The sequence below is a fragment of the Oncorhynchus mykiss genome, chromosome 10 (genome assembly GCF_013265735.2).
Source record: "Oncorhynchus mykiss isolate Arlee chromosome 10, USDA_OmykA_1.1, whole genome shotgun sequence".
Taxonomy (NCBI): Eukaryota; Metazoa; Chordata; class Actinopteri; order Salmoniformes; family Salmonidae; genus Oncorhynchus; species Oncorhynchus mykiss.
Window position 1 is genome coordinate 10,137,549 of NC_048574.1, and position 72,089 is coordinate 10,209,637.

General features: G+C 43.8%; 4 protein-coding genes across 20 annotated transcripts in view; 3 read left to right on the top strand and 1 right to left on the bottom strand.

Moving 5' to 3' along the window:
* Positions 1-2,530: 2,530 nt before the first annotated feature.
* On the top strand, positions 2,531-8,254 carry LOC110533322 (interleukin-12 subunit beta). The gene is made up of 9 exons (XM_021617429.2): positions 2,531-3,239; positions 3,387-3,483; positions 3,683-3,967; positions 4,205-4,310; positions 4,692-4,870; positions 5,093-5,244; positions 5,487-5,611; positions 6,652-6,682; positions 6,786-8,254. The coding sequence occupies exons 2-8, from the start codon at positions 3,387-3,389 to the stop codon at positions 6,677-6,679; spliced, it is 972 nt and encodes a 323-aa protein (XP_021473104.1). The 5' UTR covers positions 2,531-3,239; the 3' UTR covers positions 6,680-6,682; positions 6,786-8,254.
* A 1,108-nt stretch (positions 8,255-9,362) lies between these two features.
* LOC110533324 (ubiquitin-like domain-containing CTD phosphatase 1) lies at positions 9,363-17,694 on the bottom strand. Of its 8 annotated transcripts, XM_036989680.1 has the most exons (12): positions 17,547-17,694; positions 15,823-15,829; positions 15,508-15,684; positions 15,234-15,325; positions 14,945-15,030; positions 14,658-14,773; positions 14,353-14,451; positions 14,242-14,279; positions 13,881-13,979; positions 13,657-13,773; positions 9,652-9,779; positions 9,363-9,518 (listed from the first exon to the last, which is right to left on the bottom strand). In XM_036989680.1, exons 3-12 carry the CDS (start codon positions 15,659-15,661, stop codon positions 9,491-9,493), a joined length of 957 nt encoding a protein of 318 aa, XP_036845575.1. In that variant the 5' UTR covers positions 15,662-15,684; positions 15,823-15,829; positions 17,547-17,694; the 3' UTR covers positions 9,363-9,490. The 8 variants fall into 8 exon arrangements, with proteins under 8 accessions (XP_036845575.1, XP_036845572.1, XP_021473107.1 ...); XM_036989677.1 differs by lacking the exon at positions 15,823-15,829 and having other exon boundaries at positions 17,544-17,694; XM_021617432.2 differs by lacking the exons at positions 15,823-15,829; positions 17,547-17,694 and adding an exon at positions 16,141-16,399 and having other exon boundaries at positions 15,508-15,676.
* Positions 17,695-18,208: 514 nt separating this feature from the next.
* LOC110533325 (RING finger protein 145) lies at positions 18,209-46,942 on the top strand. The gene is made up of 11 exons (XM_036989676.1): positions 18,209-18,401; positions 20,121-20,337; positions 33,516-33,624; positions 33,919-34,010; positions 40,760-40,995; positions 41,133-41,308; positions 41,564-41,704; positions 41,894-42,076; positions 42,295-42,442; positions 43,511-43,867; positions 44,192-46,942. The coding sequence occupies exons 2-11, from the start codon at positions 20,154-20,156 to the stop codon at positions 44,732-44,734; spliced, it is 2,169 nt and encodes a 722-aa protein (XP_036845571.1). The 5' UTR covers positions 18,209-18,401; positions 20,121-20,153; the 3' UTR covers positions 44,735-46,942.
* A 16,678-nt stretch (positions 46,943-63,620) lies between these two features.
* LOC110533327 (transcription factor COE1-A) overlaps positions 63,621-72,089 on the top strand; it is a 306,747-nt gene continuing 298,278 nt past the window's right edge. For 9 of the 10 annotated variants that reach the window (XM_036989686.1, XM_036989687.1, XM_036989688.1 and 6 more), the window contains exons 1-4: positions 64,258-64,391; positions 65,075-65,231; positions 66,137-66,200; positions 67,802-67,857. In XM_036989686.1, the coding sequence (XP_036845581.1) occupies positions 64,258-64,391; positions 65,075-65,231; positions 66,137-66,200; positions 67,802-67,857 (411 nt within the window). Of the gene's footprint in view, positions 64,392-65,074; positions 65,232-66,136; positions 66,201-67,801; positions 67,858-72,089 lie in introns of all 10 variants that reach the window. The other variant, XM_036989681.1, reaches the window with a different exon arrangement.

The following is a 72,089-nucleotide window of genomic DNA, read 5'->3' on the forward strand; positions in this document are numbered from 1 at the left end:
CAATGGGGCGGCAGGTCAAATACATAACAATCATGTCCCTGAATATGGCTATATGAAGCCGAACAATGTAGTCTGTTATTATGAATTTATCAAATGTGACATTAATTGGATTGTATGACATTGAGAGAGGCCCTATGACAGCTACAGGGACACCTCAGAGGAAATCATTGGGAAAGATTATAATGCTCTCAGCTCGCCTCTCCCTTGCAATTAGTCTGATGGTGTAATCCACTCCTCTGTAAACGGATGCCATATCTAATCAACATTCCAACGCTAGGCTAATTAGTAGGCCATCTCATCTGGGGGAGGATTCTACTGCTGCTACTGATCTCTACCCTGCATCCTAATGGTTCTAACATAGAGCCAAAATGGTTCCAACATAGAGCCAAAATGGTTCCAACATAGAGCCAAAATGGTTCCAACATAGAGCCAAAACGGTTCCAACATAGAGACAAAACGGTTCCAACATAGAGCCAAAATGGTTCTAACATAGAGCTATAATGGTTCCAACATAGAGCCAAAATGGTTCCAACATAGAGCCAAAATGGTTCCAACATAGAGCCAAAATGGTTCCAACATAGAGCCAAAATGGTTCCAACATAGAGACATAATGGTTCCAACATACAGCCAAAATGGTTCTAACACAGAGCCATAATGGTTCCAACATACAGCCAAAATGGTTCCAACATACAGCCAAAATGGTTCCAACATAGAGCCAAAACGGTTCCAGCATAGAGCCATAATGGTTCCAACATACAGCCATAATGGTTCCAACATAGAGCCATAATGGTTCCAACATACAGCCATAATGGTTCCAACATACAGCCAAAATGGTTCCAACATAGAGCCAAAACGGTTCCAACAGCCAAAATGGTTCCAACATAGAGCCATAATGGTTCCAACATAGAGCCATAATGGTTCCAACATAGAGCCAAAATGGTTCCAACATAGAGCCATAATGGTTCCAACATAGAGCCATAATGGTTCCAACATAGAGCCATAATGGTTCCAACATAGAGCCATAATGGTTCCAACATAGAGCCAAAATGGTTCCAACATAGAGCCATAATGGTTCCAACATAGAGCCATAATGGTTCCAACATAGAGCCATAATGGTTCCAACATACAGCCATAATGGTTCCAACATACAGCCAAAATGGTTCCAACATAGAGCCATAATGGTTCCAACATAGAGCCATAATGGTTCCAACATAGAGCCATAATGGTTCCAACATAGAGCCATAATGGTTCCAACATACAGCCATAATGGTTCCAACATAGAGCCAAAATGGTTCCAACATAGAGCCATAATGGTTCCAACATAGAGCCATAATGGTTCCAACATAGAGCCATAATGGAAGAGTCAAAGGAAGCACAGAGTGAGATTAATTCCCCAGCTTGTTTTATGAAACAATTACGATTTTATTTGTCAGGGGTCTTTACTGTAAAAACACAAACTCGGATTAAGTTCATTCGACTCCAAATGGGTGAATGTCACTGGATAAGATATTCAAAAATAAATCACACAAAAGCGTGTTTAAGTGAAGAAAACTAAAATGAACATATTTGTGATATTATCAGTGTGGATGTGGAATCTTTGTAACCAGTATCCCTTGCTGATGTAACCCATGTGAGAGCTATGTGACTAAAGAGTTTGATTAGATGAGGGGGAACTGAAGGGGAACTGTGTGGTAATGTAGATTTGATTCATTCTCCATCAAACATGTGTTAAATATATTAAAGGACAATTCATCTTGTGGAAATCCCTGAAAATAGTCTTTCAGAAATTGGACATTTAGACTGAGGTTTTCCACCTGTGGTACAGTAAACCCCTGAATGGCAATCCGCTTTCCCAAATCAACTTTCACACTCTTTACCTACTTCCACTTTTTCCTCACAATCTATGAATTCTCACTCGCATGTATAGTTACAAATGTACTATATACAGCTATTAGCTACACATCTAGGAACCCCCTCCACAAAGACAAAGTTCCCTAATGCAGACTACACGACTCAAGTGTTGGTAGATACTAGGTAGGCACATGATTCTCACTTCAACCCACCCATTTCCAGTTCCCTTTAGTCTCTTTCTATTGTTTGGTCTCAGTGTTCTACTTCCTGGGTTGCTATCCTAACCTCAATTCACACAAATGTTCTCTAAAGTCTGGGTGTAAACCTGTCGTGTTATATGGCACAGCTAGGCAACTACATACCTCATCACCATATTGTTTTCATTTACTTTTTTTGTTGCTCTTTTGCACACCAGTATTTCTACATGCACATCCTCATCTGCACATCTATCACTCCAGTGTTAATTTGCTAAATTGTAATTACTTCGCTACTATTGGCCTTTTTATTGCCTTACCTCCTTACTCCATTTGCACACATCGTATATAGACTTTTTAAAATTGTGTTATTGACTGTGTGTTTGTTTTACTCCATGTGTAACTCTGTGTCGTTGTTTGTGTCAAACTGCTTTGCTTTATCTTGGCCAGGTCGCAATTGTAAATGAGAACTTGTTCTCAACTGGCCTACCTGGTTAATGTAGCCTATGGATGTAGCCCACAGTAAGAACCAAGTCATGCCCCTTCAGAAAGAGAAACTAGTGTGGGATATTGGGATGATGTATTCACGCTTCAGTACTGTATTGCAGAGCAGAGGTCAATAGAGGTTTTGTATGTGCTGACAAAGCACATTTCCCTCAGGAAAGAACTGACTTTCATTCATATTCTCATTATAAGGAAGGACAGCTCATGCAGAAATTAAAAAGAAAAAGCACATGCTTCCTGAATCCTGCTCTAGTGAAATGTATTTAGGGGATTTAAGTGTGCACACATATTTTATACTGAACCACGTGGAACCCTAACCACACATCACAATGCTCTCCTGTCCATCTTAGACCAAAGTGGGAATGAGTTCCCCCATACCACTGCTGATGTCACGGGACTTGTGACCAGGTCATTAGCTGATTTCTGGATTGCGTCACCACTACATTGGTAGTGACATCAGTCACCATTCCACAGAAAACAGGGCCTTCCATTCAGCAGTCTAGTGCTTACCTTAACTGACTATACATTCTCAAACACACCGATCATCAAAAAAAATATGAGACTGATAGGTGATCAGTTCCTCTTCCTTGTCAGGATTCACTTCTGTTCCACTGATCTATAAATACTGCCTGGGTCCACCTGACAATACTACAGCCAGGAGAAACACTCTGTTCACATCTCATTATCAAGGTAAGATATGACATACTTCTACAGTATAACCTGGTTGATTAAAGTCTATTTAACTTTGTCTGGTTAGGGAGAACGGTCATTAACATTTAGATACAATACATAGACATGAACTTTTAAAGTACTGTTGTTGTTTTGTCTGTCTGCCAGATGAACATGTTACTACACCATGTCCTGTGTCTCATCCTTCACGTGGTATCAAGCAGCCAGTATGGGACAGAGACCATCGAGACTCTCATGCCAAATGGTGAATGTTTCAGGCTACATATAATCTTATCTTTACCCATCTTCTCCTCTTGACATATACACTATCTACTTCTGGTTGAATAACTTACGCTGTCATAATATTTCTATGTCGGGAGATTAATGAAATTCAAACATTTGTGTAAAACAAATGTTCGACATGAACGATGTACTAAAAAGAGTGGTGGCCATGTGGTTCCCAGTGAAGGTGGTGAAGGTGGATCTGAGGATCTTCACTGAGACGCAGGTCCCTCTGCTCTGTGGGGACTCCTATCAGGACACAGAGGTGATCTGGATGAAGGACAGTGAGCGTGAAGGACAAGGGAACCAGATCCAGGTGAAAGTTGAGGAGATGATGGGAGCGAACTACAGCTGCCACAATGCTGCTGGAGACTACCTCAACCACACTCTGGTGCTGGTGCAGGACATACCATCGCCCAACAGAACGAGACGCATCCTGGAGAAGTCACATGATGCAGATGAGAATGGTGTGTGTGTGTGTGTGTGTGTGTGCGCGAGAGAGAGAGAGAGTTTCCACCCTCTCTCATTCTGTTTCTCTTTTTACCCAGAGTACATAAGATGTTTGGTGTGTGTGTGTGCGCGTGTGTGTTTGTGTGTGTGTGTGTGTGTGTGTGTGTGCGTGTGCGTGTGCGTGTGTGTGTGTGTGTGCGTGAGAGAGAGAGAGAGTTTCCACCCTCTCTCATTCTGTTTCTCTTTTTACCCAGAGTACATAAGATGTTTGGCAAAAAATTACAATGGAACATTTCATTGCTTTTGGAAGAAGACCACCTATCGGACGTCAGCTGTTGTTGCTCTGGTCCAAGTAGGACAGTAAGTCATCAAACATACAGCAGATTAAATACGTATGACCAATGGGCTGATCTCATGTACTGATGGTTACATTATTTGATCTTGTCGCAGGAGTGATGCTAGTCGAAGTTAATACTACAACAGTGCAAACGCTCTCTCCACTGACTCTCCGTTGACTCTCCGTTGACTCTCCACTGACTCTCTAATGACTCTCCAATGACTATCCATTGACTCTCCACTGACTCTCCGTTGACTCTCCACTGACTCTCCGTTGAGTCTCCACGGACTCTCCCTTGACTCTCTGTGAAGAGCTTTTGATTTGTTGTTATGTTTGAAAATGAGTCTTCTTTCAGAGAGTGAGAAGTCCCAAGGCTAACCAGGAGATTTGTGTCCCTCATCCAGGTTCTCTGGCAGAAACTTCTCCTGCTCCGTTCACAGTGATGGTGCAGGTTTGACCTGTGAGGACCTGGACAGCTGTTCCTTTGCTGAGGAGGTGTCTCGTATCGACCTGACCGTCTACTTCAGGAGCAACTACCTCCTAGAGGACTACACCGTTACACCGTTCTACATACGAGAAATAGGTACAGTAAGGCCAAGGAAAACATGTCCTCCACACTCATTCACTGGAATTAGCATCGTCACATCATTCAGGTTAATATACCCTACATCTCATTCCATCCTTGTTTCATGTAGACATGCTTTCTGTTGTGCAGTACATCATGGGATTCATATGGCCACCGCTTCATCCAATTTGAACCTTCAGTAATATTGGTTCTGTCTGGTCTCCTTCTCTCCCTCGTCAGTGGAGACAGACAAGATCCACATCACCAAGGTGGAGGGGAACACCTTTCAATGGGGGTACCCTGCCACGTGGAGCCTCCCATGCTCTTACTACCCCCTCACATTCCAGGTCAAAGTGGTGCACGCCAGGGAAAGCTGTGACTCTGAAAAACAGGTATAAGCCCATTTTTATACAACAATTTTGTTCTTGAAATCATCAATATCGCGAATTGTGATGAAGTCTTGATTAACCATTTCATCTAGTCTGTGATACTATGTCAATCTTTACAATCATTACTTTTACAACATGGTACTCTGTAATTGTGACTTCATACATGTATTAATGTGTAGAAGAACATTGTCACCAGGGATGAAATTCTAAGATGAGGGTACCCTCTCTCCTCACTTGATATATAGCTCCTTCTAAAGGAAACCAAAGAAACGAAGTTAACCGTCGTTCACAGCTCCAAGAGGTATCGTTTCTGCCTGCGGGCGAAGGATGAACTGGTTGACCGTCCCTGGTGTCAGTGGACCGATTACGAGTGAGTCGTCTTTTTCACCAGCTCTCTAGCTTTTTCACTAGCTCTCTAGCGTTTTCACTAGCTCTAGCTTTTTCACCAGCTCTCTAGCTTATTCACCAGCTCTCTAGCTTTTTCACTAGCTCTCTAGCGTTTTCACTAGCTCTAGCTTTTTCACCAGCTCTCTAGCTTTTTCACCAGCTCTCTAGCTTTTTCACCAGCTCTCTAGCTTTTTCTCTAGCTCTCTAGCTTTTTCACCAGCTCTCTAGCTCTCTAGCTTTTTCACCAGCTCTCTAGCTCACTAGCTTTTTCACCAGCTCTCTAGCTCTCTAGCTTTTTCCACTAGCTCTCTAGCTTTTTCACCAGCTCTCTAGCTTTTTCACCAGCTCTCTAGCTTTTTCTCTAGCTCTCTAGCTTTTTCACCAGCTCTCTAGCTTTTTCACTAGCTCTCTAGCTTTTTCACCAGCTCTCTAGCTTTTTCACCAGCTCTCTAGCTTTTTCACCAGCTCTCTAGCTTTTTCACCAGCTCTCTAGCTTTTTCACTAGCTCTCTAGCTTTTTCACCAGCTCTCTAGCTTTTTCACCAGCTCTCTAGCTTTTTCACCAGCTCTCTAGCTTTTTCACCAGCTCTCTAGATTTTTCACTAGCTCTCTAGCTTTTTCACCAGCTCTCTAGCTTTTTCACCAGCTCTCTAGCTCTCTAGCTTTTTCACCAGCTCTCTAGCTTTTTCACCAGCTCTCTAGCTCTCTAGCTTTTTCCTCTAGCTCTCTAGCTTTTTCACCAGCTCTAGCTTTTTCACCAGCTCTCTAGCTTTTTCATTTGCTTTATTTCTTTCTTCAGTTTGTTTTAGTAAATACTTTCTTACAACGTTTAGTTTTCTTCTTAAAACTGCCTTGTTGGTTAAGGGCTTGTAAGGAAGAAGTTCACTGTAAGGTCTAAACCTGTTGTATTCAGCGCATTGGACAAATAACATTTGATTAGCTCTAATACACAGCTTTGTGAGAAGTTTAGGAGTGTGCTAAACTGTGCATAGACGAAAGGTTTGTGACTGTGTTTGTACAACAGGGTAAAGCATCACCATAAGAAACATTGACAGGTATGATGGCTCAATCTATAACATTTGAATAGCATGTTATTTCATCATAATTTTTCAGTTAATGTGACGTTTCTAGAAAATTCAGATTTCTTTCTCTTTATAGTAAAAAGGAAAACCCACCCAGATGACAGACAACATACCATCACTCAGCTTCAACCATCACATCCAAATACGTCTCGTCACTGAACAGAGATTTTGTTTTACATTATACCGAAGAGTATAAAATGCAATGTAGTATATTATGATTGTTGTAATTCGAATGTAAGGAAAGTTATTTATTAATTTGCAATAGTTCTGAAATGTAACCATGATTTATGTTATTTATCTTGTATGTTTCATTACTGTAGCGTGAATATTTGTCTAAATAATGAAATAGATACAAAAAAAATAAAAGCCCATCACTCAGATACATGCCCCTGCTCATTTGTTAGCCATACATCTGAATCTGCAAATCGTCATTTGTATATTTTTTTTAAATGATCACTTTAAGGCACTAGAATTAGTTTATTTTTTATAATGGTTACACTAATGTAACTGACTGTATAATAATCAGACTGGTAAAAGGAGCTTTTGTAGAAAACATTTTAATTTACAGTTGGGGATATGTTCACAGCAGTGTCCACTTGTTAAAACATGATTTATGTCAGACAACATGAACATCACATTAGTTGTGTCCTGTTGTGTAAAAGATGAGGAAGCCACGTTATTTGTAAAAGATGAGGAAGCCACGTTATTGTGAAGAAAACTGAGGTAACAATATGACAAAACCGACAACTAAACCAATAATAGGTTGAGTCTGTTAGATGACAATGTAATGTAAATGTAGAGCGGCTTCACTGCAGGTGGGTTGTACGTTTTAACATTCAAATATAACATATAGAAACAATAAAAACATGTTTTAAGTGCTGATGCTTAAACAACAGACATGATTTAGTATTGTCAGTCATCCACGTGTGTATTTCAGTGTCTGGGATGCAAGGGTAGATATACACAGCTTGTTAAATGTCATTGTAAATAACAATTTGTTCTTAACTGACATGTCTAGTTAAATAAAGGTTGAATAAATGATAGTACCTTCATTTAACAACTGAAAGCATATTTATACATTCACCTTTGATACCCAACAAGAAGGTAACAAAACATTGTTTACAAGAAAACAAAGTTGTAAGGAAGTCTGTGTAAAATAAATATTTGACAATCCAAAACAGATAGTTTAAAATATTATGTAAACCCCGACATGTATTGGTTTCCTCTGATAGCAGTTGATCTTCAGCTTATTGCATAACTCTGCAAGATGGCGTGAGAGAATGAACGCTCTAGTGTTACTGCCAAATGGATAAAGCAAATGGAAGCAAATATTGAATTGCTGTTCCTTTCAAAAGAGAAAACTAGTAAGGGATAAAAAGCTGTCTGACTCGATGCTCTGAACCATATCCCTTCTTCCAACTGAAAATATACAATTCTATTTACAAATAAACCTCATAACACCGGAGAACTCTGATCTGACTTTAGTGTCTAGCGCTTGGGCTGAGTCTGCCAAACAATGCCTTTAATTGCCCCCCCCCCCCCCCCCCACAAAAAAAAAAAACGAAGTGCCTTTTCCCTATTTATTTTCAGTCACTCCACTACAACAACTATTGTTTGGTTCAGTGGACCTAACAATTGCCTGAGAATATGAAGGAAATGTTCAGTTCAAATCAAAGTTGTGTCAAATTAATAATATAAAAACACAGTGTAACCAGGTGCAGAGATATATTTGGTTTCCAGGCATAGCTGATGTCAACGGACAATGTGGAAAAACTAAAGACAGCCTGATGGACGTCGTCACCGGTCTCCTTCTGAAATGACCTGTGACCAGCAGCAGCATATGGACGTCACACTCCTAACAAAGGCCTAATACACCTCAGTGTCAAACCCTGCACTCGGTAACACTCAGTGACTGTGCCAGCTTCACTCAGTGACTGTGCCAGCTTCACTACATCTACTTGGTATGGTGGTGTCATAGAGGAGAGAGCTGCAAGCCAGGGGGAGAGGAGAGAGCCAGGAGAGAGAGCCAGGAGAAGAGGAGAGAGCCAGGAGAGAGAGCCAGGGGAAGAGGAGAGAGCCAGGAGAGAGAGCCAGGGGAAGAGGAGAGAGCCAGGAGAGAGAGCCAGGGGAAGAGGAGAGAGCCAGGAGAGAGAGCCAGGGGAAGAGGAGAGAGCCAGGAGAGAGAGCCAGGGGAAGAGGAGAGAGCCAGGAGAGAGAGCCAGGGGAAGAGGAGAGAGCCAGGAGAGAGAGCCAGGGGAAGAGGAGAGAGCCAGGAGAGAGAGCCAGGGGGAGAGGAGAGAGCCAGGAGCGAGAGCCAGGGGGAGAGGGGAGCGACAGGGGGAGAGACAGGGGGAGAGGAGAGCGACAGGGGGAGAGGAGAGCGACAGGGGGAGAGGAGAGCGCCGCAGGGGGAAGAGGAGAGAAAGAGAATACAGAACACTATCAGTACAGAACAAACTCATGTTCGTATAACTCTGAGGTTAAGTGTCATAGCAACAGATGACAGTCACTAATCTGAAAGAACGATTGGGTGAAACCTAACATAAAAACCATTGCATGTAAACTGAGTACTGATGGGTGTATAGTATTTACTGTCTCCCAGACTGAAGTCAACAGAGAAAGACATAGGATGAGGGAAGAACAGAAGTTTTTAAAAAAGCCAAACAATAGGAAACAGCTCCCAGTCAGAAACAGGCAGTAGTATTTTTGTGAGGGCTTGAGTGTCCAGCACTGTTCCTGGTTGAGGAATGACCATCCCTTCACACATCCACAACATTGCTCTCACTGGCTTTGTTTCTTTGCACGATACCTACAGACATACACCACAACACACCAATGGTCACAAAGTTATGATCATCCAGTAGAAAAAGGTCAGGACTGAAGCAGAAAAACAACAGAAACGTACGTTAAGATGAAGTTAGTTGCAGAATCAGTCACCTTACCTCTCCCAGTGCTTATGGTTGAGACCTGAGAAGTCCTCCAGTTTGGCAATCTCTTTAAGATACTGAGAGAGTTTGAAGAGCTCTTTGTCTTTCTCACGGTTTAAGTGCGCTTTCATGAATGGACGAATCTAAAGGGGGGGACATTGAAAATGGGTTGTGTCAAAATTAACACCATAATGACAGCTGACAACTCGAAGACTCAAGGAGGCTTTGGTAAGGTTACTTATTGAAAACTGACATTAAAACGCAGAGGGCTCTATTTTCATCTGGCCTTAAGCCATCACTATTGTCAAAACACATGCTAATTTGCAATCGACCTGTTAAAGCCTTCACACGTCTGTTTTCCAACCCTAGCCCAGGATTGGTAATGTACCTCTCTTATAGGAACTCTTGCGCTGAGGTGGGAGGGGTGGTAATATCTGAGGTGGAGGGAGGGGTGGTAATATCTGAGGTGGGAGGGGTGGTAATATCTGAGGTGGTGGGAGGGGTGGTAATATCTGAGGTGGGAGGGGTGGTAATATCTGAGGTGGTGGGAGGGGTGGTAATATCTGAGGTGGGAGGGGTGGTAATATCTGAGGTGGTGGGAGGGGTGGTAATATCTGAGGTGGTGGGAGGGGTGGTAATATCTGAGGTGGGAGGGGTGGTAATATCTGAGGTGGTGGGAGGGGTGGTAATATCTGAGGTGGGAGGGGTGGTAATATCTGAGGTGGGAGGGGTGGTAATATCTGAGGTGGTGGGAGGGGTGGTAATATCTGAGGTGGGAGGGGTGGTAATATCTGAGGTGGTGGGAGGGGTGGTAATATCTGAGGTGGTGGGAGGGGTGGTAATATCTGAGGTGGGAGGGGTGGTAATATCTGAGGTGGGAGGGGTGGTAATATCTGAGGTGGAGGGAGGGGTGGTAATATCTGAGGTGGAGGGAGGGGTGGTAATATCTGAGGTGGTGGGAGGGGTGGTAATATCTGAGGTGGTGGGAGGGGTGGTAATATCTGAGGTGGTGGGAGGGGTGGTAATATCTGAGGTGGTGGGAGGGGTGGTAATATCTGAGGTGGAGGGAGGGGTGGTAATATCTGAGGAGGAGGAAGGGGTGGTAATATCTGAGGTGGAGGGAGGGAGGGGTGGTAATATCTGAGGTGGAGGGAGGGAGGGGTGGTAATATCTGAGGTGGAGGGAGGGGTGGTAATATCTGAGGTGGAGGGAGGGGTGGTAATATCTGAGGTGGAGGGAGGGGTGGTAATATCTGAGGTGGAGGGAGGGGTGGTAATATCTGAGGTGGAGGGAGGGGTGGTAATATCTGAGGAGGTGGGAGGGGTGGTAATATCTGAGGTGGAGGGAGGGGTGGTAATATCTGAGGTGGTGGGAGGGGTGGTAATATCTGAGGTGGTGGGAGGGGTGGTAATATCTGAGGTGGAGGGAGGGGTGGTAATATCTGAGGAGGTGGGAGGGGTGGTAATATCTGAGGAGGTGGGAGGGGTGGTAATATCTGAGGTGGTGGGAGGGGTGGTAATATCTGAGGTGGTGGGAGGGGTGGTAATATCTGAGGTGGTGGGAGGGGTGGTAATATCTGAGGTGGTGGGAGGGGTGGTAATATCTGAGGTGGAGGGAGGGGTGGTAATATCTGAGGTGGAGGGAGGGGTGGTAATATCTGAGGTGGGAGGGGTGGTAATATCTGAGGTGGAGGGAGGGGTGGTAATATCTGAGGTGGTGGGAGGGGTGGTAATATCTGAGGTGGAGGGAGGGGTGGTAATATCTGAGGAGGAGGGAGGGGTGGTAATATCTGAGGTGGAGGGAGGGGTGGTAATATCTGAGGTGGAGGGAGGGGTGGTAATATCTGAGGTGGTGGGAGGGGTGGTAATATCTGAGGTGTGTTCTTAAAATCATACGCCAAATTCAGGCAGCGCTGGTGCTGATATTTAAAACCCAACCAAAATGTGGTCTTAGTGGTAACGATGGCTGGACTTACAGCGCTACGATAGCGTTACGTTAGGTTTGTTAAAATAGCCCAGACTCTCAAACAAACGCTGGTCTCTTAGAATGGCCGGCCATCACATTTGAGCAAATATTACGCCAGTCTCTAATTAGTGTCAGGGTCCATAGAAGTGTAATTACACGTGTGGACATTATACTGGCCTGCTCCAGTGGATTCCACAGCACCTCGGTCAATACACACGTCTGTCCATGTAACCAGTGAGGAGAGCTGACTAGTTCTCTCCTTTAGTGACATTTTTGCAACGCGTTCATAAATGCAATATGTGTTCTAAGTATCAAACTGAACTGATGGACGACAATGTGGTTATCAACCAGTAGAGTAAAAAACCCTCATCATAACGGGGTGAGCTGGTCTCTCGCCCTCCCTTTTTATCCTCCATCCAGAAAGTACCACGACCTCAGAAACGGAGCACATTTTACTCAAGACTATTGAAAGTAGCTGGCGACTGGAACGAGCTGCAACAAACACTCAAAAGGGACAGTTTTATCTCAGTCTCTTCATTCAAAGACTCAATCAAGGACACTCTGACTGACAGCTGTGGCTGCTTCGCGTGATGTATTGTTGTCGCTACCTTCTTGCCCTTTGTGCTGTTGTCTGTGCCCAATAATGTTTGTGCCATGTTTTGTTCTGCTACCATGTTGTGTTGCTACCATGTTGTGCTGCTACCATGTTGTGTTGCTACCATGTTATTACCATGTTGTGTTGCTACCATGTTGTGCTGCTACTATGTTGTGTTGCTACCATGTTATTACCATGTTGTGTTGCTACCATGTTATTGTCATGTTGTGTTGCTACCATGTGACTGTCATGTTGTGTTGCTACCATGTTACTGTCATGTTGTGTTGCTACCATGTTACTGTCATGTTGCTACCATGTTACTGTCATGTTGTGTTGCTACCATGCTGAGTTGTCATCTGTTGCTGCCGTGCTGTTGTTGTCTTAGTTCTCTCTTTATGTAGTGTTGTCTCTCTTGTCGTGATGTAGGTTGTCACACACACACACACACACACACACACACACAATATTTATTTTAAATCCCAGCCCCCGTCCCCACAGGAGGTCTTTTGGTAGGACGTCATTGTAAATAAGATGTTTTTCTTAACTGACTTGCCTAGTTAAATATATTTTTAAATGCACACCTCCAATGGTAATAAATGCCGTGTCAAACAACCGCAAGTGAAGCAAAGAAACACCATGTATGAACACATCTATGTAATGTAAGTTCTAGCAGAACACATCTATGTAATGTAAGTTCTAGCAGAACATATCTATGTAATGTAAGTTCTAGCAGAACATATCTATGTAATGTAAGTTCTAGCAGAACATATCTATGTAATGTAAGTTCTAGCAGAACATATCTATGTAATGTAAGTTCTAGCAGAACATATCTATGTAATGTAAGTTCTAGCAGAACATATCTATGTAATGTAAGTTCTAGCAGAACACATCTATGTAATGTAAGTTCTAGCAGAACACATCTATGTAATGTAAGTTCTAGCAGAACACATCTATGTAATGTAAGTTCTAGCAGAACACATCTATGTAATGTAAGTTCTAGCAGAACATATCTATGTAATGTAAGTTCTAGCAGAACATATCTATGTAATGTAAGTTCTAGCAGAACATATCTATGTAATGTAAGTTCTAGCAGAACATATCTATGTAATGTAAGTTCTAGCAGAACATATCTATGTAATGTAAGTTCTAGCAGAACATATCTATGTAATGTAAGTTCTAGCAGAACATATCTATGTAATGTAAGTTCTAGCAGAACATATCTATGTAATGTAAGTTCTAGCAGAACATACCCGTGTAATGTAAGTTCTAGCAGAACATACCCATGTAATGTAAGTTCTAGCAGAACATATCTATGTAATGCAAGTTCTAGCAGAACATATCTATGTAATGTAAGTTCTAGCAGAACATATCTATGTAATGTAAGTTCTAGCAGAACATATCTATGTAATGTAAGTTCTAGCAGAACATACCTATGTAATGTAAGTTCTAGCAGAACATACCTTCAGGCCGTTCTGTGGGTTCATTAGGAAATTTCTACCAATGTCGTCAAACATGATAGTGTTCCTCTTGCTGTAGAACTCACTGTACTTTCCCCATATCACCCCAAGAGGCTTCACCTGTAACACATCCATCACAACACTGTCTGGAGACAGTTTGTTCAGGCAACTGGGACATGAATCAGTGGGATTGAGGAGGTTGTCTGCTCCAGTGTAGGCCCACTCACCTCCACTACACCCCTCTTAGGCGTGTGCACGGTGATCATGGCTGCACTGTCCAGCATGAAGGTGATCTTGTAGTTAGGGTTGTCTGTCACTCCCAGCTCCTGAGAAACCAGAGGGCACGGTGAGACAGTCACATACACCACAACAGGAAGGCAACATCTGATCTGACATTCTATACTACAGGTCAATACCACATATTAAATCATTGCTGCTCAATATGCATGTGTATAGTGCTCTCAATGGAAGTTTACATGTTGTGAAAAATATTTTTGGGGAAACACTGCCTCTTTCTGGCCATGAAGAGTCAACAAATTGAGACTGATAAAAAAAAGAATAATAAACTTATCAGAAGGGAATACTTACTTTCATTTTAGCATCAATCCACTTCATACTCGTGGCAGCTAGAACAAATTAAACACAAATTAGGGCCAGTTAACTTCAACTGTACATCAAAACAAGCAGTTTGGTACTTACACCAGATGACGATGTCATAGTCCTCATACGCCGAGGTCAGGAACTCATGGAGAAAAGGCCTCATGAGCTCCTGTCCCGTCTCGGCACATGACTTGTGATCTGGAATGAAACAAATCACAGAGAAACATGCTCAAACGTGTGGAAAAAAGCACAGCATAAGGACAAGAGTATAACATCTTTCAATAATATTCTACATTCTTAAAAATCGAAAATATGTTTCATATTTAGAAAATGGTGAAATGATTAAATCACTTAACTAGGCAAACAGCAGTGCCCAGTGTAGTTTTAATAGTCTTCTTACTCACCAAACAACGTGTAGTCCACATCTAGTACCAACAGACTCTTTCCTTCCCTGGGTGGGTTCATCCCCTCCACTTTGTAGTCTTTCACACGGCGGGCTATCTTGGCCAAGTTCTCCTCTCTAAAGAAAACAAAAAAGGGCATTTTAAGTTAAAACAAGACATTGGACTGACTATGTGATCTTAGAAAACATATCGTAGAGTGCCAAGCGAAGTTGGAGCCGAATCAATTCATTACTTGTGTGACTGAAACTACGGTATAAATGATTTGGATCCGCAAAGTCCTACTGCACCTGTTCTGTACTTCAATCACCTCTTCTTCAATGTCAAAGTCATTGACAACGTCATCATTCTCCGGGGGAGGTGCTAAAACGTCTTCCTTCACAAAACAAAACAATTGGGTGTTATGAGGCCTAGGTCTTTGACATGCTAAAGTTAGAAACATCAACACTATACAAGTCCGTGCTTGTTGTGACATTGCTTCTGGTAAACAGCTGGAAGCAGGCTTCACCAATCACAGTCCTAGATGTGGAATGGTTCACCATACTGTTTAGTACAAGAGCAGAAGAAAGAGGAACCCACCAGACTCTCCTCCCTGCTGCCCATCATCATGATCTTGGTATTGGGTTTCAGCTTTAGTGAACCAAGCTTCACTTGGTCCTCTGCTGGTTTGCCTGGGAGAGAGACAGAACCATTAAGACTGATGAATCAGATATCCAGACAACCCAGAAAGGGTCAGAAATCCACAACGGTGTGAAGCTGAGAGGGAAATACTTCCATACAATATGTGCTGCACGTGCCAATTAACTCTCAAATGCAGTAAAACAGTTATTGGCTTTTACAGATGGGTTTTTACCTTTGACCTTTAATCCTAGGAGTTTCTGCCTCTCTGGGAGAACCCCTGTCAGGGACTTGATGGACTGCTTGAGGTCCAGCACAGTGTCCTCTTCGGAGAGTGTCCTGATAGAGTACTCCTGCCCTCCCCATTTAATGATCACAGACACAGACATGCTGGCGCGAACCTCCTGCAACACTTGTACGAGATCAGAATAATAACTCCCAGCTAGCTACACATCCGGAAAACATAACAGCAAAGCAATCTTATTGGAGATTCATTGCTTCCAGTACTTTGCAATGAAAACAAGTTATAAATTAAGTTGAATATGGCTACCATATAGTTTGTTAGTTAGCTACCTAGGTTAGGGTTGGCCTAGTATTATCTTCGTAGATAGATTCAGCTCACGCCATTCAGTAAATTAGCTAGCTAGCAAACGTTAGCAAGCTAGTTATTATCCGCAATTTATCAAATCACTCAGATGCAATCTGATCAAATGATGATTGAAAAAAATGTACATCATATCTGGCATTACTAAGAAAAAAAATGACTTGATTCATCCAGATCGAGCTAGCTAGCAAGCTAAATCGATGGCCTGCCAGCCATGGACTGTTATTTATACAAGAGTCAAGACAATCAGATGCGCATTCATACCTAAAAAATTGCGGTGTGCCACAATTCCCTTCGTTTCTGTGGTGCGCAGGAACACGTGCTACGAAGTATAATAACTGTGTAAAGTAAGTGCTTTCTTAAAACTCAGTTTCATTCAGTGTTGTTTAATAATCAGCAGTCGTTTCTGTCGCCCGGTTTGTTACCAAGCGCGCTTCGTTTATAACTTCCTGTGGGTGGTGTACTACTAAAATACCGACAGATGGAGACAAATAGCAAGGTTCAATAGCCAGCGCTTGCAAATGCATTGATTTATCCCATTTTTAACTACACAGTCACCGAATAATAGACTTGAAGTTATATAGATTCACCGAAATGTAGGCTTTGTGCTGTAGTATGTAATTTTATTTTGTCTAAAAAGTGACATTTATTTTCAACTCTATCGAAGTATTTTAGAGCCCTTCAATCATGTTTCTCAGTTCCATTACATTACACATAAGAGTCATTGGACAGAAGGCGTCTTCTCACGGCCGGCCGCTCATTAGACAGGATTATGAGGGCGGCATTTTCTGAGCTAAACAGACCAAGACGCACCTCCAACAACACATACAACCTCACATAATACTGTCCAAAAACTATTACAATTTCTCTTAACCAGTGGCATATGGGCTTTTTAGGTGAGAGCTGATGCCTCCCTGTGATAAGCAGGGCCCACTTTGTCAAAAGCAGGAATGGGTAATATTTTGCATGTCCATTCCCAGTGCTCCCCTCTAGGGTGAATTTGGAGACTCATCGCTGCAACTCCACCAACGTTTTGTCAAAAAAATGTACCTAACATAAATCCTGTAGCACATATAGGATATGGCAGAAATAGTATGTGACCTTTTCTGTAGCCTACAGGTTAGAGATAAAAATGGATGACAATGTAATGAGACGGACACTGTTTACATCATGCAGGTTTCTTCGATCAAATAGCCTAACCTAAACGGCGCTCAATCAAACAAACATGCGAAGTCATGTTAACAAACATATCCTAAAAACTGGACAGGTGGAAGTAAAATGGACAATATGAAATGGACCAATCACAACTGTGATCAGTGGTTTCAAATGGACCAATCACAACTGTGATCAGTGGTTTCAAGTTTGTATCCATCCATTTTTGACAAGCTGATCATAGTGAAAAAAAATATACCTCTGCATTTCCCGTTGTGTAAACACACTGCACAAATAATCATAATAACTCCTGATAAAGTTGGGTAGCTGATATTCAGAGATTAAATTGCCAAATTGATTCATTATAAGAATCAGGACTAATAAACCAATGCAACAGTGGGCCTACCACGTGGATGGGCATTCATAAAAATCAATTTCTGGCAGATATGGTAGGCTACACTCCAGTAAGCGCGAGCTGATGTCTTTTTTCTGGTGTTTGACAAAAGGTATATACCCATATAGATGGGTGATCATACAATTCAATTTCAGGCAACACTCTAGGCATCTCAGTAAGCATGGACCGACGCTGACGTCTTTTGGACATCTTTGTTTTGGTGGAGTCCAGAACGGCCTTGATTTCCACATCCACGGACATTGATTTTTGGTCCGGACCGGAAATAAGCTTTTTGTGCATCTGGAAAATGTATGGGATCTTTTATTTCAGTTTATGAAACATGGGACCAGCACTTTACATGCTGCGTTTATATTTTTGTTTAGTGTAGCATGCTCATAATGGAAGAAGGCCGCCAGAAACGTGTTGTCACTGAAAAATAATGTTGGCTGCAACTGTGATAAAGCCATTAAAACAGAATACAGTCTTTTACTTTCGGCTTCAAACTGCTGAATATACAACATTTTTGGTAAATGTAGGCGAATTATTAGAACGACATTCAATTAAATGGCAGAGCGATTCAATTCCATCTGTAATTACCTGATTCCAGAGGTCTAGGCGTATCCCAGATGAGACGCCTAGACCTCTGGAATCAGCTTGCTCTCAAATCGTATTTTCTGTTGAGCATTGCAAACGTAACGAACAAATTTAGAAGCTGTTGACAATAAAATAAAATAAATACAGCATCTCTCTCAGCCCAGCCAGGGGTTGTTCTCTAATTAAGAGCTGCGGCGCATGCGCAATAGCCACGTCTTCATTATGAAGCCGTTACCTGGCTAAGTGAGACGAGAGCTGACGGTTCGACCCACGGATAAAATGACACCGTTTAAACCGTTCATTTGGGAGACGCCTAGTTAAAGAACATGTTTGATATTCGACCGGAGAAACATCATCAAATTGAGTTTAACGTCGTTCTCGCAATGTAGGTTCTTTGCTTTTTCCGTGGGGACAACGTTGATAACGCGACAGCAAGCTAACTTAGCTAGCTACACGTCACATGCGGTGATAAGGCGTGACTAGCAATGCTTCTAGCCAACTGTTGCTAACTTAGATTAATTTTTATCGTGAGCAGCTGTTGATGTTACGTTTTTAGTTTGCTAACTATGCATGTTGGTACTTTCCATTACAAACATATGGTATTGCTAACGTTAACTAGCTAGTTTAGGATGTTTTTAGCAGCTAGCTAATGTTAGCTATTGACGTGTCGTTAGCTAGATGGCATCCAGTGCAGTTTTCTGAGTCCTACCTCTGCCCATCCGCTATGCTAACATATTTGATGCAGTCACTTTTAGCATATTGTCTCATTTTACGACCCGACAAAAATGAACATGATTGTTACATAACATAATTGACAATGAGATTATGATAAAGATGTGATTATTCATCACCCTTCTTGGGCTAACGTTAGGCGATGTAACTAAAGTTAATGTCATGACGCTCAGAGCCAAGCCACAACAAGCCATTCATGTAGCGTAGTTAGACGCCGAGTTAAGTTTGAATCGCTTTAATAACGTCACCTTCAACAAAACGTGATCCTGTAACTGGTGGTAACTGGTGGTAATATAACCGAAATGACGTGAAATACAGTCATGTAATCATAATTAGAAGTGGTCACGTTAGCTAATAAGACGTTTCCGGACAGTCAGTCATGACTGATAAATGTGAACTCCAAAGTGATGTAGCTAACGTTAGCTAGCCAGTTTACTCACAAATACTGTGTTTAAACTATTATTATTTTATTTTATTACCGTGGACTATCTGAAAATGAGGGCCAGGGGGGATGGGATCTCGAAGATCTATTGAATCAGTTCTATATGTAATTCTATGGGATATACCCAACATCAGTGTCTTGTCTTTATTATCATGTTTTTTACGTGATGGGTCAACAACCAATCTGTAATACAGATCGTGTGAAAGGGTGAAGGCAAGCAGCATCATGATCATAGGCCTTACTAACTTTCGGCTATGGAAGGAATGTTTACAGTAGTTCAGGTGGATGCAGGGACCAGTTGGGATGCTTGGCTGTGTGGCAAATGGATAACATTTCATTTTCATTCACATTGATCCTGCTCAACCAAGCATGTAGGATTCTTGGGAAAATAGCTCACAATGTAGACTCATAGTGAGAGGTGACAATAAATGAAATGCAGAAATTCACATTTATTTTTTGTCAGCAAATTACTTTTACTACATCTATATTCCCATAAGTCTTTTTCCTTTCAAAAATGTTTTTATTGTGAAAGTGACATCTGGCCCCATGTTACCTAATATGGTCTCATTGCCTGTACTTCAGGCTTGACTTGTGGAATTACAACACTTTCTGTACAGGCATTTTTAGTGTATATAGTTCCTTCCTGCCTCGTTAGACTCGATTTGTCTGAACATGCAGACAGAGACTTGAAGTGTTAACAGTTCTTCTTGGTCAAATACAACTGTGTTTATCTATCCTTTACAGCAACTTGTGCATGCCTACCTGGGAATGGGTTTATGAAACACCACATCGGTGAATCTATGGAATTGGAGCTCTGAGAAAATAATTTTGCTGTTTAATAAAAACAAGTATTTAGCCTACATGTTATAGCACTTGAGACTTCTCACCTTTTGCTTTCTTCTCCCTACTCCTTATCCCCCCCTTGTCCAGTCTTAGTAGGTTGTAGCGTGCTGTGTCAGGGCCATGGCATTGAAGGACAAGCTGGAAGCGGTGCTGAACGTGGGGCTGCGTGTCCCCAGCATCATGCTGCTGGAGATACTCTACCGCTGGGATGTCAGCTCCTTCTTCCAGAAGATCCAGAGGAGCAGTCTCAACAACAACCCCCTCTTCCAGTACAAGTACCTGGCTCTCTACCTGCACTATGTAGGTCAGTATCTCGCGCGCGCACACACACCCCTCACCTTTTTCAGTGCTACTGCAATTGGTCCTGCCTTTTCTGCAGCCTTTTAAGTTCTCATTTTATAGCAACTGTACATTTTTAAGCAGCACATTTTGACAAATGCACCCATACACTTACAATACATTTCTATTGGTCCGTCTTATGATAAACATATTTTAAACTGGTTTCCCCCCCCCCAAGGTAAATGTAATGCTTACTAATGAATTTAATGGTGTTGTAAATGTCAGATTAGTTGTGAATTTTCTTGGCTACTACAGAAGTTTGCACTTTTTTTGAGTGGCCATGAACTTTTCATGAACTGTTAAAGGGGCAGTGCCGTTAATATGATTTTCCTAGATAAATAGATGGCTCTTACACAAAATGGGAATGATCTATTTGAATAAGAGAAATGCCTGGAATTTCAGCCAGTTCAGGAGGGATGGAGTTTTTGGCCCAGATCATAGTGTCACAATCCGATCTTATTATAATAGACCAATGACCATTCAGGGGTGTGCTCTAAACCATCCTATCAGCCAATCAGGGATGGAAATTCCTAATTTGTTCTTCTAACAGCCACACAATCAGACAGAGCATTTCAAGGGTCGAAGAAGGCTCAGGGAAATGAATTATACAAAATATCTTTAAGTTATTTTCATTAAATTAACAGTGATTTTATTAGACATACAGTGATTTTTAAAAAGACTGCTTTGGGGGCTTTTCACCTCAGAGTAGATGAACTCTCCTGTGACACTGTGAAGAATAAAAACTATCACATTCATAACAAACACTGTACACTACGATGATCATATCCAAACTATCAAACAGGCTTGCAGTGTTAGCCAATAGTTCAGCACTACACCCAAAATAATCTATCGCTAGTGTGCCCTGACCAGGAAAAACACTGCAGTCGTAGCCTGTAACTAGGTCCCTGTTTTTCATGCTTGGTTCTCATCCATAGAATGTCATTTATGGAATACATTAATATAGTTTGTGTTCAGCAGTTTTGAACCTACTGAGTCTTGAATTGTCTTGCTTTGTGTTTTATAAATGTTTTCGGGTTCAAAGCTGAGACGTGATAAAATGAATGATACAAAGGATGACTGACATTGTTTGTACTCGGAATTTGCATCATGGCTGTAATGTCTATGATTCATGCATGTCAGCATCACCTCTGCAATTTATACAGGTGAATTTTGTATTCATAATGGCATATTAACACAGACACACAATACTGCTAATTTTGGGCTCCCGAGTGGCACGGCGGTCTAAGGCACTGCATTTCAGTGCTAGAGGCGTCACTACAGACCCTGGTTTGATTTGAGGCTGTATCACAACCGGCTGTGTTTGGGAGGCCCATAGGACGGCAGCTGTGAGTGTTTCTGGGTTAAGAGCTTTGCACACCTGGATTGTACAATATTTGCACAGTCTTTTTACAATTCTTTAAGCTCTGTCAAGTTGGTGGTTGATCATTGCTAGAGACAGCCATTTTCAAGTCTTTCCATAGATTTTCAAGTACGTTTAAGTTGAATATGTAACTAGGCCACTCGGACATTCAATTTCATCTTGGTATGCACCTCCAGTGTAGATTTGGTCATGTGTTTTTAGGTTATTGTCCTGCTGAAGGGTGAATTTGTGTCTGTTGGAAAGCAGACTGAACCAGGTTTTCCTCTAGGATTTTGCCCATGCGTAGCTCTATTCTGTTTCTTTTTTATCCTAAACTCCCTAGTCCTTGCCGATGACAAGCATACCCATAACATGATGCAGTCACCACCTTGCTTGAAAATATGAAGTGGTGCTGTGTTGGATTTGTCCCAAACAACAATTTTTATTCAGGACATGATGTTAATTTCTTTGCCACCTTTTATTTTTTTCTATACATGCTTCCTTCTTTTCACTCTTGTCATTTAGGTTCGTATTGTGGAGTAATTACAATGTTGATCTATCTTCAGTTTTCTCACAGCCATTAAACTCTAACTACTTTAAAGTCACCATTGGCCCCATAGTGAAATCCCTGAGTGGTTTTCTTTCTCTCGGGCAACTGAGTTAGGAAGGACGCCTGTATCTTTGTAGTGACTTGGTGTATTGATACACCATCCAAAGTGTAATTCAAATTTTATTGGTCACATATGTGTTAAGCACATGTTATTGCGAGTGTAGCGAAATGCTTGTGTTTCTAGTTCCGACAGTGCAGCAACCTCTAACAAGTAATATCGAACAATTTCACAACAAATACCTAATACAAACACATCTAAGTAAAGAACTGGAATTAAGAATATACATATCTGGATGAGCAATGTCAGTGGCATAGACTAAGATACAGTAAACACGAAATGAGTAATCCAATATATGTAAACATTAAAGTGACTAGTGTTCCATTTATTAAAGTGGCCAATGATATCAAGTCTGTGTATATAGGCAGCAGCCTCTAATGGCTAATTAACAGTCTGATGGCCTTGAGATAGAAGCTGTTTTTCAGTCTCTCGGTCCCCGCTTTGATGCACCTGTACTGACCTCGCTAGTGGTTAGAGCGTTGGGGCCAGTAACCGAAAGGTTGCTTGATCAAATCCCCCGCCTGACAAGGTACAAATCTGTCGTTTTGCCTGTGAGGAAGACACTTAACCAATTGTTCCAGGGGGTGCCCGACTACGTGGATGTCAATTATGGCAGCCCCCCCGGTACCTCTGATTCAGAGAGCTTGGGTTAAATACAGAATACAGTTTTCAGTTGTAGGCATTCAGTTAAACAACTGACTAGCTATTCCCCTTTTGGATGATAGCGGTGTGAACAGGAAGTGGCTCTGGTGGTTGTTGTCCTTCCTTCCTGTGACGTCGGGTGCTGTACGTGTAATTAACTTCCCCCATGCTTAAAGGGATATTACATTTTTACACATCTACCAATTGGTGCCCTTTGCGAGGCATTGGAAAAACTCCCTGGCCTTCGTGTTTTGAAATTCACTGCTCTACTAAGGGACCTTACAGATAATTGTATATGTGGGGTACAGAGATGAGGTAGTCGTTCAATAATAGTGTTAAACATGATTTTTGAACACAGTGAGTCCATGCAACTTATTCTGTGACTTGTTAAGCACAGTGAACTGATTTAGGCTTTCCATAACAGGTGTTGAATAGTTGTTTTGTACTAGACATTTCATCTTGAAATGTATTACTTTGTGAATAGTTCTAAGAACATAATTCTACTTTTACATTATGGAGTAGTGTGTGTGTGTGTGTGTGTGTGTGTAGGCCAGTGAGTCAGTTTAATCCATTTTAAATTAGGCTGTAACACAATGAAATGTGGGAATAGTAGCAGGGGGTGTGTGTGTGTGTGTGTGTGTGAATACTTTCTGAAGACACTGTATGTGCAGGTGGGCCTGAGGAGATTGAGAGATGGACTTTGCTGCAGCAGTTAGACTAGTCTGTTTAATAGATTAACTACGTAGCCAATTCAAAACATATAGTGTACCCTGACTAGTTTTCACAGCATCTATTAATGTCATCGTCCTGTCCGATGTTCTACACTTTTCTACCGGCACTCGCAAATTGATAAACAGGAGCATTAATAAACCAATACCAAATAAGTGCTTCATATTGGCAGTTGATGAAAAAATCTGACACTGTTGGAAAAACTGTGATTCCCTTCAATTCATCATTGGCCATGTCATTCTGACAACATTAGCCAATCAGAATATTTCTATCATGATGTCAATAGAGCTCCCCAGAAACTTGACTGAAGTTTGTAGATTAACTTGTCTTAGTTGCCTTTTTGTGGGTGTGAAATGGTTTTGTTAATCTAATGCGGTGTAAATGCTTGAGTTGAAAATTACCAGTCACTTGTCATTTTCCAAAGCTCTCCAGTAACCTCTTCATACGCCACACAAAGGAGTGGTTTGTTATTCGTCCTTATCTCTGGGCACGAAGCCAGACAGCTTTAATTCTTCTCCTGTCTGTCCTCCTGTCTGTCTGTCTAAAGCTAGATGAATAGGCTGTGCGGAACAGGCTAGAACATGTTTTTGTTAGCTCTACCCCCCCCTGTAGCATAAAACTAATTACCCCTTATTTCTCATGTAGGCTTACTTCCCTCTGAGGGGTAAGTAGCTCTTTGTGTAGATTGTGTGTGTGTGTGTATATATAGAGATTAACTTGTAAATAATCAAGATCCGCTATGTCCCGAGGGCTCCCTGTCCCGCTATGTCCCGAGGGCTCCCTGTCCCGCTATGTCCCGAGGGCTCCCTGTCCCGCTATGTCCCGAGGGCTCCCTGTCCCGCTATGTCCCGAGGGCTCCCTGTCCCGCTATGTCCCGAGGGCTCCCTGTCCCGCTATGTCCCGAGGGCTCCCTGTCCCGCTATGTCCCGAGGGCTCCCTGTCCCGCTATGTCCCGAGGGCTCCCTGTCCCGAGGGCTCCCTGTCCCGAGGGCTCCCTGTCCCGAGGGCTCCCTGTGCCGCTATGTCCCGAGGGCTCCCTGTGCCGCTATGTCCCGAGGGCTCCCTGTGCCGCTATGTCCCGAGGGCTCCCTGTGCCGCTATGTCCCGAGGGCTCCCTGTCCCGCTATGTCCCGAGGGCTCTCTGTCCCGAGCATGGTCTTCCTTGAATCCTTCAATTGCTCGAATAAACCTCTTATTGCTGATAAATTCATTCTGCCTGATTCCTCAAACCAGTTTTCCTCGACACTTTGAAGTAGATTACTTCAGCCATTTTGATCCCTGATTTATTCAATGATGAACTTTATTCTATTGGCCTACAGACAAGTATTTGGTTGTAATTTTATAGGCCAACCATTCTCCATGAGACTTAAATGGGCAGTGTTGTATTTTGAGACAGGCTTGAATATGCCTGAAAGCCAATAGGCAGAGGGTAGCTTGTGTTTTTTTTAAAATCTGTTCTTAATATACGATAATTAATTGAAGTGGTTCCTTGCATCATACAACCCATTTTCCAGTCACCCTTTTGGTCCATGCATGATGTTAGACTTTGTGGTTGAGACAAGTTACTTGAGCTTTCAGACAAACAAAATCAGTCATACTTGGCTGATGCTTGTGTTTCAGACCAGAACAGAAAGGCCTGAGGTCATTAAGATGATAATGAATTAAACAGTGAAATGATGCCATAATTAAAGCATGGCCTGACCTTAAACATCTGCAATTGTCTACAGCCACTTTTTTTTTGTGTGTGTGTGTGTGTGTGTACTTTGTCATCATGGTGAAACGCCTCGGTCACATGTTCCTCTCCTTCCTTCTGCCTTAGAGCCTTTTTTCCACCATCCAAGACAAGTATTTTAAAGGGACTTTCCGTGATGCTCGGAGAGAAATAAGTCAATCTGGTCACAGCACCTCTGCTATTCCAGTTGGTATATTTTTACCTTAATGTGCGAAGAGGACTTAACCAATGATACTGTTTTGTGGTTTGGCATAGTGATCTGTACTGTACAAGGCATGGAGGATCCCATTATCAGCACGTCAGGCTGCTGGGTAATTGTGTAGTAGGTGGACAGTGTGAGCTATGGGGAGAAGCTGGCAGCAGGGTTGGGTGTGTGACTGACTTGTTTAGGCAGGCTAAAGGCTGTTGACTCACTTTGCTGGCCTAGCACCATGTTCTCTGTGTGTGTGTGTGGGCCTAGCGCCATGTTCTCTGTGTGTGTGTGGGCCTAGCGCCATGTTCTCTGTGTGTGTGTGGGCCTAGTGCCATGTTCTCTGTGTGTGTGTGGGCCTAGCACCATGCAGGGAGTAGGACTGAGAAGCTGTTTTCTTCCCAGGGGAGGAGCGTGGAGGAGGTACAGGCCATGATAACCAGCTTACAGACCATTAACACCATGTACTGCAGTCACTAGATAGATACGCTAATCATCAATGAGAATGACTTTTTCCTTACCTTTGTACTTTGTAAGCACACACTTTCTATGACCTCGCCAGGGGTGTGTTTGGGGTCTTGGTGGTCTTGGCTGAAGATGGTGGATGAGACGATGAGCTTGGTATTTGCTGATGAACACACTTGGCAGCAGAGCACCAGTTGACTGAACTGAACCTCTGTGTGTGTGTGTGTGTGTGTGTGTGTGTGTGTGTTTGTCTTGGGGAGAGAGGAAGGGAGAAAATATATTCTTCTGTGTTTTTAGGTTTCACCTAATATTTTGAATCTGAGGACTTTTGGCACTGTAGCAGCCTGTCTACAACCCTTTAGCTTGTGGGCAGGGAGCGCGTATCAGGGACTGCGTATTTGTACTGCCCCCACAGATGGTTCTATCACATCGGTCAACTCTTTGTCCTGTCTGCATGACTTTGCATAGCAAATTGCTGTGGATTAACGTCTCGTTAAACGCAAGGATTTTTCTGCCATTGATATGCTTAGCGGCCCGCACAAGAATAAGTCCAAACTGTGTAAAAAAAAAACTTAAAAAAAACAAAGATAATACAAAAAATGCAATCGGGATGGAAAAACGCTTTGTGTAAACTGAAACCAGGTATAAAGTTTGCTGAGAAGATAATGGACCTAATATATTTGAACTAACAATCATCAAAATAAAAGCTGGACGGTGGGGGAATAGAACATCTCCAAACCATTAAGCAGTATAGATTGTATGTTTAAGTTTTAAAAAACACGTTAGCCAAAATATGAAATAGCTGCAGGAAATTTGCTTTAAAACCTCAACCTTTTTAAAATAGATTTTTTAAATGGATAAATGTTTTTTTATTGCAGGAAGTTGGCGTAAATGCAAAAGATTCTCTACACCGCGAAGATAAGGGACCTCTAAAAATTGTCTCTAGAACTTTGCTGCACCTACAAGCCAACCGTGCCCCCTGCCACACCCCTGGTCACGCCCACCACCTAAACCCCTTTTTGACATAGAAACGAAAACAAACTCTAGCCCGTGTTGGCTTGCCTAATGTAATGCAGACATAGGAATAGGATGTGCTCTCTAACATACATGGCTGCTCCTGACTAATGGCCGGAAGGCTTCTTCTCTGTGCACAATTCAGATACTCGAGCCCGTCCCCACCCGTCACGGGCCGAGCTACATCACGAGGACCGTTCTACTAGTTTTATATGAAATAATGTGACATATCCCCAGGCACAGGATAGGAAATTACCTTTTACAGTCAGTTTATCATTTGTCTGTGCAACTCTTATATATTTACATTTTAGCAGAAGAGGGTGTAACGTTATATTATACTGATCAAAAATATAAACGCAACGATTTCAAAGATTTTACTGAGTTACAGTTCATTAGGCCCTAATCTATGGATTTCACATGACTGGAAATGCAGATATGCATCTGTAGGTCACCGATACCTTTTAACATAAAAAGGGAGTGTGGACAAAGTCCGGCTCTGGTGTGACACTCCTTCGCATAGAGTTACTCAGGCGGTTGGATGTGGCCCGTGGAATGTTGTCCCACTCCTCTTCAGTGGCTGTGTGAAGTTGCTGGATATTGGCGGGAACTGGAACACGCTGTCGTACACGTCGATCCAGCAAAGGGTCTGAATACTTACGTACATTTTTTTTTACATTTGCAAACATGTCTAAACCTGTTGCTTTGTCAGTATTTGGTATTTATTGTGTGTAGATTAGGGGGGACAATTTTAACACATTTTAGAATAATGCTGTAACGTAACAAAATGTGGAGAAAGCCGACGGGTCTGAATGCGCTGTGTATGTGTATACATATTTTTCAATATCGCAATATTATTTTTACGCTAGTTGGCTGTACCTGCACCAACTCTCCAGTATTTTTCCTTCTGTAGCTTGTTCTCCGTCTTTAAATAGGGAGCCAATGTGTTTTAAGGACCATGACTGATCTAAACCTGTTTTCTCATGTGTCTCTCTGGTCCCTCTGCAGCAGACGTATAGTGAGCAATATGTTTGGAACATCGAAACACAATAAAATGACAGTATCAAATCACACTACATATAGAATCACACTACATATAGAATCACACTACATATAGAATCACACTACATATAGAATCACACTACATATAGAATCACACTACATATAGAATCACACTATACATATAGAATCACACTACATATAGAATCACACTACATATGGAATCACACTACATATAGAATCACACTACATATGGAATCACACTATACATATGGAATCACACTACATATGGAATCACACTACATATAGAATCACACTATACATATGGAATCACACTACATATGGAATCACACTATACATATGGAATCACACTACATATAGAATCACACTACATATAGAATCACACTACATATAGAATCACACTACATATGGAATCACACTATACATATGGAATCACACTACATATGGAATCACACTACATATGGAATCACACTATACATATGGAATCACACTACATATGGAATCACACTATACATATGGAATCACACTATACATATGGAATCACACTACATATGGAATCACACTACATATGGAATCACACTATACATATGGAATCACACTATACATATGGAATCACACTACATATGGAATCACACTACATATGGAATCACACTACATATGGAATCACACTACATATGGAATCACACTACATATGGAATCACACTACATATGGAATCACACTACATATGGAATCACACTACATATAGAATCACACTACATATAGAATCACACTACATATGGAATCACACTATACATATGGAATCACACTATACATATGGAATCACACTATACATATGGAATCACACTACATATGGAATCACACTACATATGGAATCACACTATACATATGGAATCACACTATACATATGGAATCACTATACATATGGAATCACACTACATATAGAATCACACTACATATGGAATCACACTACATATAGAATCACACTACATATGGAATCACACTACATATAGAATCACACTACATATGGAATCACACTACATATAGAATCACACTACATATGGAATCACACTACATATGGAATCACACTATACATATGGAATCACACTACATATGGAATCACACTACATATGGAATCACACTACATATGGAATCACACTACATATGGAATCACACTACATATAGAATCACACTACATATGGAATCGCACTATACATTTAGAATCACACTACATATAGAATCACACTACATATAGAATCACACTACATATGGAATCACACTACATATGGAATCACACTACATATGGAATCACACTACATATGGAATCGCACTATACATATAGAATCACACTACATATAGAATCACACTACATATAGAATCACACTACATATGGAATCACACTATACATATGGAATCACACTACATATGGAATCACACTACATATGGAATCACACTATACATATGGAATCACTATACATATGGAATCACTATACATATGGAATCGCACTATACATATGGAATCGCACTATGCATATGGAATCGCACTATGCATATGGACTCGCACTATGCATATGGACTCGCACTATGCATATGGACTCGCACTATGCATATGGACTCGCACTATGCATATGGACTCGCACTATGCATATGGACTCGCACTATGCATATGGACTCGCACTATGCATATGGAATCGCACTATGCATATGGAATCGCACTATGCATATGGAATCGCACTATGCATATGGACTCGCACTATGCATATGGACTCGCACTATGCATATGGAATCGCACTATGCATATGGAATCGCACTATGCATATGGAATCGCACTATGCATATGGAATCGCACTATGCATATGGAATCGCACTATGCATATGGAATCGCACTATGCATATGGAATCGCACTATGCATATGGAATCGCACTATGCATATGGAATCGCACTATGCATATGGAATCGCACTATGCATATGGAATCGCACTACATATGGAATCGCACTATGCATATGGAATCGCACTGCATATGGAATCGCACTATGCATATGGAATCGCACTATGCATATGGAATCACTATACATATGGAATCGCACTATGCATATGGAATCGCACTATGCATATGGAATCGCACTATGCATACGCGCACTATGCATACGGAATCGCGCACTATGCATACGGAATCGCACACTATATAAATATAGAATCACACTACATATAGAATCACACACTATACACACAGAATCACACTATACATACAGAATCACATATCGTATCGGCACCATAGTATTGTGATCATATCGTGAGGTCCCTGGCAATTCCCAGCAATTCCCAGCCCTACTACTGCAACTCTGAGTCCAGAGCAGGAGCCTCTCCAACCAAAGCCCCCACACAATGTTAAACACTGACTCATATTCAGCGCTGAAGGAAGGCACCACTAACTGAACATGGGCTCTGTAAAGCCAGAGCTTGTTCTGTTACCACATCGACTTCCAAAGAAGGTTTTATTTTGGTTATGGATTCGTTCACGGCATTACGTCAGCAGTCTCTGTTTCCTGCTCTGTGACGGTTTTGACTGAGCAGCCAGATGAGCCTATTGACAGCAGTGACTTGTCTGGTTGGGCTGGCTGGCAGAATATAGCTCTAACTTTCAGGATTATATAAGCGGGATCCGCTCACAGTCTGAGGGGGGAGAAGGGAGGGAGGGTTAAGCTGCCCCTCTCTAATCTCCCGTCCCCATCACCCTGGCTTTCACAGTGAGGCTGGCTCATTCTGACCGGGCCACTCGCACGTGCACACTAGTGGCTGGGTTCACCAACAAACATTGACTCCAGTCAGCGCCTGTGGCGATCCGAGAGAGGATCACAAACATTTTGGTTCTCATGGGAGGTAGAATCATGAACGGTGAGCTCAAAGTATTGGAACAGTGACAGCATTGTTGTTTTGTCTCTGTACTCCAGCACTTGATACAATGACTGAGGTTAAAGTGCAGACTGTCAGCTTACGTTTAAGGGTATTTTCATCCATATTGGGAAACATTTCACTTTTTGTACACAGTCTCTCCATTTTAGGGAACAAAAAATATTAGGACCAATTCACTTGTATTAATGTAGTGAAAAGTTCAGCGTTTTGTCCCGTTCATACTGGGCAGTGGTTACATCAAGCTTGTGTCTCTACAAACATGTTGGATGCAGTTTTTTTTTTCAGATTTTGTGCCCAATAACTGATTGGTAAATCATGTGTCATTTTGGAGTCACTTTTATTGTGAATAGAATGTTTCTGAACACTTCTACATTAATGTGGATGCTAACATGATTACAGATCATCCTGAATGAATAACGATCTGTGAGTTTTTAAAGCACAAATATCATAGCCCCCAAGACATGCTAACCTCTCACCATAACAATAATGGGAGGGTTGCAGTTTTTGTGGGTGGGTATGTTTGTCTTTGTCTAGTTTTTGTTTCTCCAGAATGACTCCCTCCACTGACCATTCTTCAAGCCTTGATGGCTAACTGTTTTTGTCATGCTTCCTGATCTCTAATGAAAGTTTGATCAGGTGTAGCTGCCCGTTTGACTTCCACTCACGCATGCGCACTCCCTCACAGCGGATGATACAGAGAGCTGTGGTGTGTTAGCTGTTTGCTAATAGAATCCCCGGGTGAATTGCCAGATCTATTGCTGGATCCAAGTCGGCCAGTGAGTCCCGGGTGTATTAGTGCCTGGTGATTTTTGTCTCGGACTGTTCCTGCTGCCTCCTACACCGGGCGCTCAACCAAGATGGAGGGAAGGCAGGATTATTGCTTTCACTGTCCTCACTACTACTCTGTATTACTGAGAGGATTGGAATGACAGTTGCAGGATTCTACATGTGGTGAAGGCCAGTCAGACAGTAGTGGACGCCTGTGTTAAATCTGTCCCTTATATGTTACACAGCAATTGACATGATCTTTGTGTCTATAAAAAATAAATCTGCTTTAAAAAAAAGAAAGTATTTTGCCTTTATTTAACCAGGTAGGCCAGTTGAGAACAACTTCTCATTTACAACTGTGACCTGACCAAGATAAAGCAAGCAGTTCGACTAAAACAACAGTTACACATGGGATAAACAGAGTCAATAAAACGTGTGTGTGAGGTAAAATTAACTCAATAACCGTCGGACCAAACTTTTTATGATCAAGGAAACACCATAAAGTATCAGAGGGGGGAGTTTGACCCACACTGGTCGGAACACACCAGACTGGTCACAGGGAAACTGCTGGCTGGGCTTGGTGCTCTGAAATGGGGGAAGGGACTTTATCTTCAGACATCTTCCACACCATTTACCAAACCATGATAACTCTCCTGTACTACTGTTCCACAGTACGGCTCCCCACCCAACATCAGAGCATTCAGACCGGTCTTAACCAGCTCCAGCTTCCCACCCAACATCAGAGCATTCAGACCGGTCTTAACCAGCTCCAGCTTCCCACCCAACATCAGAGCATTCAGACCGGTCTTAACCAGCTCCAGGTTCCCACCCAACATCAGAGCATTCAGACCGGTGTTAACCAGCTCCAGCTTCCCACCCAACATCAGAGCATTCAGACCAGTGTTAACCAGCTCCAGCTTCCCACCCAACATCAGAGCATTCAGACCGGTCTTAACCAGCTCCAGGTTCCCACCCAACATCAGAGCATTCAGACCGGTGTTAACCAGCTCCAGCTTCCCACCCAACATCAGAGCATTCAGACCGGTCTTAACCAGCTCCAGCTTCCCACCCAACATCAGAGCATTCAGACCGGTCTTAACCAGCTCCAGCGACTCATCAACAGGGCTGCTCCTATCAGGACCGGTCATACACGAAGGGAACACACAGACAGTTAAAACACTGGACATGATTCACTACACTACCCTGGTGACTGCTTTCAAGGCAACACAAACTGCCTACTTTATGTGTCAGACCTGGTCAACAGTTTCCACCCATCCTCTGGGGACTAGATTAGCAGCTAAACACTATGAACAATGGGATCCCCACCTATTGGCTCACCCACCCACTAAAACAGTGTAGTTTGCTGGACCACTACTGTGTGACAAGCTGGACTTACCCACAGGACAGCTAGCTAGCGTTTCTGCTTTAGTGTTACTGAGTGGGCTATCATGTCTAATTTGAAATGAATATGTATTCTACTTCATGGTACTGTACAGTCCCCTCTGTGATTCACTGTGTCTCCCTCCCTTGTGACAGGTCACATCCTCAGCCTGGTTCTCCTGACTGTCTCTGTTCTGCTGTGTGACAGGTTACATCCTCAGCCTGGTTCTCCTGACTGAATGTCTCTGTTCTGCTGTGTGACAGGTTACATCCTCAGCCTGGTGCTCCTGACTCTGCCTCGTCAACACCTGGTGAAGCTCTACCTGTACGTGCTAACTGCCCTGCTGCTCTTCGCTGGACACCAGGTGTCCAGGTGAGAGAGCGAGACGTGCATACACACAGACTTTATATTGTTAGCAAGGAGTGAAATGTGTTTGGAAGGTCATTTTAAAAAGCTATTGCGTGCTGTGATTGTTAACTATTATCATATTGCTCTATAAAACAGGTTGGTAATAGTATTGAGTGACTCAAGCTTCTACAGGCCCTGGGTGTGTGTAACTTGTTGAATTATCTGAAGGATATTTCTGTATCTAGCCAGTGAGGACAGAGGACCACAGGTGTGACTGCAGGAGGTGAACTGATCTCTTGTTTGTCTTATTGTTTTTAGGGATTATGTCCGCAGTGAGCTGGACTCTGGGTACGAGGAACCGCTCTACCTGGAGCCACTGTCCATGAACCGCTTCTCCACCGCCCTCATAGGTAACTGACTAAACACAGTCCCACCTTTCACTACCAGCCTCCTAGGTAACTAACTAAACACAGTCCCACCTTTCACCACCAGCCTCCTAGGTAACTAACTAAACACAGTCCCACCTTTCACTACCAGCCTCCTAGGTAACTAACTAAACACAGTCCCACCTTTCACTACCAGCCTCCTAGGTAACTGATTAAACACAGTCCCACCTTTCACTACCAGCCTCCTAGGTAACTAACTAAACACAGTCCCACCTTTCACTACCAGCCTCCTAGGTAACTAACTAACTAAACACAGTCCCACCTTTCACTACCAGCCTCATAGGTAACTAACTAAACACAGTCCCACCTTTCACCACCAGCCTCATAGGTAACTAACTAACTAAACACAGTCCCACCTTTCACCACCAGCCTCATAGGTAACTGATTAAACACAGTCCCACCTTTCACCACCAGCCTCCTAGGTAACTAACTAAACACAGTCCCACCTTTCACTACCAGCCTCATAGGTAACTAACTAACTAAACACAGTCCCACCTTTCACTACCAGCCTCCTAGGTAACTAACTAAACACAGTCCCACCTTTCACTACCAGCCTCATAGGTAACTAACTAACTAAACACAGTCCCACCTTTCACTACCAGCCTCATAGGTAACTAACTAACTAAACACAGTCCCACCTTTCACTACCAGCCTCCTAGGTAACTAACTAAACACAGTCCCACCTTTCACCACCAGCCTCATAGGTAACTAACTAACTAAACACAGTCCCACCTTTCACTACCAGCCTCCTAGGTAACTAACTAAACACAGTCCCACCTTTCACTACCAGCCTCATAGGTAACTAGATAACTAAACACAGTCCCACCTTTCACTACCAGCCTCCTAGGTAACTAACTAACTAAACACAGTCCCACCTTTCACTACCAGCCTCCTAGGTAACTAACTAAACACAGTCCCACCTTTCACTACCAGCCTCCTAGGTAACTGATTAAACACAGTCCCACCTTTCACCACCAGCCTCCTAGGTAACTGATTTAACACAGTCCCACCTTTCACCACCATCCTCCTAGGTAACTAACTAAACACAGTCCCACCTTTCACTACCAGCCTCCTAGGTAACTAACTAACTAAACACAGTCCCACCTTTCACCACCAGCCTCCTAGGTAACTAACTAAACACAGTCCCACCTTTCACTACCAGCCTCCTAGGTAACTAACTAAACACAGTCCCACCTTTCACTACCAGCCTCCTAGGTAACTAACTAAACACAGTCCCACCTTTCACTACCAGCCTCCTAGGTAACTAACTAACTAAACACAGTCCCACCTTTCACTACCAGCCTCATAGGTAACTAACTAACTAAACACAGCCCCACCTTTCACCACCAGCCTCATAGGTAACTAACTAAACACAGTCCCACCTTTCACTACCAGCCTCATAGGTAACTAACTAAACACAGTCCCACCTTTCACTACCAGCCTCTTAGGTAACTAACTAACTAAACACAGTCCCACCTTTCACTACCAGCCTCCTAGGTAACTAACTAACTAAACACAGTCCCACCTTTCACTACCAGCCTCCTAGGTAACTAACTAAACACAGTCCCACCTTTCACTACCAGCCTCCTAGGTAACTAACTAAACACAGTCCCACCTTTCACTACCAGCCTCCTAGGTAACTAACTAAACACAGTCCCACCTTTCACCACCAGCCTCATAGGTAACTAACTAAACACAGTCCCACCTTTCACTACCAGCCTCCTAGGTAACTAACTAAACACAGTCCCACCTTTCACTACCAGCCTCATAGGTAACTAACTAAACAGTCCCACCTTTCACTACCAGCCTCCTAGGTAACTAACTAACTAAACACAGTCCCACCTTTCACCACCAGCCTCCTAGGTAACTAACTAAACACAGTCCCACCTTTCACTACCAGCCTCCTAGGTAACTAACTAACTAAACACAGTCCCACCTTTCACTACCAGCCTCCTAGGTAACTAACTAACTAAACACAGTCCCACCTTTCACCACCAGCCTCCTAGGTAACTAACTAAACACAGTCCCACCTTTCACCACCAGCCTCCTAGGTAACTAACTAAACACAGTCCCACCTTTCACTACCAGCCTCATAGGTAACTAACTAAACACAGTCCCACCTTTCACTACCAGCCTCCTAGGTAACTAACTGACTAAACACAGTCCCACCTTTCACTACCAGCCTCCTAGGTAACTAACTAAACACAGTCCCACCTTTCACTACCAGCCTCCTAGGTAACTAACTAACTAAACACAGTCCCACCTTTCACTACCAGCCTCCTAGGTAACTAACTAACTAAACACAGTCCCACCTTTCACTACCAGCCTCATAGGTAACTAACTAACTAAACACAGTCCCACCTTTCACTACCAGCCTCCTAGGTAACTAACTAAACACAGTCCCACCTTTCACCACCAGCCTCCTAGGTAACTAACTAACTAAACACAGTCCCACCTTTCACTACCAGCCTCATAGGTAACTAACTAACTAAACACAGTCCCACCTTTCACTACCAGCCTCCTAGGTAACTAACTAAACACAGTCCCACCTTTCACTACCAGCCTCCTAGGTAACTAACTAAACACAGTCCCACCTTTCACCACCAGCCTCCTAGGTAACTAACTAACTAAACACAGTCCCACCTTTCACCACCAGCCTCCTAGGTAACTAACTAAACACAGTCCCACCTTTCACTACCAGCCTCCTAGGTAACTAACTAAACACAGTCCCACCTTTCACCACCAGCCTCCTAGGTAACTAACTAAACACAGTCCCACCTTTCACCACCAGCCTCATAGGTAACTAACTAAACACAGTCCCACCTTTCACCACCAGCCTCCTAGGTAACTAACTAACTAAACACAGTCCCACCTTTCACTACCAGCCTCCTAGGTAACTAACTAACTAAACACAGTCCCACCTTTCACTACCAGCCTCATAGGTAACTAACTAACTAAACACAGTCCCACCTTTCACTACCAGCTTCATAGGTAACTAACTAAACACAGTCCCACCTTTCACTACCAGCCTCATAGGTAACTAACTAAACACAGTCCCACCTTTCACTACCAGCCTCCTAGGTAACTAACTGACTAAACACAGTCCCACCTTTCACTACCAGCCTCCTAGGTAACTAACTAAACACAGTCCCACCTTTCACTACCAGCCTCCTAGGTAACTAACTAACTAAACACAGTCCCACCTTTCACTACCAGCCTCCTAGGTAACTAACTAACTAAACACAGTCCCACCTTTCACTACCAGCCTCCTAGGTAACTAACTAACTAAACACAGTCCCACCTTTCACTACCAGCCTCCTAGGTAACTAACTAAACACAGTCCCACCTTTCACCACCAGCCTCCTAGGTAACTAACTAACTAAACACAGTCCCACCTTTCACTACCAGCCTCATAGGTAACTAACTAACTAAACACAGTCCCACCTTTCACTACCAGCCTCCTAGGTAACTAACTAAACACAGTCCCACCTTTCACCACCAGCCTCCTAGGTAACTAACTAAACACAGTCCCACCTTTCACCACCAGCCTCATAGGTAACTAACTAAACACAGTCCCACCTTTCACCACCAGCCTCCTAGGTAACTAACTAACTAAACACAGTCCCACCTTTCACTACCAGCCTCATAGGTAACTAACTAACTAAACACAGTCCCACCTTTCACTACCAGCCTCCTAGGTAACTAACTAACTAAACACAGTCCCACCTTTCACTACCAGCTTCATAGGTAACTAACTAAACACAGTCCCACCTTTCACTACCAGCCTCATAGGTAACTAACTAACTAAACACAGTCCCACCTTTCACTACCAGCCTCCTAGGTAACTAACTAAACACAGTCCCACCTTTCACTACCAGCCTCCTAGGTAACTAACTAAACACAGCCCCACCTTTCACCACCAGCCTCATAGGTAACTAACTAACTAAACACAGTCCCACCTTTCACCACCAGCCTCATAGGTAACTAACTAACTAAACACAGTCCCACCTTTCACTACCAGCCTCATAGGTAACTAACTAAACACAGTCCCACCTTTCACTACCAGCCTCCTAGGTAACTAACTAAACACAGTCCCACCTTTCACTACCAGCCTCATAGGTAACTAACTAACTAAACACAGTCCCACCTTTCACTACCAGCTTCATAGGTAACTAACTAACTAAACACAGTCCCACCTTTCACTACCAGCCTCATAGGTAACTAACTAACTAAACACAGTCCCACCTTTCACTACCAGCCTCATAGGTAACTAACTAACTAAACACAGTCCCACCTTTCACTACCAGCCTCCTAGGTAACTAACTAACTAAACACAGTCCCACCTTTCACTACCAGCCTCCTAGGTAACTAACTAACTAAACACAGTCCCACCTTTCACTACCAGCCTCATAGGTAACTAACTAAACACAGTCCCACCTTTCACCACCAGCCTCATAGGTAACTAACTAAACACAGTCCCACCTTTCACCACCAGCCTCCTAGGTAACTAACTAACTAAACACAGTCCCACCTTTCACCACCAGCCTCCTAGGTAACTAACTAAACACAGTCCCACCTTTCACCACCAGCCTCCTAGGTAACTAACTAACTAAACACAGTCCCACCTTTCACCACCAGCCTCCTAGGTAACTAACTAAACACAGTCCCACCTTTCACCACCAGCCTCCTAGGTAACTAACTAAACACAGTCCCACCTTTCATCACCAGCCTCCTAGGTAACTAACTAACTAAACACAGTCCCACCTTTCACCACCAGCCTCCTAGGTAACTAACTAAACACAGTCCCACCTTTCACTACCAGCCTCATAGGTAACTAACTAACTAAACACAGTCCCACCTTTCACTACCAGCCTCCTAGGTAACTAACTAAACACAGTCCCACCTTTCACTACCAGCCTCATAGGTAACTAACTAAACACAGTCCCACCTTTCACCACCAGCCTCCTAGGTAACTAACTAAACCAGGTTCGCCCTACAACCTTTAGGCACATGGAAGGTGTTCCCTTGCTTCATCATTGGCAGTAGGTAGGGTGTTCAGGGGGTTGGCGGTGGGAGCGATTGAATCTGCTCTGAGCTGCCGTTTGCTGCAGAGCTCCTCAGCTCTCTAATGGGCTCGAACACAGCGAGATGGAGCTTCTGAATGCAGCCACAGCATTCCAGTAACAACGGGGACACACACAACTTTGACAGGCCTCTCAATATCTCTTGTTTAATCTCTTCCTTTTCTCCCACGCTCGCTCTCTCTTGCTAACTCATTGATGTATTTCTTTGTCGCGCTGCTTCTTTCATAAGAGGGAAGCTTGTTGTGGTTCTGCAGTATCTGCAGGCTTTTAGCTTACTGGGGTGTGGGCTCCGCCTCTTCTAAAAATACGACTGGCCATAATATTGTTGTATTCAGAGCTCAGTAAAAGGCTGAAAGCAAGCAACCAGTGTCTTATGTCTTCATGAATAGGAGGCCTGCCTGTGAAATGCCTTTATGTAATGACCTGATGATGAGCGGATTGTCCTTCTGTTTGGTAACCCACTGCTACTTTGACTTTTAACGATGGGAACCCTTTCCCTGACAAGGGGAGGGACTGATTGATTCCTTGGCTTTGAGTTTTGCGGTCTTGAATTGGGGACAGTCGTTGAACTTTGACCTTTTTAGAGTCAATCACTGAAGTACTCCCATTTCTCTAAAATACTGGTGGAATAGTTCCTTTTTGGAGAAATTGTAGGTTTCAACAATGAAAAAGCTTTGTTTAAATGAAATGATGCTTGACATTGTCACATGCACCGAATACAACAGATATAGGTAGACCTTACCGTGAAATGTTTACTTACAAGCCCTTAACCAACAATGCCATTAAGAAAAATTATAGTTTAGGAAATATTTATTTAGTAACATAATAATAATATCGAAGCTATATATACAGGGGGTTAGGGCACCGAGTCAATGTGCGGAGGTACAGGTTAGTCGAGGTCATTTGTACATGTAGGTAGGGGTGAATTGATCATAAACAGTGAGTAGCAGCAGCAAAAAATAACTAGGGTGGGGGGGGGGGGGGTCAATGCAAATAATCCGGGTGGCCATTTGATTAACTGTTCAGCAGTCTAATGACTTTGGGGTAGAAGCTGTTAAGTCTTCTGGACCTAGACTTGGCGCTCCGGTACCGCTTACCGTGAGGTAGCAGAGAGAACAGTCTATGAGCGCAGCTGTAGGCAGGGACCTCTTGGCCCAGTCACTAGTGTGTTGTAGAACATGCCGTCACCGTGCTGTCGTCACCAGCCTTGGTGAAGTCACATCAGCTCCTAGAGAGCGAGAGAGACTGGATCTGACACGGTCTTCACTGTGTCTCAATCCATCTCTCTAGTCTCCTGTGATGAGCAGATTCTGTTCTTTCTAGTGCAGTAGCATGTTAGCACTGTCATCCCAGTCAACTTGGGGCACATAGCAGTAAAGATGCCAGTCCTGCCTGCCTCGGTGTACTCTCTTTCAGGTGCATTTTGCCCTCGAGGGCATTGTAAATATGACTTGCAAAATCATCAATGCTTTAATTGTTTTCTCAGATCTTTACTTTCTCTAAAATATTCAGCTGTTCTGTGTCCCTACACCGCGGCTGCCCCTACAGAGTGAATGGTGGACGTTCACCTATACACCCTGTGTGTATTAACCCCGTCCCTCCTGTGTCCCTGCCTCTCTCTCTCTCCAGCTCAGCTGGTGGTGTGCACCCTGTGCTCCTGCGTCATGCAGACCAAGAGGATCTGGCTGTTCTCTGCTCACCTGCTCCCCCTGGTGGCCCGTCTCTGTCTGGTCCCCCTGGAGACCATCGTGTTCATCAACCGCTTCGTCATGATCTTCACGGGCCTCGAGGTCATCTACTTCCTGGCCTCCAACCTGCTGGTGCCCTACAACCTGGCCAAGACTGCCTACAGGGAGCTGGTGCAGGTAAAACTGGAGGAGATTGTCAGTCCATCCTTACCTGATCCTCAGTGGTTTTTCTCCTCTCAGGAGACTGTAAATCTACCAGCCGTCTGGATGTGTTTTTTTTATTTCTAGTAGCTAACCATCCTCTTTGTGCCCAGGTGGTGGAGGTGTACGGGCTGCTGGCTCTGGGGATGTCCCTGTGGAACCAGCTGGTTCTGCCCGTCCTCTTCATGTGCTTCTGGTTGGTTCTGTTCGCCCTGCAGATCTACAGCTACTTCAGTAGCCGGGACCAGCCCACCTCCAGGGAGAGGCTGCTCTTCCTGTTCCTCACCAGGTAGGACCAGCACTACTAACACTTTCGTGTTATTGCAGTTTCGGTCATGGAAGGCTTTATCCTGTGTGGTATGCGAGAGGTTTGAAACCCAAGTCGTCCTGTTACGCTGGAACTTTTTCCTCCAACGTTATTGAGTCTCAAGTTCTACAGTTTCACTCACGTGTCTTGTTTTAAATCCTAGAAAATGGGATGTGGTCCATCTATTACAAATACATGTATGACCTTTGAGTTATTCATTCTCCTTGTCCCCCCCAGTATTGCAGAGTGCTGCAGCACCCCCTACTCCCTGCTGGGCCTGGTCTTCACTGTTTCCTTCGTGGCGTTGGGCGTCCTCACCCTCTGCAAGTTCTACCTGCAGGGTTACCGAGCCTTCATGAATGACAACACCATGCACCGGTCAGTCCGCTACCCGCCCAACTGCCTTCTCATTCAGCCCATGTGATGCTGTGTGTTCATGTCTGTTAAGTGTGTTCTGTGGACCACAGGTTTGAACACTGGGGGAACCTTTTTCCTTTCTGACATCATTTTAAAAAGACAGAATATTTATGAATCTCTCTTCCCCTACTTCCCTACCTCCTATCTCAGGGGGATGACAGAGGGCATCACGTTACTGATCCTGGCTGTCCAGACAGGTCTGATCGAACTGCAGGTCATCCACCGAGCCTTCCTCCTGAGTATCATCCTCTTCATCGTGGTGGCCTCCATCCTACAGTCCATGCTGGAGATAGCTGACCCCATTGTACTGGCTCTAGGGGCCTCCCGGGACAAGTAAGATGTTCAAGGCTGATTTTGAAATGTGACTTTATTTTTGCTCTGCTTTTGACTAGGGCCCATAGGGTCATCCACACACAGAGAGAGATGTATTTAACCTTTATACAGAGTCACTTAAAATGTAAACCCAACTATATGATTGAATTCGACAACTTTATCGACCCCCTCCGAGGCGGTTCCCTACTAATAGGTGTGTTGGTGGTTGCTCTGTTCAGGAGCCTGTGGAAGCACTTCCGGGCCGTGAGTCTCTGCTTGTTCCTGCTGATCTTCCCAGCCTATATGGCCTACATGATCTGCCAGTTCTTCCTCATGGACTTCTGGCTTCTCATCATCATCTCCTCTAGCATCCTCACCTCACTGCAGGTACACACACACACACACACCAAGCTCTGTTGCTGTGGAGAGAGAGACACGCATGGTGACAGGACGGGCGTGGTAAGGACCATTAAGCTGTAAGCTCCCCCATGCTATTCCCTGGCCACCTGTAAGTGTACGTTACATCTGAAGTACGGAAAACCCTGCGCGCTCCGAGAGGTGGAGTCAACACGTGATTGGCCCTTTGATGTTTTGGATCTCCCTGAAATAAGAGCCATAGAAAGGTCCGTAAAGGATGGCATACCTTCTTCAAGTCTGTATCCAAAATGATTACTTCAGTAGCAGAGATCCCACTCTGGGAATGTTATGTCCATGTAGAGAATGTTTTCAAACCAATATGAACTAAACCAAAAAGGGTACTTGGAGAATAAAATAAATATTTTAATCTAAACATGTTTCAGGTGACACCAAGACTGGCTTTGATGCATCTACACACTAATGGTTGTAATGTCTTAATGTTATCTGGATGCCTGGGTATAATATCTCTTCATGAGAGGGCCATGAACATTACCTAGTCATGTCTTATTCTTTTAGAAAGCTCCGAAACAGATTGATGGACGGTCTGATCAGGGGATTCGTGTTACGGCTGGACCCCTGAGCCTCCAATGGCTGTGGATATTTCATCTGATGCCCCAGAGGCCTCGTTCGAGGCCAACTGGATTGAAGCAAGGGGTCTGTCAGACGGAACTATCGCAATGCGATTTGGCCTAACAGAAGTTGATTTAAGCGAATGACTTTGATAAGCCAATTTAAATGATAAGTGAAGTCCCCTGGGGGGTCTTAATGTTTATGGATAGGCCTGGGTAAGACCAAGATGTCACAGCTTTCTCAACTTCAATTACTTATTTCTCTATCATTATTCTGGATGCAGAAGGTATGTCAAACATCCTTCCCCCCAAATGACCTTTCTATGGATTTCAGATCCAAAACATCATTGTCTTTTTTTTTTTAGAACATTCTGGTACGTTGACCTGAAGTGTTCTTTAACAGAACGGAGTAGATCTTACTGATTTAGTTTGTATATGACCTGTGATCCTAACCCTCCCTGTCCCCTAGGTGCTGGGTACCCTGCTCATCTACATCTTGTTCATGGTGGAGGAGGTACGTAAGGAGCCCGTACAGAACATGGACGACGTCATCTACTACGTGAACGGAACCTACCGGCTGCTGGAGTTCCTGGTGGCGCTCGTGGTGGTGGCCTACGGCGTGTCAGAGACTGTGTTCGGGGAGTGGACAGTGATGGGCTCCACCATCATCTTCATTCACTCCTACTACAACGTCTGGCTGCGCGCCCAGCTGGGCTGGCAGAGCTTCCTGCTGCGCAGAGAAGCCGTCAACAAGATCAAGAGCCTTCCCACCGCCTCTGACCTGCAGCTGAAGAAGTACAACGACATCTGTGCCATCTGCTATCAGGTGTGTGTGTGTGTGTGTGTGGAAGAAGTGTGCATGCTTGAAGAGAAAAGTGAGTGTTTGAGACCAATGTTATTGGTCTGATAAGTGTTTTAAAAGCCTTCTGATTTGAAGAGGACGACAATACAGCTAGAGGGGATATGAAGTAGGTTCTGCCTCAACATAAAATAAATATATATTATACTATTCATAGAAGGAAAGTTTTTAGTTTGAATAAGGATATGTAACTGATACTTCAACTCATCAGAAAAGGGTCCATGTTGAATCTGGCATTGTAGTAGGCTTTTCCAGTTCAGTAGATAACCAGTGTCTTGTCCCTTCCTGTAGGACATGAAGTCTGCTGTCATCACCCCTTGCAGCCACTTCTTCCACGCTGGCTGTCTCAAGAAGTGGCTTTATGTACAGGAGACCTGCCCCCTCTGTCACAAACAGCTGAAGAGCCAATCACAGCCTGCCAGTGCCACCGCAGCACCCGCCCAGGACATTCTACCAGCCAATCCCAACCCAGCAGAGGCTGGGCAAGGAGAGCCAGTGGCTGTTGCGGCTGAGGGGGACAAAACCGTTACTCAGAACGATGTTCCTGTTGAAGGGAGCCAAGCCAGCCCCTCTACCACCTCTGCTAACCCTAACCTAGAGCTTGAGGGCAAGGCAGAGGAGAATGCCCTGGGCCCCCAGCAGGCTGACACAGTGGACAGTGTGTATTTGGAGGGCCAGGTGGCTGGTCTGTCACAGGGCTCGGGGGAGTCATGTCTCCGGCATCGCCAGCCCCAGCAGTCTGCCTCTTCACCTGCAGCAGCAACATCCACAGCATGTGGAGCTGAACCTCACTCCTGCATACTACCACCTCACACACAGCTAAAGACTAAGTAACCAAGATGGAGGTTGCTGGTTAACTGTTGGACTGACTTCCTATTGTCACTATCCAACACCTCCCCATTAATGAACTCATCTATTTGTTTGCTTGTTTCTTAGATTTTGATTTTAAACTCATTAACATTTCATGGTTATTAATCCTATAGGATTGTATGAAATATGATGCAGACTTTAGTAATGTTTGATTCTGAGATGCCATGCTGAACATCATTACATTTCACTGTTGAGAAATATGCATCGACTTCTCCCACTTGATGACAAAATATGTAAGTAGCCTTGTGTGAGCCAGAACCACCACAGACCATATCACCTCCACTCATGGCAGCAGATCTCTGTCTCTGTAGCATGAGGCAGGTTGATGTACGCGTGCACGCCCTGGACGGGACTTTAGTCCAGGGGTCGGCAACCCTGGCCCTGGACGGGACTAGTCCAGGGGTCGGCAACCCTGGCCCTGGACGGGACTCTAGTCCAGGGGTCGGCAACCCTGGCCCTGGACGGGACTCTAGTCCTGGGGTCGGCAACCCTGGACGGGACTCTAGTCCTGGGGTCGGCAACCCTGGACGGGACTCTAGTCCTGGGGTCGGCAACCCTGGACGGGACTCTAGTCCTGGGGTCGGCAACCCTGGACGGGACTCTAGTCCTGGGGTCGGCAACCCTGGACGGGACTCTAGTCCTGGGGTCGGCAACCCTGGACGGGACTCTAGTCCTGGGGTCGGCAACCCTGGACGGGACTCTAGTCCTGGGGTCGGCAACCCTGGACGGGACTCTAGTCCTGGGGTCGGCAACCCTGGACGGGACTCTAGTCCAGGGGTCGGCAACCCTGGTCCTGGAGGGCCGCAGGCACGTCATGTTGTTGGTTTAACCGACCTGGAAGACCAGGTGTGTTAAATTTAGTCAATTACTGAAGTGATCCGTTAGCTCAGTTGGTCAGGTGTGGTGCCTAGTTGGAACAACACACTACGGTACATGCACATTTCAGAAACAGGGTTGCCTCCCCCCTCCACTAGTCTATCTGGGGGCCTTACCTCCAATCTCTCTCTTTAACACGGAGTCCCAAGTAGATGCAAATTGAGTCCCATTTCTTCAGTCTCTGGTAGGACTGGGCCGGGATTGAACTCACAACCTAACGATTTCGGGGTGGAAACTCTATAAACACAAGGCCACTGAGTTTAACAACAAAATGCAGCTTTGAAGTTGAGTTGCATTCTACTGTACATCCATTAAACAGCAGACAACTCAGCCACAGCATTTTGTAGTTTCATTAACGCTCATTCAATATCCAATATTTTCCAATTGAGCTGTATTTCACTGGTCTTGAATCAAGTGTTAATTATATCAAGGAATATGATCCTCTGTAGGTTACTAACGTTAGCACCCCCCCCCCCTGGCCTGCCCTGGTTGGGCCTGACAATCTGTTACACAACCTGAATGTTACCAGGGACAGGGCAGGCTGGTGTGTAGGTGGAAGACACCAATGCTCCCTGTGTGTGTGTGTGTGTTTCGATTAAATGAATTCATACTGAAGAAAACAGACCCATATGGCGCTTTATGCACACTTAGGCTTGAACGCAGTCACCGTCCGACAGCCGTGGGAACTTTATTTACATGATATGTAATGGAGCCATCTGCACTGTCATTTATAGCGACGCTCCAAAGTTGTCTTTGTCAGGTACCAAATAGTTTTGGTATGTATGAGAAAAAGCCCTATATAAATGTGTGTGTGTGTATAAACATTTATATTGTATCCATTCAGTGTTAAAGCTGCCCCCCCCCCCCCCCCCCCCCCCAGTATGACGTGATCAGAGGCTTGTGTGAACACTTTAGTAACCCTCTCAGTTGAGGTGTGAAGAGAGCTGATCACCGATTGAGGGAGTTACCAGCGCTGAATTCACCTAAAACAGTATTATTTGTCACAATTTTGAGAATGAATACATAGTATTATGTATGATCAAACTTGTCAAATGTTCCATCAATTAATTGGTGGCTTTTGGACATTTTGTTGAATCTATATTGGGAGAAGTGGCTAAGAGTGTACAGTATTTTACTTACATCATGACATGGACATTTTGAAGAGGACTTTCCTATTTGGAATGTAATGTTTATTTTGAGAAGCCCTACAAATTCATATTTTTTATTTTATTTTTTGAATACAAAGAATGACATGCTCTATGAATGCTGATTACCAGTCAGTGTTTTGCTAAGAAATTTGCCTGGTGTTGCCTTTTTTTATTTTACAAAACTGCTGAATGTCAAGTTCTACAATCTAATTTGAACCTGCATTTCTGCAGTGTTTTTGTGTTAGTGATTTGAATGTTATAGATGGTGATGGATCGGCCACAACTTCCAACATCACCATACAAGCTCTATCCTGGAACCCACAGGTCTTCATTGTGAATAAGAATTTGCTCTTAATTGACTTGCCTCTGTAAATATAAATAAAACCCACAAGGGCTCCTGAGTGGAGCAGTGGTCTAAGGCACTGCAGCTCAGTGCCTGAGGCGTCACTACAGACACTCTGGTTTGATCCTGGGCTGCGTCACAACCGGCCGTGATTGGGAGTCCCATAGGGAGTTGGCGCACAATTGGTCCAGGTTTGGCCGGTGTAGGTCGTCATTGTAAGTAAGAACTTGTTCTTAACTGACTTGCCTAGTTAAAGGTTACATAAAATGAATGAAAAGGCCACAGGGGTGGAAGGTGGAGGCAAATGTCAAGAGAACTGGCATGGGGTGGAATTAGCTGGAGAAGACGACCCAGATCAGTGTGATCTGGGTAGGAGGTGAGGTAAGATTTGAGTGAGGGGAGGATCTTCTCTGACCACCTTCAATGGGTTATGAGAAGGAGGTGAGGAGAGATTTGAGTGAGGGGAGGATCTTCTCTGACCACCTCCAATGGGTTTTGAGAATGAGGTGAGGAGAGATTTGAGTGAGGGGAGGATCTTCTCTGACCACCTTCAATGGGTTATGAGAAGGAGGTGAGGAGAGATTTGAGTGAGGGGAGGATCTTCTCTGACCACCTCCAATGGGTTTTGAGAAGGAGGTGAGGAGAGAGGATGCAAGGAGTATGCAATTGAGGTTCTTCCCTAGTCTTGAGTTTAGCACAGACAAACACCCAGGTCTTTGGAGCCTGTTCTGGCACTGTATTAAAGTTTGTCAAGTCTGTGTCAGTCCCACTTTACAATACACAGACTTTATACCATATGTGTCAGTCCCACTTTACAATACACAGACATTATACCATATGTGTCAGTCCCACTTTACAATACACAGACATTATACCATATGTGTCAGTCCCACTTTACAATACACAGACTATACCATATGTGTCAGTCCCACTTTACAATACACAGACCTTATACCATATGTGTCAGTCCCACTTTACAATACACAGACCTTATATGTGTCAGTCCCACTTTACAATACACAGACATTATACCATGTGTCAGTCCCACTTTACAATACACAGACATTATACCATATGTGTCAGTCCCACTTTACAATACACAGACTATACCATATGTGTCAGTCCCACTTTACAATACACAGACATTATACCATATGTGTCAGTCCCACTTCACAATACACAGACATTATACCATATGTGTCAGTCCCACTTTACAATACACAGACATTATACCATATGTGTCAGTCCCACTTTACAATACACAGACCTTATACCATATGTGTCAGTCCCACTTTACAATACACAGACCTTATACCATATAAACTGGATGGTTTGAGCCCTGAATTCTGATTGGCTGAAAGCCATGGTAAATCAGACCTTATACAATAGGTATGACATACATTCATTTAACTGCTCTAATTACATTGGTAACCAGTTTATAATAGCCATAAGGCTCCTTAGGGGTTTGTTATAAATGGCCACTATACCGCAGTTAAGATCTGAGTCCAGGTACTACCCTTACCTGTGGTATATTGGCCGTATACCACACCCCCTAGAGTTTTGTGTAAATAACTGGTAATACACATGTTATTACATTGAGTGTGTATTTTCTAAAACGTCTTGGTTGGCGAACAACCATTGAGTTGTACGTACAATACTATAGCCACAAGGACTTCACTGTAACGTGTCTTTTCATAATTGCCATGAACCACTTTGGAAAAACCTGGTCACAATGATTCTGTCACAAACTGAAATTAGGGGGAACTGTTTGAATTTTAGCAACCAGGAAATGGCGGTGCGATTTCTGCATAGTGCATCTTTAAGTTTAGCAAATGTATTTAGTTTGATGTCATTACTGTTTATAAATGTTCCAATAAAAACATGTGGTCAGTTTTTATAAAATCTTTGTCACTCAAATAAATGAGCATTGTTCAAACACATGGTATAAACGTCAAGGTTTTCATGGACAAATCTAACCTAACAATCTAACCTAACAATTTTTAACCTAACAATCTATCCTAACAATTTAACCTAACAATCTAACCTAACAATTTAACCTAACAATGTAACCTAACAATTTCACAACAACTACCTTATACACACGTGTAAAGGGATGAAGAATATGTATATAAAAAATATATGAATGGGTGATGGTACAGAACGGCATAGGCAAGATGCAGTAGATGGTATAGAGTACAGTATATACATATGAGATGAGTAATGTAGGGTATGTAAACATTATATTAAGTGGAATTGTTTAAAGTGGCTAGTGATGCATTTTTCCATCAATTTTTCCATTATTAAAGTGGCTGGAGTTGAGTCGGTATGTTGGCAGCAGCCACTCAATGCTAGTGGTGGCTGTTTAACAGTGATGGCCTTGAGATAGAAGCTGTTTTTCAGTCTCGGTCCCTGCAATGATGCACCTGTACCGACCTCGCCTTCTGGATGATAGCGGGGTGAACAGGCAGTGGCTCGGGTGGTTGTTGTCCTTGATGATCTTTTTGGCCTTCCTGTGACATCGGGTGGTGTAGGTGTCCTGGAGGGCAGGTTGTTTGCTCCCGGTGATGCGTTGTGCAGACCTCACTACCCTCTGGAGAGCCTTACGGTTGTGGGCGGAGCAGTTGCCGTACCAGGTGGTGATACAGCCCGACAGGATGCTCTCGATTGTGCATCTGTAAAAGTTGCTTTTGGTGACAAGCCAAATTTCTTCAGCCTCCTGAGGTTGAAGAGGCGCTGCTGCGCCTTCTTCACGATGCTGTCTGTGTGGGTGGACCAATTCAGTTTGACCGTGATGTGTACGCCGAGGAACTTAAACTTACTACCCTCTCCACTACTGTCCCGTCGATGTGGATAGGGGGGTGCTCCCTCTGCTGTTACCTGAAGTCCACGATCATCTCCTTTGTTTTGTTGACGTTGAGTGTGAGGTTATTTTCCTGACATCACACTCCAAGGGCCCTCACCTCCTCCCTGTAGGCCGTCTCGTCGTTTTTGGTAATCAAGCCTACCACTGTAGTGTCGTCTGCAAACTTGATGATTGAGTTGGAGGCGTGCATGGCCACGCAGTCGTGGGTGAACAGGGAGTAGATGAGAGGGCTCAGAACGCACCCGTGTGGGGCCCCAGTGAGGAGATGTTGTTAGCTACCCTCACCACCTGGGGGGCGGACCGTCAGGAAGTCCAGTACCCAGTTGCACAGGGTGGGGTCGAGACCCAGAGCTTGATGATGAGTTTGGAGGGTACTATGGTGTTAAATGCTGAGCTGTAATCGATGAACAGCATTCTCACATAGGCATTCCTCTTGTCCAGATGGGTTAGGGCAGTGTGCAGTGTGGTTGCGATTGCGTCTGTGGACCTATTGGGGCGGTAAGCAAATTGGAGTGGGTCTAGGGTGTCAGGTAGGGTGGAGGTGATATGGTCCTTGACTAGTCTCTCAAAGCACTTGATGACTGAAGTGAGTTCTACGGGGCGGTAGTCGTTTAGCTCAGTTACCTTAGCTTTCTTGGGAACAGGAACAATGGTGACCCTCTTGAAGCATGTGGGAACAACAGACTGGGATAGGGAGAGATTGGATATGTCTGTAAACTCACCAGCGAGACATATCTAGGATCAACTCCCGGTGCCGACAGAGATGGCCGCCTCGCTTCGCGTTCCTAGGAAACTATGCAGTATTTTGTTTTTTTTACGTGTTATTTCTTACATTGGTACCCCGGGTCATCTTAGGTTTCATTACATACAATGTATTACCGGGGGTAGACAACCCACCCTCCAGGACCCCTACAGCACCCGATGTCACAGGAAGGCCAAAATTATCATCATGGACATCAACCACCTGAGCCACTGCCTGTTCACCCACTATCATCCAGGCGAGGTCAGAACAGGTGCATCAAAGCTGGGACCGAGAGACTGAAAAACAGCTTCTATCTCAAGGCCATTAGACTGTTAAACAGCCATCACTAGCACAGAGAGGCTGCTGCCTATAGGAATAGACTAGAAATCACTGGCCACTTTAAGGAATGGAACATTAGTCACTGAGACTGGGACGGAGATTTGTCTTCCAACAAGACAATGATCCAAAATATAAAGCAAAATCTACAATGGAATGGTTCAATAATAAACATATCCAGGTGTTAGAATGGCCAAGTCAAAGTCCAGACCTGAATCCAATCGAGAATCTGTGGAAAGAACTGAAAACTGCTGTTCACAAATGCTCTCCATCCAACCTCACTGAGCTCGAGCTGTTTTGCAAGGAGGAATGGGAAAAAATGTCAGTCTCTCGATGTGCAAAACTGATAGAGACATACCCCCAAGCGACTTACAGCTGTAATCGCAGCAAAAGGTGGCGCTACAAAGTATTAACTTAAGGGGGCTGAATAATTTTGCACGCCCAATTTTTCAGTTTTTGATTTGTTCAAAAAGTTTGAAATATCCAATAAATGTCGTTCCACTTCATGATTGTGTCCCACTTGTTGTTGATTCTTCACAAAAAAATACAGTTTTATATCTTTATGTTTGAAGCCTGAAATGTGGCAAAAGGTCGCAAAGTTCAAGGGGGCCGAATACTTTCGCAAGGCACTGTATCTATCATTACTCATCTCATATGTATATACTGTATTCTATACTATTCTATGGTATCTTAGTCACTTAATGTTTACATATCTATCATTACTCATCTCATATGTATATACTGTATTCTATACTATTCTATGGTATCTTAGTCACTTAATGTTTACATATCTATCATTACTCATCTCATATGTATATACTGTATTCTATACTATTCTACTGTATCTTAGTCACTTAATGTTTACATATCTATCATTACTCATCTCATATGTATACACTGTATTCTATACTATTCTACAGTATCTCATTCACTTAATAATGCTTACATATCTATCATTACTCATCTCATATGTATATACTGTATTCTATACTATTCTACAGTATCTCATTCACTTAATAATGCTTACATATCTATCATTACTCATCTCATATGTATATACTGTATTCTATACTATTCTACAGTATCTCATTCACTTAATAATGCTTACATATCTATCATTACTCATCTCATATGTATATACTGTATTCTATACTATTCTACAGTATCTCATTCCCTTAATAATGCTTACATATCTATCATTACTCATCTCATATGTATATACTGTATTCTATACTATTCTACAGTATCTCATTCACTTAATAATGCTTACATATCTATCATTACTCATCTCATATGTATATACTGTATTCTATACTATTCTACAGTATCTCATTCACTTAATAATGCTTACATATCTATCATTACTCATCTCATATGTATATACTGTATTCTATACTATTCTACAGTATCTCATTCACTTAATAATGCTTACATATCTATCATTACTCATCTCATATGTATATACTGTATTATATACTATTCTACTGTATCTCATTCACTTAATAATGCTTACATATCTATCATTACTCATCTCATATGTATATACTGTATTCTATACTATTCTACGCTATCTCATTCACTTAATGCTTACTTATCTTGCATTACTCATCTCGAATGTATAGAACAGTATCTTAGACTGTTCTGCTCTGACATCGCTCGTACATGTGTACAGTTGAAGTCGGATGTTTACATACACTTAGGATGGAGTCATTAAAACAAATTTTTTCAACCACTCCAACAATATTCTTGTTAACAAACTATAGTTTTGGCAAGTCAGTTAGGACATCTACTTTGTGCATGACACAAGTAATTTTCCAACAATTGTTTACAGATTATTTCACTTATAATTCACTATCACTATTCCAGTGGGTCAGAAGTTTACCCACACTAAATTGACTGTACCTTTAAACAGCTTGGAAAATTCCAGAAAATGTCATGGCTCTAGAGGCTTCTGACAGATTAATTGACATCATTTGAGTCAATTGGAGGTGTACCTGTGGATAGATTTCATGTCCTTCCTTCAAACTCAGTGCCTCTTTGCTTGACCTCATAGGAAAATCAAAAGAAATCAGCCAAGACCCCAGAAAAAAATTGTAGACCTCCACAAGTCTGGTTCATCCTTGGGAGCAATTTCCAAATGCCTGAAGGTACCACGTTCATCTGTACAAACAATAGTATGCAAGTATAAACACCATGGGACCACGCAGCCGTGTATATAAAATGTCCTTTACATACAAGCTTACCCAATACCAAAATGATGGATATTTCTTGTCTTATTTACAAATGCTTGCACACAGCATGCCAGATATGAAGACCTGATGTTCAGAACCTTAAATATAGTATAAAGCCTCTACTTCTGCAACAACAGCAGCTCAAAAGCTAGATTGAAACAGCGGATAAGCATTTTTGAATGAACAGATCATTGAGAAATTGCTGATCGTAAGTTGTGTAAAATAGACCAACCACAGCTGATTCCAGTCTCAATCGGAGACATAGCCAGGTGTTGAAGTTCTTTCAATTACATGGACATACGCAGTACAAAGAGGACTCTTTGGATTGATTTAGTTCAGTGTGGATACAGAACAACACAGAGCAGAGAGAGAATAAATTATGTCTGGATAAGGGAGAGGCGTAGCTGGACCAGGGAGAGGCGTAGCTGGACCAGGGAGAGGCGTAGCTGGACCAGGCAGAGGCGTAGCTGGACCAGGGAGAGGCGTAGCTGGACCAGGCAGAGGCGTAGCTGGACCAGGGAGAGGCGTAGCTGGACCAGGGAGAGGAGTAGCTGGACCAGGGAGAGGAGTAGCTGGACCAGGGAGAGGAGTAGCTGGACCAGGGAGAGGAGTAGCTGGACAAGGGAGAGGAGTAGCTGGACAAGGGAGAGGCGTAGCTGGACCAGGGAGAGGAGTAGCTGGACAAGGGAGAGGCGTAGCTGGACCAGGGAGAGGCGTAGCTGGACCAGGGAGAGGCGTATCTGGACAAGGGAGAGGCGTAGCTGGACAAGGGAGAGGCGTAGCTGGACCAGGGAGAGGAGTAGCTGGACAAGGGAGAGGCGTAGCTGGACCAGGGAGAGGCGTAGCTGGACAAAGGAGAGGAGTAGCTGGACAAGGGAGAGGCGTAGCTGGACCAGGGAGAGGCGTAGCTGGACCAGGCAGAGGCGTAGCTGGACCAGGCAGAGGCGTAGCTGGACCAGGCAGAGGCGTAGCTGGACCAGGCAGAGGAGTAGCTGGACCAGGCAGAGGCGTAGCTGGACCAGGGAGAGGCGTAGCTGGACCAGGCAGAGGCGTAGCTGGACCAGGCAGAGGCGTAGCTGGACCAGGCAGAGGAGTAGCTGGACCAGGCAGAGGAGTAGCTGGACCAGGCAGAGGAGTAGCTGGACCAGGCAGAGGAGTGGCTGGACCAGGCAGAGGAGTGGCTGGACCAGGCAGAGGAGTAGCTGGACCAGGCAGAGGCGTAGCTGGATCAGGCAGAGGCGTAGCTGGACCAGGCAGAGGCGTAGCTGGACCGGGCAGAGGCGTAGCTGGACCGGGCAGAGGCGTAGCTGGATCAGGCAGAGGCGTAGCTGGCCCAGGCAAAGGCGTAGCTGGACCAGGCAGAGGTGTAGCTGGACCAGAGAGAGGAGTAGCTGGACCAGGCAGAGGCGTAGCTGGACCAGGCAGAGGCGTAGCTGGACCGGGCAGAGGCGTAGCTGGACCGGGTAGAGGCGTAGCTGTGCCGGGCAGAGGGAGAAGGAGGGGTAGGGGGAGAGGAGTAAGAATGCGTGGTGGGCCTCCCGGGTGGCGCAGTGGTTAAGGGCGCTGTACTGCAGCGCCAGCTGTGCCATCAGAGTCCCTGGGTTCGCGCCCAGGCTCTGTCGTAACCGACCGGGAGGTCCGTAGGGCGACGCACAATTGGCCTAGCGTCGTCCGGGTTAGGGAGGGCTTGGTCGGTAGGGATGTCCTTGTCTCATCGCGCACCAGCGACTCCTGTGGCGGGCCGGGCACAGTGCGCGCTAACCAAGGTTGCCAGGTGCACGGTGTTTCCTCCGACACATTTCAACAAACCAACAGGTAAGTAATGCATTTCACAAGGGATTCTTCTATCATTACTGTTGCTATGTCCCACTGTAACGGTAGGTCACCAGTCCCAGTGCAAATACATGTGTTGTATTTTTGTTCCTGTAAAGGACGCAACATCTTCCTCCCTCTGGGGGAGGAGGAAAGCTCTTCAGTGAAGACCAAGAGCCATTGTAGGATTGGTCATTGCTGACAATGCAATAAAACTGAGAGAATATGTCTTGTTCTATAGTGAGTTTTACACTATGCTACTCTACATGTAAACATGAGTACGTACATGAGGACATTTCTTTCAGGGAGTCATGGAGATGGAGGCTAATCAGACCCCACATTAAATCATTTATGTAGACGAGGCAGGGTTTAACCTGCCCAAAACACGGAGGCAGGAAAAGGGCCACCGTTGATGTGCCGGGTCAGAGAGGAACAAATATTCACAATGAGTGCTGGTTTGGTCCTGCACAAATGACAGATTGGTCCCTACAACACTGAGCACCTTCTTCTGTGTTTAGATGACCTCCACCAACAACTGGTGCCAGAAGCAGAAAGCGAACCGCTGGGAGGAAACATGAGGACATGTGTGATTGCATGGGTCAATGTAACATTCCACCAATCACATGTAATCACAAACTGGTTTGCAGCCCATCCAAGAATGGTTTGCCTTTTCCTCCCCCCTACTCACCTTTCCTCCCCCCTACTCACCTTTCCTCCCCCCTACTCACCTTTCCTCCCCCTACTCACCTTCCTCCCCCCCACCACTCACCTTTCCTCCCCACCACTCACCTTTCCTCCCCCCCACTCACCCCCCCCCCACTCACCTTTCCTCCCCCCCTACTCACCTTCCTCCCCCCCACCACTCACCTTTCCTCCCCACCACTCACCTTTCCTCCCCCCCACTCACCTTTCCTCCCCCCCTACTCACCTTCCTCCCCCCCACCACTCACCTTTCCTCCCCACCACTCACCTTTCCTCCCCCCCACTCCCCCCCCCCACTCACCTTCCTCCCCCCACCACTCACCTTTCCTCCCCACCACTCACCTTTCCTCCCCCCCACTCACCTTTCCTCCCCCCCACTCACCTCCCCCACCCACTCACCTTTCCTCCCCCCCACTCACCTTTCCTCCCCCCTACTCACCTTTCCACACCCCTACTCACCTTTCCTCCCCCCCTACTCACCTTTCCTCCCCCCCACTCACCCCCCCCCCCCCCACTCACCTTTCCTCCCCCCCTACTCACCTTTCCTCCCCCCTACTCACCTTTCCACACCCCTACTCACCTTTCCTCCCCCCCACTCACCTTTCCTCCCCCCCTACTCACCTTTCCTCCCCCCTACTCACCAGGAGTGGATGAGGCAGGCCAAGCATTTTTATCCAAGGTGCAGAGACATCTCAGCTGAAGACTGACAGGAGTGGATGAGGCAGGCCAAGCATTTCTATCCAAGGTGCAGAGACATCTCAGCTGAAGACTCCCAGGAGTGGATGAGGCAGGCCAAGCGTTTCTATCCAAGGTGCATGTTTGGGATCATTGTCATGCTGAAAGACCCAGCCACGTTTCATCTTCAATGCCCTTGCTGATGGAAGGAGGTTTTTACTCAAAATCTCACGATACATGGCCCCATTCATTCTTTCCTTTACACGGACCAGTCGTCCTGGTCCTTTTGCAGAAAAACAGCCCCAAAGCATGATGTTTCCACCCCCATGCTTCACAGTAGGTAATGGTGTTCTTTGGATGCAACTCAGCATTCTTTGTCCTCCAAACACAACGAGTTGAGTTTTTAACAAAAAGTTATATTTTGGTTTCATCTGACCATATGACATTCTCCCAATCTTCTTCTGGATCATCCAAATTGCTCTCTAGCAAACTTCAGACGGGCCTGGACTTGTCCTGGCTTAAGCAGGGGGACACGTCTGGCACTGCAGGATTTGAGTCCCTGGCGGCGTAGTGTGTTACTGATGGTAGGCTTTGTTACTTTGGTCCCAGCTCTCTGCAGGTCATTCACTAGGTCCCCCCGTGTGGTTCTGGGATTTTTGCTCACCTTTCTTGTGATCATTTTGACCCCACGGGGTGAGATCTTGCGTGGAGCCCCAGATCGAGGGAGATTATCAGTGGTCTTGTATGTCTTCCATTTCCTAATAATTGCTCCCACAGTTGATTTCTTCAAAACAAGCTGCTTACCTATTGCAGATTCAGTCTTCCCAGCCTGGTGCAGGTCTATAATTTTGTTTCTGGTGTCCTTTGACAGCTCTTTGGTCTTGGCCATAGTGGAGTTTGGAATGTGACTGTTTGAGGTTGTGGACAGGTGTCTTTTATACTGATAACAAGTTCAAACAGGTGCCATTAATACAGGTAATGAGTGGAGGACAGAGGAGCCTCTTAAAGAAGAAGTTACAGGTCTGTGAGAGCCAGAAATATTGCTTGTTTGTAAGTGATACTTATTTTCCATCAGAATTTGCAAATAAATTCATTAAAAATCCTACAATGTGATTTTCTGGAGAAAAAAAATCTCATTTTGTCTGTCATAGTTGAAGTGTACCTATGATGAAAATTACAGGCCTCTCTCATCTTTTTAAGTGGGAGAACTTTCACAATTGTTGGCTGACTAAATATTTTTTTCCCTACTGTATATCCTTGTAAGGCTATGTCTGAGTTGACAGAGGCACTTTAGGACATTATTGTGGGGGAATGGTCCAAGGTCTACACCACAGGTCAGTAAAATACTGTACCAGTAGTGGTCTCTCTAACTTTAGACTGATTAAAAATATATTGCTTTGACAAAGACCGATTTGATGTCGAAATGCGTCAGCAGAGGTGGGACCAAGTCATTATTATTCAGTCTCAAGTCAAATCCCAAGTAGAACGGGTTGAGTCAAGTCCAAGTAGAACGGGTTGAGTCAAGTCCAAGTCATGCATAATAAGAGCAAGTTGAGTAGAGTCACAAGTTTTGTGAAGTGTCTATACATGCAATGACTTGTTCTTTGTCCATTTATTGAGGCTACCAGACTTTATTGAGGCTACCAGACTTTATTGAGGCTACCAGACTTTATTAAGGCTACCAGACTTTATTGAGGCTACCAGACTTTATTGAGGCTACCAGACTTTATTAAGGCTACCAGACTTTATTGAGGCTACCAGACTTTATTGAGGCTACCAGACTTTATTAAGGCTACCAGACTTTATTGAGGCTACCAGACTTTGAGGCTACCAGACTTTATTGAGGCTACCAGACTTTATTGAGGCTACCAGACTTTATTGAGGCTACCAGACTTTTCATTATTTTTTTCACATTATGATTATACATTAATTAATTTGAACAACAAATTCGAAAATACAAGCTTCATAACTATATTATCAATTTCAAGAAATCTGTACATACCAAAAGACCAGTAGGCATATGCTGGTAATTGTTGGTTGATGCCCCATTGCTGGTGAGCTTGCAAAGTAAACCGTTAATATTATTTTGGAGATGCATATTTATTTATGGTAATCCTCTCTCTCTACAATTTGATGTTTGCGCCGCACCCATCCTAAAACTGTACAGCAAATCAACAATCTTTTCGCTAGATAAGTGGTTCTCAAACTTTTTGACCCGCGACCCCAAAAAATAGTGGTTCAAAGCTTGCAAACCCCCGCACACGCACACACGCGAACACAATCGCTGCGCAAATGTAGCCTGTCATTATAGCTATAAATGGTGAACAGGCAGTTAACCCACTGTTCCTAGGCTGTCATTGAAAATAAGAATTTGTTCTTAACTGACTTGCCTAGTTAAATAAAGGTAAAATAAATCTCTCTCTGTCTGAGGATGGCAGAAAGGCTACGACTACATCAGAAAAGCAGCCATATCTTGAGCATCTAGAGCGATGGAATTATAGCGGGCAGGTACTGTGTAGAGGGGCTCTGTCTGGACGTTGTTGTTGGGAGGGCGTCCTTTTGTCAGTTTCGTATAAAGACATAAGCAGATCAAGTGCAGACTCTGGATTTGTAGTCAATGATCAATCGTGGGGTTTAGATTACCGCTACTCAGGGTTAATAGCACAATAATGTAAAGATTTAGGCCCTCAGTCCTCCAGAGTTGGGGTGTACCTGGACTACAAGGCAGGAATTCTGTCCTTACAGCGTCTCTGACACAATGACCATCCTCCACTGAGTCCAGACCACATTCAATGAGCCTCTTTATCCTGGGCTTTGGTTTTACTACGACAACCATTGCTAAACTGTGTGATTTGGAGTAGAAGTCCAAGCACCCATAAGGAGAATATGTTGTTATTCTCTATTACTCTGTAGAGATCTATTACTCTGTAGAGATCTATTACTCTGTAGAGATCTATTTCTCTGTAGAGATCTATTACTCTGTAGAGATCTATTACCCTTGTAGAGATCTATTACTCTGTAGAGATCTATTACCCTTGTAGAGATCTATTACCCTTGTAGAGATATTAAACTGTTTTTTAAACTAATAAACAAAATGCTGAAAACATGAATTATCTTTGGTCTTGCTTTCTCATTTTCATTGACAATAAACCTTTGGCTAGTCTACAGGCCTGTTGAGATGTGATGACAAGACCATAGAATAGATAAGTGTATATAACCAAGTTACATTTGTTATCATTTTTCTATTCTTTCTATTTGTTTTTGAAACTCTACATTGTTGGGCAGGCACCATATGTAAGCACTTCACTGTTGTTTACATAGCATGTTTATTTTATTTTTATTTCACCTTTCTTTAACCAGGTAGGCCAGTTGAGAACAAGTTCTCATTTACAATTGCGACCTGGTCAAGATAAAGCAAAGCAGTTCGACACATACAACGACACAGAGTTACACATGGAGTAAAACAAACATACAGTCAATAGTACAGTATAAACAAGTCTATATACGATGTGAGCAAATGAGGTGAGATAAGGGAGGTAAAGGCAAAAAAAAGGCCATGGAGGCAAAGTAAATACAATATAGCAAGTAAAACACTGGAATGGTAGATTTGCAATGGAAGAATGTGCAAAGTGCAAAGTATAAATAAAAATAATGTGACAAATACAATTTGATTTGAGGTGCACTTGGCCACACAAACCTGTTATGGCATGGGTAGCAGCATAAAGGGCTTTCTCCACTTTAAAGTTGTCAACAGATGGACTTCTTATGGGATCACAGCTCAGCAGGAGTGATCAGCCAATTATACTCCAGCACTGCAGGTGACAGTAGGCCTAAATCACCAACTTTGGCTTTGTGCCTGTAGTAGACAGTTCCCTCCAGTGTGCACCTTTTCAGTTTGTTGCTGCCAATAAACTCGGAAGAAATGTCAGTCTACTACTTTGAAATGGAGATGGCGCTAAAAGGCACTGTCCAAACAGAAGCTAAGATAGGGGGTGTGCTCTCCCCCCAAAATAAATAAATAAATACATACATGACCCCCCCAAAAATAATACTAACGCTACCTGGTATATTGTGTGACCTCTATACGCTTAGTTTGCATCTTGAGTTCAAATTAAACTTGTACCTAGAACACACATCGACTATTGATGCATTGATTGTGCCTCCTGAGGAGACATCCAGGCCACACGGTGGCGACGTTTCATCACTTTTGAAGGTGTAAAATCCTCGCACTTCAAGACCATCTGCAGACAGTAAAATAGTAAGCCGGCCTGTGGTTAAACCTTTAAGTATTCGTCTAAATTCAGTATATTATCCTGTTTTAATGTTTAGCCAGTGTCCTATGCCAACTACACACGTTCAGCCAGAATGTTACAATGAAACACAACAACTCAATGCAGCCTACTACGACGTAGGACTGACTATACAAGAGAATGGCAATTGATAAGTGGCAGTTGGTTAGGAGTAGCACGAAAGAGTGGATCTAGAAACTATTAGCAGCAGGACAGTGTGCCAGGTACCTAAAACGTGCCTCAGTTGCGTTTACACAGACAGCCCAATTCTGATTTTAAAAAATCTCACTAATTGGTATTCTGACCAATCAGATCAGCTCTGAAAAATATCTGATGTGTTAAGATCTGATGTGATCGGTCAAAAGACCAATTAGTGAGAAAATATATCAGAATTGGGCTGCCTGTGTAAACGCAGCCTTATTTTCCTTCGTGCCAATTATCCATCCGAGACATGATGCCTATTGACCACCGGAGGGAGCCGCAGTTGCATTTCAACTTTACTCCGTCACCAACCTTAGATGATTGAATCAACAATTTACAGAGGAAAGACCGTGGTGGGTGAGTATAGCCTACCTACGCTCAAGCGTTATCAACCCGTGTAGCCGATCATCAGCACCCACAAAACCAACTTGTATTAAATGGCAGCAGATAGCCTAATGGTTCAGAGCGTAGGGCCAGTAACTGAAAGGTAGCTTGTTCGAATCCCCAAGCCTACTATTTGAAAAAAATGTTGACCTACCCTTGAGCAAGGCACTTAACTCCAATCACTCTGGTTAAGAGCGTCTGCTAAATGACCGAAATGCAAATGTAGCTTAATTGAATTGGACTTTGCTCCATTCTAGTAGCCTAGAGTGAAGTGGCTAGTTTATTGTGAAATGTATCTGATTTAAAAAACAATATATATATTGCAATATTGGTGAACATTGAGTTGACAATGCATTCTGATTCATGAGATGCAATTTTTTGTTCAATGGTTTAGGCCTTTACTCAAACGAGAGACTCAAATCATATGTATTCATCTTACTAATATACCTAATATGTTATGATACTGTTAGGCTAAGAAATATTTGCTTATTTTTTTATCGGTCTTGTGCTCTGGGCCATTTAGATTTGTGGTTTGGAAGTCTGTGAAGGAATTAGATTAAGCCTATTTAAACATATATCTTCATCTCTTATGTGAAAACTTTGGAGGATAGTGGTGGGTAAACAATATCCATGTCTCAGGTGTGTCAGTCAGTCACAGAGAAGAGGAAGACAAACGGCTTTACATTTTTTCTTGTAGTCTGTATATAGGCTATAAAATAACTCAGCCCAATAAGGTCAAACAGTGTCATGTATAGTGACAGGCAAAATGTGCTAAATTTAACCGGGAAAATGTTGGCCTCTTTTAATCGTCCACGTTCTTCGTTTTCTTAAATGTGTATTATTTACCTAAACCATGATTCATGAAATTACTGATCAGAGTTTTTCTCTCTCGCTCTGCAAAATAGTCATAGCCTATTTCAGACTATTTTTTTTATCGCCGATAAAAAGCAGACTCAGAGAGAAAGGCAAAGACGAGGAATCTGGTAACAATTATGCCACATTGTTATTTCGAGCTAATTATTGCTGTCACTGTTTATCTCAGCGCTTCTTGTGGCGTTAGCATAAACCGTTACATTTAAATTGGAACCGTGAATGTGTTTTGTTTCATACCATATGGGTTTCATAAATGAGGTGAAACAATTGTATACAAACTAAGTGGGAAGAGGCAGGATAGTCTCTGCTTTGTGAAACAACTCTGTATGTCTGCCGCATTTCTCCACCACATGAAAGCAGAGTTTGTTCCTGAGACCAAAACTGCAATCTAATTTTCTCACCCCCCAAAAAAAATACAGTGTCTTCAACACCATGTCTTGATATTAGCCCTGCTTATCGCATTTTCTGAACTCATCTCACGACTGTAACCTTGATATATGGGCCTATCACATAGCCTTGCATTGATACAGCCTGAAATTCAGTAACACATTTGAAAGGCACGAGCTTTCGCCTGCATGATAAGGGATCTTCTGACAGTCAGCATTAGTTTGTTTAAATAAAACATGTATTGCATGATTTGGACGCATGCACATAGGTCTACTCATATGGATATATATATATATATAATTTCTAAATGAAACAAACAGTTAGGCTAAATGTTGTTCTGTATTCCTATATTGCAGTTGGATGTATTAAAGTGTGTAAAACGATGTAAACTTCCACTAGTGTATCTGAAGTACGGACATCTGTGCAAAGTCTTACAGTTGTGTTAGAATGTTTTTACATACGTGAACCGTGGGTTGACATCTATAGTTTAATACTTTTCACTAGCCTAGCTAAGCCTACATGAATCGTTTAAGACAGAGATTCCGGTGTGCTCAAACGCGTCTCTTCTACCCTCTCCACTGCGGCCAAACAATGAGAGACTAAAACTAGATATATTGCAAAAAAAAAAATGTTTTAATATATATTTTCCCCATAATAAGACACACATCAAGACCAGCGCTTTATCCAAAACTGATTCAGACATCTCTCACTGGGGGTTACACAGTCAGACACGTTTTCAAGACATATCGGAACTAATCAGAATTTCATCTCTTGTACGCTTCACTTCATGCAACCAATGTTTCGATATGGAGTTATCTTTGGCAACATTCTCCGAAAGCTCCTTTAAAGTGATCTCTGGCTTTGGCTGCGAGAGTGCGACTGTTGTGCGGTGGAGGTAAGGGAAGGGGCGGCCTTAAATACATCGCCTAATGAGGCGAGCCGTGGTTGGGCGTATCTGACACTGGGCTCGTCTTTGTTTGGGGGCAGCCCGCCTCTTACAGTCACTCTGCTGGGGCTAGTGTGCTTGTGTTTAGTTCTCAGAGATAGTCAAATAGGATTCCTTTGGGAAGGGACACAAATCACTCCCATTTTAACAAGAGGAACAACACGGGATCTGCCTACACAAGGGTCCTCCTCTTCTTGATTACTTATTCATTTCCATTTGACAGAGATCATTGGAAAAAAAAGGAAACAAAGAGAGAGTAAAGGAAGAAAAAACTTGTCAGGGGATGAAGACATTTGATCTAGAACAATCTGAAAGCTCTAGTTGATCCCACTGACACCAGCGCTCGCTCATAGAGCAAGTATCCCCAATACAGGAGCGACATCGTCAAAAACCTCGAGCGAGATTTTGTTCATTTGCGCCGTCTTGCGTTTCGCTCGTTTCTCGTTTGATCTCCGTTTGAAGTGATTCTGTCTATGAGGCACCTGAATTTCGATACCTCGTCTTTGGATTCTTTTCGTATTTTTCTATTGGTTTGAAGTAAACAGACAGACACACTGTCACTGGCATCAACGCGGACCCAGCACCATCCCACGCCCACGCCCGCCTTTTACCTGTGATTAGAGAAAACTGATTTTGGGACACTCGGTAAACAGAGAGAGAGAGGGAGCGCGATTTTGTAATGTTTGGGATTCAGGAGAGCATCCAAAGGAGTGGGAGTAGTTTGAAAGAGGAACCCATCGGGTCTGGGATGAACGCAGTTCGGACATGGATGCAGGGAGCCGGGGTGTTGGATGCGAACACGGCCGCTCAAAGGTAAGAAGCCGGAGACAGGCTCTTCCTCCCGGCGCGAAGGCTCCACCAGCGCACGGATGGTCCATGGTCCACACTGTTTTGGGAAACTATATTTTCAATGGACCAAATATTTTTTTGTCGCTACACTTGCAGTTTAGCGTACATGCTTTTTGCTCGAAGAATTGTTTTAAGTTTTCTTTGCCGCGGCAATGATGCTCCCCTCACCAGTGGGTGTTTAGCATGTAGCCTTATGGATGACTACTATACTCTACTGTTATTTGGACATAGACAGAACAGTTCAAATAGGAGTCATAATAGTTATAATATAATAACTATAATATCATGATAATAAAAACATCTTAATTAAATTGGCCATGGAAATGTGTTTTTTTTATATAGGCTTGCGTAGGCCTATCAATGCCACGAGCCTGGAGTATTGACAGGCATTTCAACTCAACATCATCATTAAAAGAGCCCACTTCTAAACATTAATTTTCCAAATTAGGCTATTTGTCGCACTGTTTAAAATTAGGCAAGTATCAAAAGATTCGCTTCGCAAAAATGAACAGGATTTACACGGTTCGCTTCACAAACATGAACAGGACTTACACAAGTTTTACTCTTTAAGAGGCTAAGAACTTATTTCAAACGTTTAAGTCTGGTGATGCTCTAACAACGACTACCCCTTGCATGTCTATCCACAGTGGAGTGGGTCTGGCCCGGGCTCATTTTGAGAAGCAACCGCCATCAAATCTTCGGAAATCCAACTTCTTTCACTTCGTTTTGGCTCTATATGACAGACAAGGACAGCCAGTGGAAATCGAAAGGACGTCTTTCCTCGGTTTTGTCGAGAAGGAAAAGGTGAGTGATTTAAAATATATATATATATATATTTTTAGCAGCTTCTGTACACACACTAAATTGTCCCACATTTTGACACATAATAAGTCCAAAGCCTAGCTGTATCAGACTAATCTAGTTTGAAATGAAAAACCATTCAACCTGTGTATAGACCTGTGTATTTGTTTTGGGAAGCTTTACAAATATTTCCACATGTTCATGGCAATTAGGCTACATGCTCGCAATAGCCTAATAGTAATAAACGCGTATCTAAATGATAATGGACCTAATTATACTAATAATATAAAAAATAATACTACTAATAAAATATTCGTAGAATAATATTTGTAGAATAATATTTTGTCTTTTGAAGTTGATATTGTCGTTGTATCTCTAAATATGTATACTATAATATCAAATATTTGACATAATACAATTAAAATCGATGTGTTTATCTCATTACAAAATATCAAGATTTAGCCTACTGTTATGGAAATATTTTGGGCAATGATTTTGTGCGTTTCAGAACATAAAACATAGGCGAAATAACATGATACAGCCGCTTGTTCCATAAACTCTCCTAATTTCCAGGAAACCAGTTTCCATGTATTTGTATGGTAGCACTACATTAAGTAGCATAATTACAGCAGAGTCTTTTTGAGACGTTTCTCACCTTCAGCCATGCAAACAGAGGTTCGTTTCTATACAGTTCTCTATAGCCTACAGGTCAATAAGTGGCTGTTGAACGATACAAAATGTACGTGTACAATAATGATGCTACATTTCGCAAATCCCAGATTATTATCGAGTTGATAATCAATACACTAGTTTATTTCTGAGAGCTCAGTCTAATTTGAACACACGCGCACAAATATCAATTTTTATCAAATTGATTTGAACTCCACTTTAAATCTGCTCATTTACAGGAATCCACTGGAGAGAAGACTAACAACGGGATACATTATAGACTGCAACTTCTCTACAGTAATGGTAAGTGTACAACATTGGTCAACTCTCCAGTCGACAATGTTGTGCTTATGTTCTTAGTCGCAGGAAACGGATACGTATGACCACAAACATGATTTGCATTACATTCTACAGAAATAACAGCACCAGGTGTCGTTTAGTTGAGCCTTTTCCCTAAAGTCATCTTTAAGTTCATTTAAGATCAAGTAATTGTTACATATGAACAGACAAATCAAACGTTTAATTTTGGATTTAAAAAAATAAACATGTAATCATCAGTTAGACATCTGCTATAGAAATAGGTGAAAGAAAATCAACGTTTTTTATATCAGTAATAATAGCCTGGAGTAGAAGCAATACAATATTTACGGCTTTTTGAATCTCATGACCTGAATTGTCTGTTCATAATTAACAATTATCATAGCTAAATATTTTCCGCATATAAGCAGTCCAACCTGCGAGCACGTGTAGTGTACCTTGATCACAATGGCCTTGGTTCATCTTGTGACCCCGTCTGCAGCTATTTGTCTCACAGCAAAACAATCTAACTGTTTTTAGGTCGCCGTGTCGTGTGTTTGTCTATGATTGTTTTTGTGGGCTATGCTATTCATTTTATTAGCGTCAATTGGTGTCGTTTTCATTGTTTCCATCACATTGCGAAGCTTCACAGTATGTCTAGCAAACTAATTATATTTGATTGTGTTAAGCTTATTAATGAATAGGCTCTAACCCATTGCGCAACAATATATTGTGCCATTAATTCTGCCTATTCAGTTGACACTACCGGCTTGGAAGTATGGGCCTACATTTCCTTTGTGTTTTTCATTAGTCTCAAATAGGTATTTGGCAATAACTATTGTGTAATCCACCACAAATTGTGCAAATATTGTTTAAAGACTAATGATATTCACTAACATTGCTAATATCCATGGGAAATACATTTTGTTTGCCAATATTGAAAATAAATTGTGACTCTAATGTCAAGCATTATTGAATTATATTTTTCAATAATGAATGATCCTCCTGAAGTCTGGAGGATGAAGTTCTGTAATTGATTTAGTTTTAATCCCACCTTTGCTGAATTTTTTTTATTTATTGACACGTGACAAGTGAATTGCTTAGATTAAGAATACTGTAATGGTAAGTTACAACTAATTTTATTAGCCTACAGAGTATCTTTAATATTTTCAGTGAGGTCGACTTTGTTGCCTCAATACATAGTTTGGTACTTATGATAGTCATGGTCTCTGTTTAAAGGTGTGACATTGTGTATCAGGCCAGGGTACCTAATTCTATTGAAACCGTTTCCACTCATGTCTTTTCTCCTGTTCTTTCCCTCTCTCTCTCTATCTCTCTCTCTCTCTCTCTCTCTCTCTATCTCTCTCTCTCTCTCGCTCTCTCCCTCTCTCTGTCTCTCTCTCTCTCTCTCCCTCTCCCGCTCTCTCTCGCTCTCTATCTCTCTCTCACGCTCTCTCTCTCTCTCTCTCTCTCTCTCTCTCTCTCTCTCTCTCTCTCTCACGCTCTCTCTCGCGCTCTCGCTCTCTCTCTCTCTCTCTCTCTCTCTCTCTCTCTCTCTCTCTCTCTCTCTCTCTCTCTCTCTCTCTCTCTCTGTGTGTGTGTGTTAGGCATCAGGACAGAGCAGGACTTTTATGTGCGACTCATTGACTCCATGACTAAACAGGTAAGGCTCTATCCCCACGTCCCTCTGCCTAACAATGACAAGTAATACAGAACCACATTAAAACAACATGTTGAAGAAGTGAAGGAGAAACAGTAACATTTCTCAGGTGGATCTGGAACAGGAGGCAGGAGACAACAGCCCATGGCAGACTGTGTGTACACGGAGCCCTCTGGGCCTGTGTCACATTTGGACAGGTCCCCGCTCACTTGGTAACCCTGACAGCCCAGAGTGTCTCCTTGTATTATGCCCCTAACAATGAAGAGGGGGACCCATTTGAAGTGTCTTTTGCTGAGCAGCTCTGCTCTCACTGTAATAATCATGCTGTTGGTCTGAGTGGGGAATGGATGGACACTTGCCTTGCTTATTATTTAGATTTTATTCATAAGAAAGTAGAGTTATTTAATTGACTTTCAAGTGCAGGAGTTAACTATTTAGAAAGCTTTTTTTAATATGATGTTGTTTTTTTTTGGAGACAGACGTTGTAATCTGACACCCTCGAGAAAGTTACCATGTCATACACTGAATTATAATGTTCACAGATATTATTTCCCGGTCTTTATGCGACTCTGTACCGTTTCGGTTTCCTCTCCTGGAATTCACCCCTATGGATAGTGTGACATGTTTGTTGTTTGGCTAACGTGCTCGTTAGCGGGCTCAGGGTAATGGCAGGCTGCTGAGAGGAGAGACATGCTACGCTCTCTTAACGCTCACTAACATACGGTGTCACACTGCACTGGCGTCACAGCCAATATCAAATGGCATTAAACCCCAGTAGCTGCCACTCAGACCGTGTCAGTCTGGCAGTCTTGTTGTCTCTTAATAAACTGTTTAACCTTCTCGGCGAGGGGAGAGAGAGGCAGAGTGTTACGGTGCGTGAATGAGGACCCAAAAGCGAATCAACTTAAACAGAGCTTCTTTAATTACCAAACATAGGTAGGCTCAGATGGACCGGCAGATTCCGACAGGACAGGACAAGGTTACAGCAAACATGACGGCAGTCTGGTTCAGGCATGAATGACACAAACAAACAAGAATCCGACAAGGACAGGAGCAGAAACAGAGAGAGATATAGGGACCTAATCAGAGGGAAAAAGGGAACAGGTGGGGAACGGGGTGAATGGGTAGTTAGAGGAGACAAGGGACAGCTGGGGGAAAGCGGGGGAGAAAAGGTAACCTAACACGACCAGCAGAGGGAGACAGGGTGAAGGGAAAGGACAGAGACAAGACAACATGACAGTACATGACAGTACCCCCCCACTCACCGAGCGCCTCCTGGCGCACTCGAGGAGGAAACCTGGCGGCAACGGAGGAAATCATCAATCAGCGCACGGTCCAGCACGTCCCGAGAGGGAACCCAACTCCTCTCCTCAGGACCGTACCCCTCCCAGTCAACTAGGTACTGATGACCACGGCCCCGAGGACGCATGTCCAAGATTTTACGGACCCTGTAGATAGGTGCGCCCTCGACAAGGATGGGGGGGGGGGGGGGGAGACGAGCGGGGGCGCGAAGAACGGGCTTAACACAGGAGACATGGAAGACCGGGTGGACGCGACGAAGATATCGCGGAAGAAGAAGTCGCACTGCGACAGGATTAATGACCTGAGAGATACGGAATGGACCAATGAACCGCGGGGTCAACTTGCGAGAAGCCGTCTTAAGGGGAAGGTTCTGAGTGGAGAGCCAAACTCTCTGACCGCGACAATATCTAGGGCTCTTCGTTCTACGCTTATTAGCAGCTCTCACAGTCTGCGCCCTATAACGGCAAAGTGCAGACCTGACCCTCTTCCAGGTGCGCTCGCAACGTTGGACAAAAGCCTGAGCGGAGGGGACGCTGGACTCGGCGAACTGAGATGAGAACAACGGAGGCTGGTACCCGAGGCTACTCTGAAAAGGAGATAGCCCGGTCGCAGACGAAGGAAGCGAGTTGTGGGCGTATTCTGCCCAGGGGAGCTGTTCTGACCAAGACGCAGGGTTGCGAAAAGAAAGACTGCGTAAGATGCGACCAATAGTCTGATTGGCCCGTTCTGCTTGACCGTTAGACTGGGGGTGAAAGCCGGAAGAGAGACTGACGGAAGCCCCAATCAAACGGCAAAACTCCCTCCAAAATTGAGACGTGAATTGCGGACCTCTGTCCGAAACGACGTCTGACGGAAGGCCATGAATTCTGAAAACATTCTCGATGATGATTTGTGCCGTCTCTTTAGCAGAAGGAAGCTTAGCAAGGGGAATGAAATGAGCCGCCTTAGAGAACCTATCGACAACCGTAAGAATAACAGTCTTCCCCGCTGACGAAGGCAGTCCGGTGACAAAATCTAAGGCGATGTGAGACCACGGTCGAGAGGGAATAGGAAGCGGCCTGAGACGGCCGGCAGGAGGAGAGTTGCCACCTGACCGAAATTACGGATGAAACGACGATAGAAGTTCGCGAAGCCGAGAAAGCGCTGCAGCTCGACGCGTGACTTAGGGACGGGCCAATCAATGACAGCTTGGACCTTAGCGGGATCCATCTTAATGCCTTCAGCGGAAATAACAGAACCGAGAAATGTGACGGAGGAGGCATGAAAAGTGCACTTCTCAGCCTTCACAAAAAGACAATTCTCTAAAAGGCGCTGGAGGACACGTCGAACGTGCTGAACATGAATCTGGAGTGAAGGTGAAAAAATCAGGATATCGTCAAGGTAAACGAAAACAAAGATGTTCAGCATGTCTCTCAGGACATCATTGACTAATGCCTGAAAGACAGCTGGAGCGTTAGCGAGGCCGAAAGGAAGAACCCGGTATTCAAAGTGCCCTAACGGAGTGTTAAACGCCGTCTTCCACTCGTCCCCCTCCCTGATGCGCACGAGATGGTAAGCGTTACGAAGGTCCAACTTAGTGAAAAACCTGGCTCCCTGCAGGATCTCGAAGGCTGAAGACATAAGAGGAAGCGGATAACGATTCTTCACTGTTATGTCATTCAGCCCTCGATAATCTATGCAGGGGCGCAGAGACCCGTCCTTCTTCTTGACAAAAAAAAACCCCGCTCCGGCGGGAGAGGAGGAGGGGACTATGGTACCGGCGTCAAGAGCTACAGACAAATAATCCTCGAGAGCCTTACGTTCGGGAGCCGACAGAGAGTATAGTCTACCCCGGGGGGGGGTGGTTCCCGGAAGGAGATCAATACTACAATCATACGACCGGTGTGGAGGAAGAGAGGTGGCCCTGGACCGACTGAACACCGTGCGCAGATCGTGATATTCCTCCGGCACCCCTGTCAAATCACCAGGCTCCTCCTGTGAAGAAGAGACAGAGGAAACAGGAGGGATAGCAGACATTAAACATTTCACATGACAAGAGACGTTCCAGGAGAGGATAGAATTACTAGACCAATTAATGGAAGGATTATGACAAACTAGCCAGGGATGGCCCAAAACAACAGGTGTAAAAGGTGAACGAAAAATTAAAAAAGAAATGGTTTCACTATGATTACCAGAAACAGTGAGGGTTAAAGGTAGCGTCTCACGCTGAATCCTGGGGAGAGGACTACCATCCAGGGCGAACAAGGCCGTGGGCTCCTTTAACTGTCTGAGAGGAATGTCATGTTCCCGAGCCCAGGTCTCGTCCATAAAACAGCCCTCCGCCCCAGAGTCTATTAAGGCACTGCAGGAAGCTGACGAACCGGTCCAGCGTAGATGGACCGACAAGGTAGTGCAGGATCTTGAAGGAGAGACAGGAGTAGTAGCGCTCACCAGTAGCCCTCCGCTTACTGACGAGCTCTGGCCTTTTACTGGACATGAAGTGACAAAATGACCAGCGGCACCGCAATAGAGACAGAGGCGGTTGGTGATTCTCCGTTCCCTCTCCTTAGTCGAGATGCGGATACCTCCCAGCTGCATGGGCTCAGCACCCGAGCCGGCAGAGGAAGATGGTAGTGATGCGGAGAGGGAGGCGACGGAGAGCGCGAGCTCCTTTCCACGAGCTCGGTGACGAAGATCAACCCGTCGCTCAATGCGAATAGCGAGTTCAATCAAGGAATCCACGCTGGAAGGAACCTCCCGGGAGAGAATCTCATCCTTTACCTCTGCGCGGAAACCCTCCAGAAGACGAGCGAGCAAGGCCGGCTCGTTCCAGCCACTGGAGACAGCAAGAGTGCGAAACTCAATAGAGTAGTCTGTTATGGATCGATTGCCTTGACATAGGGAAGACAGGGCCCTGGAAGCCTCCTCCCCAAAAACAGATCGATCAAAAACCC

Coding starts and splice junctions, on each gene's coding strand:
- LOC110533325 (XM_036989676.1), top strand. CDS start 20,154: ATGGCATTGAAGGACAAGCTGGAAGCGGTGCTGAACGTGGGGCTGCGT. Junction 20,338..33,515: donor TCTCTACCTGCACTATGTAG/GTCAGTATCTCG, acceptor GCTGTGTGACAG/GTTACATCCTCAGCCTGGTG. Junction 33,625..33,918: donor GCTGGACACCAGGTGTCCAG/GTGAGAGAGCGA, acceptor TATTGTTTTTAG/GGATTATGTCCGCAGTGAGC.
- LOC110533324 (XM_036989677.1), bottom strand. CDS start 17,673: ATGTGGAAATCAAGGCCGTTCTGGACTCCACCAAAACAAAGATGTCCA. Junction 13,980..14,241: donor GGATTGATGCTAAAATGAAA/GTAAGTATTCCC, acceptor CTGGTTTCTCAG/GAGCTGGGAGTGACAGACAA. Junction 9,519..9,651: donor AACCATAAGCACTGGGAGAG/GTAAGGTGACTG, acceptor GTATGTCTGTAG/GTATCGTGCAAAGAAACAAA.
- LOC110533322 (XM_021617429.2), top strand. CDS start 3,387: ATGAACATGTTACTACACCATGTCCTGTGTCTCATCCTTCACGTGGTA. Junction 3,484..3,682: donor CGAGACTCTCATGCCAAATG/GTGAATGTTTCA, acceptor TGTGGTTCCCAG/TGAAGGTGGTGAAGGTGGAT. Junction 4,871..5,092: donor GTTCTACATACGAGAAATAG/GTACAGTAAGGC, acceptor CTCCCTCGTCAG/TGGAGACAGACAAGATCCAC.